The 72089-nt window shown below is 43.8% G+C and overlaps 1 protein-coding gene across 1 annotated transcript; it reads left to right on the top strand.

Moving 5' to 3' along the window:
* The first annotated feature begins 32361 nt into the window (after window positions 1-32361).
* Window positions 32362-71684, top strand: Fhl2 (four and a half LIM domains 2). Its single transcript, XM_042695404.1, has 6 exons — window positions 32362-32447; window positions 46324-46507; window positions 61132-61306; window positions 65333-65502; window positions 68679-68865; window positions 71089-71684. The coding sequence occupies exons 2-6, from the start codon at window positions 46352-46354 to the stop codon at window positions 71238-71240; spliced, it is 840 nt and encodes a 279-aa protein (XP_042551338.1). The 5' UTR covers window positions 32362-32447; window positions 46324-46351; the 3' UTR covers window positions 71241-71684.
* Window positions 71685-72089: the final 405 nt, after the last annotated feature.

The following is a 72089-nucleotide window of genomic DNA, read 5'->3' as shown; positions in this document are numbered from 1 at the left end:
GAAATCCCAAGAGCCAGATTGGGGAAGGGAAGCCTCTTCTTAGGTTCAGGTAGCAGGGTACATGAGTGCACACTTTTATAATGACTTCCTTGAAGTCAATGACTTCAAGGAAGTCCTTATAAAAGTTAAGTCAAAATCATAACTCATCATCATAACACATCCTTTTATCAAAAGTGACTAAGTACTTTGCTATGTCCTGATCAGAGTATAAATTGGGATGTGGTAGGTCAAATACAAATGACCTAAAGTGACAGAAATAGTGATGGCTATGATTGAAAATATTACAAGAAGTTAGGGTTTTTTTATTGAAAATATTACAAGAAGTTAGGGTTTTTTTTCCTATTCTTTCCCTTTCTTTCTCTTGGTACTTTCTTCCTCCTCCCCTTCTTCTTCTCCCTTCCTCTCTCCCTCCTTTCCTTTCTTTCTTTTTATCCTTTGCCTTGACTGGAGCCCTGGAGGTTTCTATAGGCACAGCTACATCGTATCCCTATCGTTAATACTTGCGTGACAAAAAAGCTGCTGGCCCCACATAAATTTTTCCCCAGACTGAGGAGACCCAAAACAATTCTGTAATCCTAAAATAAATAAATTTAGGTTAATGCAGAAATACAGGAAATTGTCTTCCGATCCTCAAGAACTTACACTGAGGTTCAAAGTCAGAACCTCTATATTAGGCAAGTATTGTACCCCTAGGGCAATGCCTCCAGCTCCAAAACGTAGATTTTCAATAAAGATAGTTTTCTTAGAAATGTAATACAAGACTCTTGTAAGCAATTTGGAGATTGTGTATAAGCCAAAAAAGGAAAATCATGTTCCACTATCCATCATCAGCACCTTTTCATACTTGGCCTTTATCCTCTCAGAGCACAGGAAGTCCTTCGCATAGTAACTACATGTTATACACTGTCCCATAGGGTGAGCTGTGTTTTATGACAGATGCTGTCATACACATTGTTTCTATGACTATTCTTTTGTAATATTTCTAAAGGTTGCAGAGTGTGTCCTCTTAGGAAATTCTATGGCTCATTGTTGGTGCTCAGGACTTACATATCCAAAATACCCTTCTCTGGCCTCTTTTGAGCTGGCTCTGAGGAACTTGTAGGTACCAGAAAGCTCTGACAAGCTATCCTTCTGTAAATGTATATTTATAAAGGAATTCTACATAGACAAGATCCAGCTCACATCCCCAAAAGCCATTAGTTCCAGGACCCTCAGAAATGGCAGAATCTGCAGATGCTCAGCTCCCTTCTGTAGGATGGTGTGGTATTGCTCAGAATCAACATGCAACCTCCTGCACACTTTAAACTCTCTCTGCATGACTTGTCATGCTTAATAAAGAATAAATCTTAGGAAAACATTGCCATGCTGTATGATTTAAGGATCATGACAAGAAATGTCTTACAGGACTTTTGCAGAGATGTAATTTTTAAGTGATATTTCTTTTTTTTTTCTTTTTGCTTATGTGGTGCTGGGGAATCGAACCCAAGGCCTCATGCATGCAAGGCAAGCACTCTACCACTGAGCCACCTTCCCAGCCCGAGATGTAATTTTTAGTAATACTTTCAGTCTACCATTGTGTGAATTCAAGATGTGGAACCTGCAGATAGGACTGTTCCACGGCATGTACCTACCTTTCTTCCTTCCTCTCTCCCCCCTTTCCTTCCTCCTTCTCTCCCTCTCTTCCTTCCTTAGTCCCTCTCTCCCTCTCTTTGTTCCTTCCTTCCTTATTCCCTTCCTTTCTCTTTATTTTATGTCTGTGTGTATGTGTGCATGTGCACGTGTGTATGTGCATGCATGCACGCGCGCGCGCACACACACACACACACACACACACACACCAGTACTGAGCTTGAACTCAGGACCTTATACTCTTGCTTGGCTTTTTTATTCAAGGCTTCACCTTTACCACTTGAGCCACACCTCCATTGCTGACTTTTTGCTGGTTATTTGAAGATAGAAATCTCCAGGAGCCAGGATCTGGTGGCCCCTCCTGTAATCCTAAGGCTGAAATCTGAGGATTACAATTCAAAGTTAGCCCAGGCAAGAAAATTAGTCAGACTCTTGTCTCCAGTTAACTTTAAAAAAAAATCAGCTGCAAGTGGAGCTGTGGCTCAAGTGGTAGAGCTCTAGCCTTGAGCACAAAAGCCCAGGGACAGCACCCAGGCCCTTCATTCAAGCCCTTAGAATTGGCACCAAAAAAAAAAAATCTTGGGTAGTTTTCTTGTTGGGCTGGCATTGAACCCATATCCTCAGATCTCAATCTTCTGAGTAGCTAAGATTACAGGTGTGAGACACTCATGGTCCTCTTCCGGCTCAGAGACACCTTTCTTTACCTGGGAGACAGATTCATGAAAGACAACCTTTATCCACCATCCTTTGCGGCCCCCCTCCCCTTACTTTCACCACCACCCCAGAGGGCCCTCTCCCTTCCTTTCTATAGCTCAGGAAGCTCAGGATGAGACTCCATCATCTGGTCCTCTTCCAGCTTCTCTACCCTAGCACATAAGCATGATTCTCCTTCTATTATCTGTCTAATGTCGATTCAACTTGTATCCCATCCAAACAAAACCCAGAAGGAAAGAAGGAAAACATTTTCCACTCCCATACATTATTGGATCAGTCAGCTCTTCCTCAGCATTTAGGTTACTTCCGACTTCCCCTAATTACAAAAGAAGAGCTGCAAGAATTGTCCTTGGAGCTGTCTCTGCCCACATCCATTATTTTCCTTGGGATGGATTCCCAGATCTGGATAGCTGTGGTGAAACAGACAGCCCTGGGGAGGGGCTGGAGTGAGATGCTTTTTCAGCACTTCCATAAGTAGAAAATCCAGGGAGGGATCAGGAGCCCTGTCTGCTCTTCCTTCTTCCAGCATATGGCTTGAAAAAGGCCCCATTGAGGTTTGTTTTCAATCCATAAAGAAAATTATGTGTGGCTAGTGGAATTCTACATCATGTGTAAAGGGGGAGGGGGAGGGGGGGACTGGAAATGTGTTCCACTCTACGGTGGCGGAATATGAGCCTGGCAGTGACTGAGCCGCTGGATCTTTCAGAGCTCTCTAGAATCCTCAACCAAGCGTAAAGCCTTGCCCTCTCAAGCCAGGGAGAAAAAGAAAAGTCAGCAAGTATTTTCTAAGAAGCAGTGCTAGAGATCCATAAAGCCAAGATCTTGCTTTCCTAGCCCATGGAGCTGTTAAGAGGCGCAGGAAAGTCACTGCCAGTGTCCACATCTCAGAAGCACGCAGCCATGGCCAGGTTCCATTCTCACAGGCTCTGCCCTCCTTTGGCAAGGTGACATTCCTTGTTGGCCTTGGTGGCTTTCCCCCTTCTGCTGCTCTTTAGAATGATAGAACATGTGTGAGGCCTGGGATGTCCTTGAGGCTGGCCAAATGGGGACAGAGCAGCCCCTTCCTATCTGGAACCTGAAGCTCCTTGCATGGGAGACCTTAAAAGGCATGCAGGAGCGAGGGCTGGGTTCTTATCTCCTGGACCCCCACCAGTGTTCTGGGCACACCTTATTTATAGTGCTGCTGACAGGCGCCCGTGGGATTGAGGCCATCCAACAAGGCAGGCTGCCTGCATGGCCAAGACCGCTATCCTCACTAGCCTGGCTGCAGGACAGGGGCAAAACTCTGACACCACAGGTATGAGCCATAGTTTTCTGTCCCTTTTCTCTCCACTGCCATCCTTCCCAGACTGTGTCTGCAGCCAGGCTCAGAAGCCAGCTGGGTTGGCTTCCTGCTCAGTGTAAAAGCAGTGCCCTGACCTTGGGAGGGAGTTCTCAGGCACTGGGGACCTTTAGACTCCAGCAGAGACTGGGCACTGGTAGCTGTCTCTCCCTTCCCCAGAAGCAAAGCCCACAGAGATACCCAGCACCGTGCTGGTGTCTGCTGTGGAGCAGAGAATGGGAAAGATCCTTGTTCATCTTGCCCTCTTTGGTGGATATCAGTTGGGGACAATGGCAAACTGTTTTTTAAAGGAGCAGCAAAAGAAGAAAAAAAATCCTAAGATGAACACTGGTAGAGAGAGAAACCACAGCACATTTGAGCTTTTTCTCTCCGACAGTATTTCCAGATGACCTGGGGTAAGAAGGCAAGCTACCAATGGGTCTGATTACACTGAGAAAGTATGTTTAGATAAGATGACTTATTAGGGCCAATGAATCAAGAGTCCAGAGAGCGGTTTCATGTTTTCAAAAGGAAATGCTTAAGTATTCTGTTAATTTCTAGAGCTGAGCATGGGCTAAGATGTAGAATATTGAGTAATGCTCTGGCCCATTGTATAATATTCTTAAAAACAGACAAGATGACACAGATGATAACAGATACATATATATATATACATATATACATATATGGCCTTTAGTCAGACTCTGTGCAATGAACTTTATCAGAGTATTAAAAAAAATTTGTCAGTTGAGGGATTAGCTCAAATGGTAGAGTGCTTGTATGCTTAGCATAGGAGAGGTTATGGGATCAATGCTCACATCCTCCACTTTGTTTATTGGAGGTATGGCACTGAGTTCAAGACCCTGTAAACTAATAAATAAAAATTGTCAATTGGTTTGGTTTCTGAAAAGTAATTTTGAAGTGCAAAGAGAAAAGTGCTTGTTGCAGGCTAATCTTATTTTAGCTGGTATGTATGTGTGCCTGTTTATTGTTTTTCTTCATTGTTTCTTCATTATTTCATTGATAGACTTTTCACTTACCTTTCTCATTATTTTTAAATAATTGTACAAAGGGGGTTCAATTCAACAAATCAGTTTATAAACATAATACATCTTGATCAATGTCACCCCTTTCTGGGAGAATACAGCCCTTGCATTCAGGGTGCATATGTGAAAGTGGAAGCATGTAGTAGCTTGAGAATGTATGTGTGGTTGGGAAAGATGGGGGAGAATGATAAAAGGAGGTACCTTGATAAGCTTTGACAACCAATTGCGTTCAAATAAAGCTATGTGGTGGTCTGTTCTTCTTTGCAATTTTTGATTGAATAACAATAAATTAATTAAATAATCAACTCAAGTGAGTACGTTTTCAGAGATGCTTTCTAGCACTCAAATACTAAGAAAAAACATAGTAGTGACTAAGATTAAACCCAGGGCTTTGTGCAGGCCAATCACTGAATCCTGGGTCCAGCCTTAAGAAAATGCTATAAAGTAAAACTTCCATGTACAGCTAAACATTTTGCATATTTTTAGCACATTTTACGATTGTAATTTCTTGTTGTTTGTTTGTTGTTGGCAATACTGGAGTTTTGAACTCAGGGCCTTGTATTTACTAGGCAGTTGCTCTATAACTTGAGTCATGCCTCAACTCTTTTAGTTTTAGTTTATTTTTTAGATAAGGTCTCATTTTTTTTTTTTTTTTTTGCTTGCATCATCCTTGGTCTATCTCCCTAAGCTTCCCAGGTGCTCCCTACTACCCCTGGCTTGTTTGTCAAGATGAAATCTTGCTACCTTTTTGTCTAAGCTGGTCTCAAGTTTTGACCTTCCCAGTCTCATCTCCCAAGTAGCTATAGCTGGGATTACAAAGGTTTACTACCATACTTAGATGTCCGGTCTCACTTTCTTCAAGGACTGTGTAAGATGCCTGGCAATAGGCTTAAGTAGTAAAAGAGCTATTCTAAAGCATATGACATGGAAGAGGGGGTGATGAAGATGGGACTTGAGAGTGAAAGTAAGAAGCATTTAGGATACTATACAGTGGGGGAGGGTGTGCTGCTGGAATGGAGGAAGTGCCAAAGGCTAGGAGTACTACAGGTAGGTGGAATATGAACAATATAGAGGTAGACACAAATATGATTCATCCTAAGGTCTAGAAAAATCCACTGAGTTTGGAGTGGGGAGGGGATAATGACTTGAGGACAAGGGCTGCCTCACTATTTTTGTTCTTTCTGAGATATTTCTGAAATAAATAGGAAATAAAAAGTGCCTTGGTTCCCCAAAGGAAAAGGAAAAAGACAAAAGGAAAGAAAGGGTGGGGTGGGGGAGAGGAAAGAGGAAAAGGGAGAGAAAGAGAGCACTATATTAAGCAATCTGAATTGAGATGAACTCAAATACCAAAGTTACACAAAGCTCAGGGTCAGAGAGAACAGTAATAGGTCCTGCAGTGCTCCTGGCATGGCTAGCACTGTTGTGAGTATTGTGCATGCACACCCGTGCACACACATGCTTTCATACACACATTTGCCCTGTGGCCCACTCAGCAGCTAAGTAGCTCTATGAGGAGCTCTGTCACTTGTGTATTTCAGGGCACAGAGCTGAGAGAGGAGCTCAGCTGAGATAGGTGAACCTTGCCTCAAAAGTGAATTGAAACTTTCAATTAGCCTTCCTTTTCCTTCGAAATCCTCCCTTCAGACCAGCATTTTCCCATGGCATTCATCTTCTTAGATTTTCTGTGGCTCGTACAGTGACTCCCACAGTTGCCTAGCGGTATTCTCAGAATTAAACTGTGACATTTAGACTTTGTTCTAGAAGTGTCTAGAGTCCAAAGCAGAACTGGATGTTTGCCCTGTTAACTGGTGCTTTTCCTTTAGTGATGCTGGCTGGTCACTCTCTGCTCTTCTGTGCACACTACAGGGACATCATGCTCCTAGCAATGCTTTTAAATGGAATTTTTATGGGCAATAAATACTAATATTTGGTGATAATGTGTCCTTAAGAAGGAGTTTCTCTGACTTGGAAGTCTCATGTTCCATAGTGGGGATGGGGAGAAAGGAGCCGATGAAATGCTAAATAAATTCAAACTCTGGATGTGTCTTTTTTGAGTCATCAACCTGTCTTAGCCACAATATCTCCAATAATTTTTAAGAGAAAATATTTTTGCTCTCCAGTATAATTTAGGAAATGAAAAATCAGGTGAGAGAGAAGACAGTCATGCCCAATTTGAGTTGCTCTGAATTGGCCCCCATGTCTCAAAGACACTAGGGCCATAAGTGGCAACCCATGAGAAACTATCCAGTGTGCAACATACCCAAAGCTAAGATATTTGGAATGCATGTGAGAGAACTCCTCTAAGTTCTTCTTTCTCTAGTCTTGCAGACTGAAAATACAAAAATCTTACAAGCAGGTGCAAATTTGTAGGCATTCAACTTAAACCAGCATAGACAAACATCCAATCATCTAATTATCTAAGTAAGAGGGAAAAATAAGTATTCACCATCCCAGTGTATTCAGTGGTAGGCAACAGGGAAGGGGGGGGTGGCAGGTGAGTAAGGGTCTAGTTGTATATAAAAACAGGAGTTCAGCAAGCCACATGTTTGGGAATGCACAGTGCCATATTCAGCCTGGCCTCAGTAATGAGATGTAGAGACAGAAGAAATTATATGGTTTGGGCTACCATTTTTGCAGTCACAGCAGCAAATCCTCCAGGTTAGATATTGATCAGCTCTGGTAGGATTCTGATTCCCTGCCCACCATGCAGTTTATACTTTTGCATGGCAGCACTTTAGTCTTTTCTGAGGAGTGCCAGCAAGCTGCCAACCTAGGGTACAACTAGCCAGGCAGTTCCAGAGGCCAATAGGAGTGCGCTCACTCTCTCTCTCTCTCTCTCTCCCCCCTCTCTCTCCATCCCTACCTCCCTCCCCTCCCCCCAGTCCTGGGGCTTGAACTCAGGGCCTGGGGGCTGTCCTTGGACCTCTTTGTGCTCAAGGCTAGCGCTCTACCACTTGAGCCACAGTGCCACTTCTGGCTTTTATTGGAGACCAGACTCGCTTCAAACTGAGATCCTCAGGTCATGTTAAGCACAAGCAAGCCTCTTTGTAAAAGTATTATTATAGTTGTAGTTTACATCAAAACATTTCTCCCATGTAAAAACTCCCTAATGCCTTCCAAAATCAACATAAAATTCACTGTAACCATAGTGCATGCACACCTAGATGAGCTAGCCTTCAGCAGTCCGACCTGTCTCCTCTCTATCTCCCCTTTCATTAGTGGGCCTCAGTTACAGTGCTCTTACTTTGTTGGGTAAGTGCAGCCTTGTGTCTGGGCCTTTTCACTTACTATATCTCTATAGATCACATGCCCCCTTTATTTACACCATAGCAGAGACCTCCCAACTAAAATTACATTCTCACTTTCAGGATCTTTAACCCAATTGGTTTCTTACCTTGATTTACTCTTGTTCAAAGCACTTACTATCTTCTACATACATACCCATGCCAATATTACATATTATCTACACATGTGTGCATGTTGTATTTGTATAGTTGTCTGTTCATGTACACAAGAGATTGGCCTCAGAACTCCCTTAGAAATACAAAAATTCACGGATGCTCAAGTCCCTCACATAAAGTGACACCATATATGCATCGAACTTACACATATCCTCCCACATTCATTATATGAATCACCTAGATGATTTATAATAGGTAATACTATGTAAAACATATGCACATATACATAAATGGTATGTAGGTGATATGTGGATGGTGTATAGATATGTAGGTGACATGTAGATGATAGGTAAATAGTATGTAAATGGTGTCCCATACTTACAACAATCAGGTACTATTATAATTCTTAGTTCTCAAGGGAGGAAGCAAACTGAAATCCAGAACAAGATTTAATGAAGGAGAAACATGGTGGCCACACTTTTTTCCCTCTCTACATGATGGCTCTCCCTCACTGCTGTTACAAATTAGCCATAAACTATAGTCTCATAAAGTAACAGAATCTATTATCTTACAGTGTCAAGGGTCAGAAGTCTTCAGTGGATCTCACTAGGCTAAAGTCAACATTTTACAAGAGCTTCTGGAAATTCCGGGAGATAATATGTTTGCATGACTGTCCCAGTGTGTCTACAGCCTGCCTGCATTTTGGGCTCATGGCCTCTGCCTCCCTGTTCCAAATCTCTGTCCCTGCCTTTCCTGCCTCTGTGTTTCACACGAGAAGAGTCTTGTGAGTACAGCGGGCACCCTCCTAGAAAGCATCAGGTGATCCACCCACATCCTGATCCTTAATCATACCTGCAAAGCCCTGTTTTTTCCTGAGAGGTGTCCCATTCCCAGTTTCTGGGATTTAGCAGGTCCATATTATTTTGTAGATGGGGTGGACATCATTCTGTAACCAGTCACTGAAAGGCAGAAGGGTGATTTATTGACCTGGCAGTGTGCAGATTGCCTTTTGTGTTTAACACATCCTCTTCCTCCTTTGTTGTAATAAGAAGAGGATGGAAAGCTCTGGTTCCCAGACCCTGGTTTCCTTCTCTGACATTAAACAGCACACTTCATACCTTCTGCCCCCGTTTTTCTTCAGTACAAGATGACAAAGGTTCCCAGCTAACTCTAGGAATTGTTTGATCTCATCAAGGGAAGTTTTAAAATAATCATCCTCATCACATCCCCAAACATGTTATTGACTTCTGAGAGACCACAGATATGCAATACCGCTGGCTTAGCCGTGCTGAGACAGGCCAGCTGCCTCTCACCAGGAGCCAGGTGCCATGCATAATCTAGAGCAGCAGCTGGGCACACCCAGTACCAGGGACCCCACAGCTAAAGAAGTAGCTGGAGAGGAGCTAGACAGGCAGAGGTGACCCAGCTCGTGTACACAGAGCTTGAGTGACTGGGGTCAGACTGGGAAAGACAGAAGTCCAAGGTCAGCCCAGCAGGATGGCAGAGCAGGCTGACTCATAAGGACAGAGAGAAGGGCAGGCAAGAGTCATGTGTCAGCATGAGGGCCCTGTCTGCAGCAGGTGATTTCCAGTCGTCCTAAGAGCTAGGCTGAGGTTATCTAGGAGAATCCCAACTTCCCAGGGGTAGGAAGAGTCAGTTGTATGACCTAGCAAAGTTGTAATAGAACAGTGGTCTAATCCCCTGAGAGGAAGGCATGGAAAGATAGGAGCCTTCTTTGGACACAAAAGAAATAAGTTGGAATGAACACCAGGAGTTAGAGGAAGGCTGTCATTTATAGAAAATGTGATAACCTCATTGTGAAATTCAAACCTTCCCTCTGAAGGCTGGATATCAGAATCGGCTGAAAGAATCTGGCAATGGACAGGTTAATAGGAGAAATGCATTACAAATTTCTTTGACAGTAGCTTCACAAGATACACAAACCTTCAGACTGAAGTCCCAAAACCTAAGATCAACTACCCATTTTTATGCTTAAGTTACATAAAGAGGAATCACTATGTAGAAATGGAACTGAGATAATTAATATATGTGTGTGTGTGTGTGTGTGTGTGTGTGTGTGTGTGTGTGTGTGTGAGAGAGAGAGAGAGAGAGAGAGAGAGAGGGAGAGAGGAAGAGAGAGAGACAGAGAGAGAGGGGGGAAGAGAGAGAGAGAGGAAGAGAGAGAGAGACAGAGAGATCCTGATAGAAAGAAAGGAAGCTAGCCAGGCCTGTCTGCACAGATTAAATTCCTCTGGCCCTGCTTGCAAGCACTCCTTTCTCTTGAGTATGGGCCAGGAGAGTAATTGGAGGGTCTTATGTTCTACTCTCAAAGAAGAGCAGAGAATTTCTCTATGGCCAGCTCTGAGACAAAACAGCAGTGGAAAATTAAAGTAGGAATTATAGGTTTTATGGCTGGCTTTGGGGCTAAAGGGTTTGAGTTTTTATGGCCTGCTTTAAGGAAGGAAATTTCACTTTCTGGGGCTTGCCTTAGGGAGAGAAAAAAAAGAGGGAAAAACTGTCAGGAGAAGAGCAGGGAATATTTTTGCTTCTGGAGCAACTTCTGAGATCTTTACTTTGGAGTATCACATTCTGATCACCAACATTATCTCCATAAGCCCCCAAGTTCCAAGTGTCAGTTGAACACTGTGTAGACCTTACCTTTAGTAGTAAAGGTTAGGCGTTAAAGTATCATTTATATGCAGGGATGGTCCCATGAATATAAATAATACCTTCTATTCACTGAGGGATAGTCAGGAACCTACAGAGCTCTAAAAGAGCCTCAACCTTTAAGTAGGACTAGGAAGCCTTAGCAAGCTTCCGGACCATGGGAAGGTGTCATGACCATGAGTTTCAGGGACAGGAGTTCTGATTTGGCCCCCAATTACATTATTCTCTCTATTTCCTTACTGTGTGCATTGCAGGATAATAGAAATTAAAATTAAATATATGAATGGACTATGTTTGCAATGAAACATACTGTAGGCATTCTTTCCTCAATTATCCCTATAGAAGGTGATCATTCGTAAAATGTATGATTATAACCGAGGTACTTTATACTTCAAAATACAGCCATGTGCTGTATAATGATATTTAGGTCAAAACAATATCATGGCCAGGTGCTGGTAGTTCACACCCATAATCCTAGCTATCCAGGAGGCTGAATCTGAGGATTAATGTTCTGAAGCCAGCCCTGGCCAAAAAAAAAAAAATCTCCACTTGGAAACCCTTAGCTCCAATTAATCAGCAAAAATACAGAAATGGAGGTGTGGCTCAAGTGGTAGAGTGCCAGACTTGAGCAAAAAGTCAAGTGAGACCATATGGTCCTGAGTTCAAGCCCCAGTACCAGCACCAAAAAATAAAAACAAAACCAATTATGCTGGTCCCATAAGGTTATAATGGATATGAATGATTCTTTTCATCTAGTACCTTTACTGTATCTTTTCAATGCTTGTATATACTTCGATTACTTGCTATTGTAACACATTTGTCTGCCATACTCAGTATAGCACCATGTTGCACAGGTCTGTACTGAGGAGAAAGGCTATACCATATGGGCTAGGTATACAGTAGGAGGTACCATGTAGTGTTGGGTAGTTACATGCTTTGATGTTCTTACAACAACAGTATCACCTAACGTGATTCTCAGAATATGTCCTCATTATTAATTGACATATGATTGCATGTCAGGTCCACAAGTGCACGTGGACATGTCTTTATTGCTGCTGCTGAAGGCAGAGCAATCTTTGGCCCCAAGGTTTCATATCGCAGGTACCAAGGCCCCAGAAGAGCTGTCGTAGTTATAAATACCATCATCACAGAGGAGGAGATTATTCCCCCTCTGTACACTTGCCTGTAGCTGTTTTAAACCTTTTTATTCTTTTCATGTGGAAGATCAGAAATTCTAATGTCCTGTTTCTTACATGTAAGCTCTATGATGACCCCTCACAGGGCTCTCCATTGGAAAGTCAGTGATCTCCTGTCCACAGGATGCTGACCTGGGAGAGGTGTGGGCCCCCCCACTGGCTGGCTTTTCTTTTGTGGCATTGTCCTAAAGTCAGAGCTCTTTTGCTTCTCTACTGTGTTGTCTAGCAGGTCACGAAGACCCTTCTTGGACAGACTTTGACGTTTTTGGACTTTTGTAGTTTCCTAGTGTTCTATGAGTTACAAAAGCAGCTTATCAGCTAGAGACTAGTGTGTACTTAACAAAATTAGAGGAGAATAAAAAGAAGTGGAAAATGAGAAACAGCACATCTCATATAAGGACAGTAATTCTTTCATTACAGTAGATTATTCTAGTCTACATATGGGAGGTGTGAAGTGGGTGGGAGGCAAAATTACACTTCTGGGGCAGGTTGCTGTCAGACAGCTGGCAGCATCCTGTGGTAACTGCCTCCAGGCTTCCCTTCCCCCTGACTGAGATGCATGGTAACTCCTTTGCTCCTCTCTTGGGCACCCTCCCTTTGCACATGGCTGATTTCAGTTCTTTAGGTGAGAGTTGATGGAATGGCTTCTTCAGTGATCACTTCTATGTGTCTTTATCAATAGAGGAAAAGAAAACCAAAAGCAAAAATAACAAAGCAACCACAAAACTTCATGTGTCACCAAGAGGTAAGAAAGCTGTGGGGGCAAAGAGCTATGAAAAACCCAAAAGCACATATGTTAATTATTAGAAGCTTCAGCTTCTGTAGCATACATAGAGAGGCATAATTTCTGCCTTTATGTGGACATGCCAACAGATTGTGTGTGTGTGTGTGCACTCTAACCAACTTTCTTCTATTCCACAAAACAAGTAAAATAGTACAAGCCCTGCTTGGGCATTGTCTCAGGGTGCCATTGTTCTTTTCCTGTCGTTGGATAGAAGGCAGTCACAGGAAGGGGGGCTCCCAAATCAAAGCCTCCTTTCCTGACTGCTGGTTAGGGAAGGGGAAGAAGAAATCCGGGGGCTGAGTAGAAGGGGCCGGCCCTTGGCAGGATGTCTGGAAGGAGAGATAGAGCCAACTGCAAAATACCTGAGTATACATGCTGTTTCTGTTACTTACCATATGTTTCTCATTACCGAGTTGGGTTACTTTCAGCTTGAAAATGGAGCTTGATTAAGGTAACTTGGATGCAAATGTTTTTAGACATCAAAAAATGGATACTGGTTAGGGTGGGGTTAAGGATGACAGTAAGGGGCTTTTCAGAAAGCTGGGAGATTCTTCTCTTCTGGGAATACCGTTTTCCCAAGAACCCAGAGGACTTTGAATAATGCAAGTGGCAGAACATTGCATCCAGTAGGGAAAACAGCTCAGCATGGTGACCAATGTGGCCTTTTACTACTTACTCTTTGAACCAGAGAGCAAGACACAAAGAAAAACAAACTTCCTTCTGTAGAAATGAGGTAGCTTGCTCAATTACTGTGGCCAGGCATTGGTGGCTCATGTCAGGAGCCTAAGATCTGAGGACTATGGTTAGAGCTAGACTGAGCAGGAAAGTCTGTGAGACTCTTATCTCCAATTCACCAGCAATAAGCCAAAAATAGATGTACGGCTCAAGTGGTAGAGCACCAGCCCTGAGCAGAAAAATCTAAAGGGCAGTGCCTAGGCTCTTCATTTAAGCCCTAGTACACACACACACACACACACACACACACACACACGCACGCACGCACGCACGCACGCACGCACGCACGCATGCACCTACCTTGTATTGTCCATTTGTTAGCAAAAAAGGCTGAAATACTGTTAGGAGCAAAAAAAGACTGTTCCATTTTTGTGGGATGGGTGGGTGAGTGTGCAAATAATTGTGCTTGAATTCAGGACATGGGAACTGTCTCTTATCCTATTTGCTCAAGCTGGTGCTTTACCAGTTGAGTCTTAACTCCATATCTGGCTCTTTGCTGGTTAATTGGAGATAAAAGTCTCACAAACTTTTCTGACTAGGCTAGCTTGGAGCAGTGACCCTCAGATAACCTCTTGAATAGCTATGATTACTGGTGTGAGCCCCTGATACCTGATATCTCCCCTGCCCCAATCTAATCTTGATATTACCAGAATTTTCATGGAGATATTGAGTACGTTTCTCCTCTCAATAAAGATAATCATGCTTGTTAATGTTCATTGTTAGAACTATGGAAAAGGTTTCTAAAATCTCCAAGTGGCTTCCCAACAAACCAAAGGTAACAAGCAATGGTTCAAAATGCTCTACCTAGGTGACCCTGTTGCTATTGGCTGTTCCCAATATCGGAACATCCCCGAGGCCTCTGATCTCCAGTCACCAAGAGCAGTCCCTCACCTCTATTGAGGGCAAACACAAAGGGAGGAAGGAGCATCCCTAGGCCCTGGCCATTGGGAGTTCCACCTAATTCAGGCCCAGCACCACACAGTGCTCTCCATTTGTATTACCCAGCATTAGCCATTAGATTCTTCTGCTTGTTTCCTAGACACTTCAATGTACAGGGAATGGCAAAAAAAAAAAAAAGAGGGAGGAAGAAAATATTCTGACAATATGAATGTCAGTCTTTACTATGGTTTCCTGGAGATACATGGTATCTATTGGTGAAAAAAATGAGCTGGGTACCAGTTGTGCATGCTTATAATCTTAGCTACTCAGAGCAGCTGAAATCTGAGGATTGTGGTTCAATGTGGTTCCTGCCTGCTCAGGAAAGTCTGTGAGGCTCCTATTTCCAATTAACCACCAAAAATCTGAATGGAAGTGGAGGTGTGGCTCAAATGGTAAGTGGGAAAGCCAAGCAACAGCATAAGGCCCTGGGTTTAAGCCCCAGTAACTAGCACCAACAAAAGAGAAAAAAAATGACAAGGGTAAACTGTCACTTTAAGGAAAATACTAAAAACTATTTTTTTGTTGTTGTTGTTGGTTGTGGGGCCTGAACTCTGGGCCTGGGCACTGTCCCTCAGCTCTTCAGCTCAATGCTAGTGCTCTACCACTTAAGCCACAGCACTACTTCCGGCTTTTTTTGCTTATGTGGTGCTGAGGAATTGAACCCAGGGCCTCATGTATACAAGGCAAGCACTCTACCACTGAGCCACCTTCCAGCCCCAAAAAGTATTTTTTTTAAGATAGATACAATTTCAACTTTCAAGCTTAAAATTAGCATTTTGGAAAACTTCCATCTGTCACTGAGAATCTGGAAGTTTATATAAAGATTTTCTGGTTAGAGGTATGTGGAGAAATTAACTAATGTGATATGTTGAGCATTGTTTGATAAAGTGTGCTAACACTGGGAAGAGCTGATGAACAATATTTTTTAGTATAGTGAGGTATTATGTAGGGAAAAGAATCCACTTAAAGATCAAATAAACCAAATTTTTTTGTTGTTGTTGTTGGTCATGGGTCTTGAACTCTGGGCCTGCGCACTGTCCCCAAACTCTTCAGCTCAAGGCTAGAGCTCTACCATTTGAGCCACAACACCTGGAGATAAGAGTCTCTTGAATGTTCCTGTCCGGGCTGGCTTTGAACTACAATCCTCAGATTCAGCTTCCTGAGTAGCTAGGATTACAGGTGTGAGCCACCAGCGCCAGCACCAAATGAGTTTTAATGTAACAGAATATGTAAAGTTCATTGATGTGATTCCAGATTCCACATTACAGCTACTTGTCAAGTTTTGAAGTAGGATCAAACACACACACACACACACACACACACACACACACACACATATAAAGAGAAAGAATAATATGATGATTGTCAGAGTAGTTACAATTACATATCTGTGTAAAGAGATATTCAGAGGTATACAACCAAGCCATTCTTCTCACTGGCTGTTTTGGAAAAAAATAGTGATTTTGTTTTGTTTTTGTTTTTTCTTATAAAAATAGTTTGTTTGGGGGTACTGGTGATACAAGTCTTAATCATAGCTACTCAGAAAGCTGAGATATGAGAATCTCAATTTGGGTCAAGGTCAGCCCAGGTAGAAAACTCAGTGAGACTCTTATCTCTAATAACCAGCAAAAAGCCAGAGGTAGAGGTATGGCTCAAGTACCAGAGCACCAGCCTTGAATGGGAAAGCTAAGGAACAGTACCCAGGTCCTGAGTTCAAGCCCTAGTATTGGCATGTACACACACGTGTATACACATTCACACGCAGACACACACACATACACAATGTCTGTGGTAGCATATAATGAGTTTGATATTGTTATTATTTTTGGGGGGGGGTTCCGGTCATGGGGCCTGAACTCTGGGCCTGAGTGCTGTCCCTCAGCTCTTCAGCTCAAGGCTAGTGCTCTACCACTTGAGCCACAGCGCCACTTCCAGCTTTTTTCTTTTTGCTTATGTGGGACTGAGGAATCGAACCCAGGGCCTCAGGCATGCAAGGCAAGCGCTCTACCACTGAGCCACCTTCCCAGCCCCTGATATTGTTATTTTTTAATAAATTGCTTTTTTGTTTCTCAGTTTTAATTTCTTTTGGGGAGTAGTACTGGAGTTTCAACTCAAGGCCTCATACTTCTTAGAGAGGTACTTTGCCACTTGAGCCACAGCCATAGCTCTTTTTGCTCTGATTATTTTTGAGGCAGAGTTTTTTGTTTTTGTTTTTTGCTCAAACTGTCCTGGACCTGAATCCTCCTGATTTCAGCCTCCCAAATAGCTAGTATTACAGATGTGAGCTATCAGACCATGTTCAATTCAAAGTTTTAATACATCAGTAGCAATAACCTGCATAAACAAAATACTTTGCGATTCTTAATACTACTAAAGTACATTTAAGGATTCTGAGTAAAGAAGGAAAGAGAATACGTGGTTTAATTAAACGAGGTTGATTGAATATGCTTCAACTCTCCTTCGTGTTACCCATCTGCCTCCATTATAGGAAACACAGAGGCAAAGATAAAGTTGTGGCATAACTACTTCAGATGCATGCATGGTGGTGGACTGTGTCCTTATAAAGAGACTGGTGCTGTTCAGAGACCTTGCTGCCTAACTTGGATTGGGACAATGCAGTTTAGAGGTGCATGCATCTCTGTGCTTTTAAGGAAATTGCTTTGCTTACTTTTTTTGATTGGTTCTATCTTAGGAACAGTTTTTCATTAAGTTCATTTTTCCCCCAACACACTCTAATGTGATTTTCACAGACACGGTTTCTGTGCCTGCAAATTCTGTCACGGATTGTTCCACTGTCTAGTACAAAGTCATTTGCAATCTCTTGTGTTAAAATAATGACCAATCGTATCATTGAAAGACATGATGCTTTAAACTGCCTTTGCTGTGGATAAGGGATATCATTTTTATTGTATTTTATTTTATTTATTAATAAATATACATGGTATAAAATTCAGAAGGTACAAAAGGAGAGATAATAGAAAGTAGCTCAAATTCCAGTTTCCCTTCTTCAGTCTTCTAGCTCTGCCTAGAAGCAGCTTCATTGCTAATTTTAAATGCCCTGCCTAGCCTTTCAGAGATGCTCTATACATGAACAGCCCTATGCTACTTAACACTAAGGACAGTTTTAAAGAATAAAATATATCATCACATTACACACTTTGGTCCTATGTGCTTCTGACACAGATGTACTGAGCAAACCTACTTGCTATCAGCTTTGAAACACCTGGACTGTGCATCTTATATGTGCATGCTCACACATATGTGTATGTTACATGTAGATGTAAGTAGATATACATGCTATAGTCTACTGCTCCTAGAGCCAAAAGGAACATGAAATTAAATCTAGTCAGATGCTATAAACTCATTCCTATAATCCTAGCTACTACTCAGGCGGCTGGGAAGGGATGATCAAGGTTCAAGGTCAGTTTAGAAAGAAAAATCTAAAAGACTCCACCTTTATTTAACCAGCAAAAGGCTAGACTGGGGTCATGACTCATGTGGTAGAGCACCAACCTTGAGTAAAAAGGTTAAAGAACATCAGCCAGGCCCTGAGTTCAAGCCCCAGAGCTGGCACAAAAATAAATTAAAATTAAATCAAGCACAAGAGGTAACACCCTCCTTAGAAATTGGAAGTGTATGAAGCTGTTTTTTGGCATAAACAGTACATTGGGCTTTTTTAAGCTGTGATTATAAAGGTGATGTACAGAGGGATTACAGTTACATAAGTCAAGACAATTTCATCCCTTCCCTTGCACTCTCCTAGTTTTTCCCTCTTGTCCCGACCTACAGGTTGTAAAGTTCATTTTCTTTTTTCTTTTTTCTTGCCAGTCCTGGGTCTTGAACTCAGGGCCTGGGCACTATCACTGAGCTTCTTTTGCTCAAGGCTAACACTCTACCACTTGAACCACAATGCCACTTCCGGCTTTTTCTGTTTATATGGTGCTGAAGAATCAAATCCAGGGCTTTATGCACGCTAGGCAAGCACTCTACCACTAAGCCACATTCCCAGCCCTATGGTGCATTTTCAAAATAGGATCTATGTAGTGAGTACCAACCAGTGCTACATTTGGTCACCCTTTGTCCCTCCATTCCTGTCCTTCCCCTGCCCTCCTGAAAACAGAGGAACAAACAAGACAAAAAGAAAAGAAAACAACAACAACAAAGAAAAAACCACTTGTTTCCATTTCCTGGAGTTTTTTTAGATACATATTACTTTATATGATCAGATACATATAGTCATTGTGCCCCTGTGTTCCTTTTCTAGAGTCCTATGTCATTTATCATGTCCTGGGGTGTTTTAGACCTTGCTTCCACATGAGAGAAAATACATGCCATTTGTCTCTCTGAGCTTGGCTTTCCTCTATATCCATCCATTTCCCTGCAAATGACATCTTTCTGATAGCTGTGTAAAATTCCGTTGTGTATAGTACCACTTTTTTTAATCCACTCATCTAGTCTAGGGCATCTGGGCTATTTCTACAACTTGGCTATTGTGAATACAATGGAAACAACGAACATGGCTGTGCAAGTGTCTTTAAGATATCCTGGCTTGTGATGCTCCAGGTAGATGCCCAGGAATGCTATGGTTGGGTTGTAGGGAAGATCTATGTTTAGTTTTCTGAGGAACCTCCAAACCAATGACCAGAGTGGTTACATTAGTTTACATTCCCACCAACAATCTCAGAGTTGTCTTGATTAGCATTTCTATGGCAAGGGATGCAAGAGTATGCTGTTTTACAGTAACTTTTCTTTATGCAAGCAGGAGTATACTCTTCAATAATAATAATAAGTACAGGATAGAAAACATGTATACCCCTGACATTGTTGTTTATTAACATTATAGACTGTTATGGTCTGTATACAACTGTAGGTGCTATACTGTCATACTGCTGGTAGATAGTATGTTTATCTCAGCATCAGCCCAGCACACAAGGAACACATTGTATTACATTACAACAGCTGTATCAGTAAGCTGTGTTGCTCAGAAGGTTGAGATCTGAGGATTGTAGTTCAAAGCCCTATTGGGTAGGAAAGTCCATAAGACGTTGATCACCAATTAACAACCACAAAAAGCCATAAGTGGAACTGTAGCTCACATGGTAGACCACTAGCCTCCAGTACAAAAGCTAAGAGACAGCCTCCAGGCCCTAAATATCTCCCTCCCTTTCTCTCTCTCTCTCTCTCTCTCTCTCTCTCTGTCTCTCTCTCTCTCTCTGCCTCTCTCTCTCTCTTACACACACACACACACACACAGAATTTTCCAGCTCCCTTATTATCTTATTCTGTGTGCTAGTTCTGGGTTTGAACTCAGGGCCTCTACATTGTCCCTGAGCTTTTGTGCTCAAGGCTAGTAGCACTCTACTAGTTGAGCTACAGCTACATTGCTGGCTTTTTGGTGGTTGATTGTAGATAAGAATCTCATGGGCTTTACTATCAGAACTGGCTTCAAACCACAGTCCTCAGATCTCAGCCTCTTTAGTAGCTAGGATTATAGGGGTGGGCTACTGGTGCCTGGCTTCCATCTTTATCTTACGGGACCCCCCATTGAATATACATAGTTGGCCATAGTGTAATGTGTGACCATATAATAGACACTTTTTTTAAATTACAGATGGAAGTAATGATTTTTATTTACTCTTTTCACTTAACACTATCTTAGTTTTGTTACATATGGTCATATTGTTAAAACTGTGTAGTGCTCCACTGTATGGACCAATGATGAATTTGATTCTTCATCGCCCTATAGACATTTGTAGTTATTCTCATGTTTTATTATCATAAAAAATGTTTTAATCCCTGTATATGTTTGCATTTTGTACAACAAATGCACACAAGTAGAACTTTCTAGCTCAAAGAGTTTGTAAGCTGACACCCGTAGAGCTAGAGTTAGTTGTATCAGAGAAAGTTGTAAAAGTCACAGGTTGCCAAGAGATTGTTAATAAGCTGCATTACAGTGAAATACGTGGGGATATTCAGATCCAAAACTCCTTGGGACCTCTAGAGAATTGACTGCCTTGTATGCAAATAAGGAGTCTGGAGCCCTAGGCAGCTTTAGGATAAGGGAAGAAACATGAAAACAAACACTGGCTTAGAGGATAGAGCCAGAAACACTTGCAATCTTTGGAGTAGTACTTTCTCCTGAGGAGTGCAGTCTATACAATTCATTCTGGCCCTGGGCATGGTATTTAACCTCTCTAGGCCACAGATTCCTTATCTGTGGAGATTAGTAATATTGCTTCTTTTTTTCCCCTACCTTACTCCATCTAACAATTCTTGTTCCTCTGTAAGACCTTACTCATTCCATTATTTTATCACTTAATTTTTGCTGTGTTGATTTTTACATAAAATTAGGCTAACTACCAGGTTCCAGTAGCTCATACCTATAGAGTCTTAGCTATTCAGGAGACTGAGATTGGAGAAATGAGATTCAAAGCCAGCCTAGGCAAAAAAGGTTATGAAACTCTTATCTCTAATTAACAACCAAAAAAAAAAAAAGCCAGAAGTGGAGCTGTAGGTCAAGTGGTAGAATGTTAACCTTGAGCAAAAAAGCTCAGGGACAGTGCCAAGGCCCTCAATTCAAGTCCCAGGATCACTCACACACTCACACACACACACACACACACACACACACACACACACACACACACAAGGGTTAATGACCTCCCTCCCCACATACACACAAATAGGTTAATGGCTCCCATGTAAATACCACCAGAAGTTTAGGAAATTTTGTTATTGGAATGCTGGCCCCAAAGCATTTTTATTTTAATTAGTCAAAACTAGATTCATCCTCTACTGTGAATTTGTGTTTATTGAGATTTTTTGTTTTGTTAATAATTTTTCTTGATAATAAATTCATACCTTTCAAGCCATGAGGGTAGAATTATCTTAGTCATCCAAAATACCCAATGATCAGATTTTCTACCGACTTTACAGCTTTAAAAAGTCTGGAATGGCTGAGTTCCAGTGGCTCACACCTATAACCCTAACTACTCAGAAGGCTGAGATCTTTGGATCTTTGGTTTGAATCCAGCCCTACAGGAATCTCTATGAGATTCTTATCTCCAACCAACCAGTTAAAAACCTGAAGGTAGAACTGTGGCTAAAGTAAGACTGGCCTTGAGCAAAAAAGCTAAGGGACTATGTCTAGGCCCTGAGATCAAACCCCAGTACTGGCACATGCAAGTGTGCGCACGCACACGCACACACACACACACACACACACACACACACACATGTTTCATGATTAAAGGTGTTGTCTTCCTATGGTTAGAATCTTTTGTGGTAAAGAGAAGGAACAGGGAGGCATCTCAAAGACACTCTCCTTACTCTGGGTTGCAGTCTCTGCTCCTCTAGTCTGATAAATTTCCAAATATATTCTTCAGAAAAGAAAATATTTTGAGCTTTATTTCTTCATCTGCTTTTAGCATGACCTAAAAACTCCAGGGACCAAGAGCAATACAGCAACATGAAGAAGTAGTTGCTGTGATCCAACAGAGTGGAAGAAAGGCTTGATCTCCTGCCATCATAACCTTGTTACCATGGTCATGAGCAAAATGGAAGTGAAATTTCAAATTGGAGAGAAAATGGCCAAAGAAGGGGGGAAAGCCAGTTAGATGAATGTTTCAGATACCCTACTAGGATTTGTATTGGAGGCCCCCAAACCCTGTGGCCCTCCCAGGAGGTAGATGTCTAATCTGGTAGCCTTGTGGAGTAACTGCTCAGCATTTCACTGTGTTGAAGATTCCAAAGATATTTTTACAGTTTAGTGGCCTAGAATATGTTTTTGGTTTTTAAAAGATGTTATAGCCTAGCTACTTAGGAGTCTGAGATCTGAGGATTGTGGGTCAAACTGACTTGAGCAGGAAAGGCTTTGAGACTCTTATCTCGAATTTACCATAAAAAAAAAAAATAAATAAAAGTGGAGCTGTGGCTCAAGTGGTGGAGAGTTAGCCTTGAGCAAATAAGCTCAAGGACATTGCCCAGGCATTGAATTCAAGCCCCAGGCCCTGCATTAAAAATAAAAGTAAAAAGATGTTCTAACAAATAGTACTGCTAAGAGATATTAAGGATCAGACATTTAAAAAAAATATTTTCCTGTTATTTCAACATTCAACTAAGCATTGCAATAATGAAGAAAGAAGCTCAGCTGTTCCAAAAGGCTCTGGTGTGACTCAGACCCAATTCTAAAGCCTCTTCTGAGATAGGAAGAAGATAGTCGTAAACTTGATTTCTGGAAGAATGTAAGCACAGCTTTGCATCACACAGAAATATGTACTATTGTGTAGAATTTTCCACAGAGATCTAGAACAGTTTTCAGCCATCAACTAGCTATAAAAATGACTGGAACATAATTTGAAATTAATTCTTTGAAACAGAAAGAGAAGTTGTATCTCTTTTTTCACAAATAAGATAAAAGGCTGTAAATACTTACCTGTGGCCAAAGACACTGTTCCTGTTATAATTTGGAGCTTATTCCCTTCAAATCCCATGTGTTAAAACCTGGATCACCAGGAGTGGTGTGTAACTCAATGGTAGAGCACTTACTTATCATGCACAAGGTCTTGGGTTCAATTCCCAGCATGGGGTGGGAAGAAGGTTTGGTTTCCAATGTCTTGCTATTAAAATTATGGAACCTTTAAGGAGGGAGGCTTTATTTGAGGCTTTTAGGTCATTGGTCCTTAAAGGGACCTTAGAATCTTTTTTCTTTTGCTTCCTGGCTACAAAGTGAATGATTTTTTCCCTTCCTCATTATGATATTCTGTCTCATCATAGGCCCATAGGAATGAGGCTCACCAATCATGGATTGGAGCCTCAAAACCACAAGCAAAAATACATCTTTTCTCTTTATGTTGATTATCTCAAGTGCTGCTGTAGTAACAGAAAGCTAACACAGCCTCCAAAATAGTTCCCAGTCCTAGAATTCAACTCCTACCCAACTCCAACCAGTTTGGTCCCAGCCTTTTCTGTACTAGACCATTCAGATTTTGTTAATGAACTTCATCAATGCCAAAGTAGAAATAATATAAAATGACTTCTGAGTCACTATACACAGAGTATACAGAGAGCTTGAGATCTTAAAATTTGACTCATAAAATTAATTCATAAAAAGTAACAGATTTTATTGTGGTCTAAGTAACTACTCTGAAAAGCAAGAAAAACATAACCCTGTCCTACTCAAGGCAAGAATGCCAGAAGAATGGTGAAGGCCACAATTACAGAATGTTTGGGGGGGGGGGGCAGGAGGGAGAAGTGGGGGAAAAAATGAGGGAGGAAATAACACTGTTTAAAAAGAAATGTTCTCATTACCTTACTTATGTAACTGTAAATTTAAATTTAATAAAAAACAAAAAGCAAAATGTTTTCAGGTGTTTTGGGGAAGCAAATAGTTCATGGACAACAGAGTTTTGCCAGGTTTTCAGGAGCCTAGACTTTCCACATTTTGTGTGTGTGTGTGTGTGTGTGTGTGTGTGTGTGCTGATACTAGAGTTTGGTCTCAGGGCTTCACACTCTCCCTTAGTCTGTTTGCTCAAGGCTGGACCTTTACCACTTGAGCTATACCTCCACTTCCAGCTTTTTGCTGGATAATTGGAGATAACAGTCTCTTTGTTTTGTTTGCCTGCACTGTAATAATCAGATCTCAGCCTCCTGTGCAGTTAGGATTGCAGGCATGAGCCACTGAAACATTTGTTTTAAAGTGGACTTCGGAATAATTGAGGGAGAAGACAAGGCGTGACTGTCAAAGAAGACAAACAGAACTGTGACTAAGATTAGAAACCACGGATCTCAAAACCTTAGTGAGTTTTACATAATATTTTTTTTCCTTTAAAAAAAAAAAATCTCATGGAGGGGACACCCTTTTTTCAGGGTCTGTGTGAGAAATGCTTGCCACTGAAAGAACCTGGAATCATTTGGTGATCGAAAGGACTGTTTCATTGGTTTCATTGAATTGTTCAGCCATCAAACAGAACCTTTCTTAATGAGGTATCAAAGCCACAGTGGAAACTTGTATCCAATGCTCGAATAAGCTTTAACCACCCATGGAAAACTCAGAATCATAGAGTCATTTGTGGATTTGGCTGTAAGTCAGACGTATTTTGAGGCTTGAAGCACTGACTATTTGTATCGTCAAATCAAGTTTGTAAAATAAAAAAGAGGGTGAAGAAAGAGAATATGGAAACTCTGTGTCTCACAAGAAAGAGCCAGGCACTTTCCTAACCAGAGCCTGGCAGATGGGGGAAGGGAAGGGGAAGAGCTTGCTCTGAGCAACAGCTGGGCTTTGCCTCACAGTCTGTCAGGCAAAGGAACAGTTTGGGTTCTGGAATCATAGCTGTAACCCTGTGGCCATCCACCCATTGCTGTAGGAGGTCTTTTGTTTCCCTGTTTGCACAAGCTCCAGGCAGGCAGGTGAGCACTCTGTCTGCTGATTCATCGATGTGGTTTTGCTACTGATCTGGGCAAATAAATAGTGCCTTAACAGAGAGCAGGTACAGCCTTGAGGACCACTACATTGGGGTCTGATGTGGAAGCACACAGAGTCCTGTCTCCTGACCCCTTTCTCAGAGGAGCAGAGAGGTTGCCTCGCTGATGCTCCTTCCCCCAGCTTTCTGATCTTAGACTCTTACTCACCTTCCAACCATGTGAGACAATTAAGAATCATTAGCTCTGAATCAACACTGAGTCACCCATCAGTTTCCTGCCCAGAGTTGTGGAATCATCTCTTGGGAAAAAAATCCTCTTGAATGGGACCGAAGACTTTTCCAAATCTCCAGGGCAGTAATGAGTTAGGAAACAAAACCCTTTAGTGCTCCTTACTGTTTTTTAATTGTCTACCTTAAGGGGTATACCTAAGGGGTAAGTGTGTGGAAGTCTGACTCCTGTTGCTGTTTTCATATACTTTCTCATTCCTAGTGATGATGAGGTCTCACTGCCCCTGGGGTGACCACTATTAGGGAAGGAGGCCTACCCCTACCCTGCACAGGTAGGCCTCCATGCCCCTGCCACATGGTGGTGATCTCAAGCATTCCCCAAGCTCATAACTTTGCTCTGGGCATCTTAGGGAGAATAAAAATTTAGCCCAGAGATGAACAAACTGCTCGATGAAACTTTGTAAAGCTCCTATCTTGTTTCTGCCTGTGGAGTAACTGACAGTAAGTACTACACGTTGGTTGGATTTCTGAGTTCCTGAGTGTGGTCCAATCTTTCCTCTGATTCAATCCCCACCCCACCACCTTTCCTGGGATTTATGGTAAATAACTGAATCCAGAATCCTTAAGAGGCTATCAGACTCACCTGGAGGGCTGGCACACACAGAAGCAGCCTGAGGGTAGGCACTTCTAAGAAGGTTCTAGAATCCTGAGCTGCTGGGTAACTCATCTTTTGAACCTACAAAATCATGGCCTCTGGCTTTCTCAGCTATGACACCCCAGAGGGCCAAGTAATGAGAAGTTATGAAGTGGAATGGGTGCTGAAGGAATTACAGGACTCACTGCTTAAGCCTGCAGGAAAATGATTCTCTCTCTCTCTCTCTCTCTCTCTCTCTCTCTCTCTCTCTCTCTCTCTCTCTCTCTCTTCCCATGGAATAGCCTTTTATCTACAGTAGAGTTTTTCTCTCAAGAAAAGAAACTTTCATCTTTAAAGCAAGTTCTAAATCTTAATTCTTCCACTGGATGAGAATGAAGTCCATTTTCTTTTTTTTTGAAATAAGTTTTTTTATTGTGAAAATACTGTACAGAGGGGTTACAGTTACATGAGCAAGGTAATGAGTACGTTTCTTATCAAGCATTGTTGCCTCTTTTGTTTTTCCCCTACCGTCCCTTTTCTGAGGTCCATTTTCTTATTCTAGATTCATTTCCCCGATAGACTTGAAAAAAAAAAAAAAAGGCAGCCATCTACTGGGGATCTTACAATATAGGATCCCTGTATTACTGTCCTGGAAGGTTTATATGTAGGAGCTCTAAAGATCTTCACAACAATCTTACAGAGTGAATGTTAGGAAACCATTTTTCAAATGAGCAAAGTGAGGGTTAAGGAAGTTTGAGGCTTTCTGAGGTCAGTGAGCTGGTCCTAAGTAGGAAGATACTCAAATCTGGGCCTGACTACAGGGTTAAACGATATTATAAGCAGTCTTCTACTTTCTACAACACCCTGTTTGTTGTACTCTATAATCAATTACAAGAGAAAGACTCGTCATAAATCAGTCTTTATTTTTATTTGTTTATTTATTGCTTGAACTGGGGCTTGAACTCAGGGTCTGGGGGCTAGATCTTGATTTTTTTTTTCTCAAGCCTGGCATTCTAACACTTGAGCCACAGCTCCATTTCCATCCAGCTATTTGCTGGAAGTGGAGACTCCTACAGACCTTTCTGCCTGGTCTGGCTTCCAACCTCAATCCTCAGATCCCAGTCTCTTGAGTAGCTAGAATTGCAGGTGTGAGCCACTACCGGTTCTTGGTTACAAATCATTCTTCAGTGATGGCCTGTTCAGTCACACACATTTATGTTTTCTTAAACATTTATGTATCGGGTTGTATGGTTAAGTCCTGGGAATGCAATGGTGTACGAGATAGAACTTTTCAAAGTATGTTTTCCAGGATTGTCTAATAAAATTATTTTTGAGTAGTTTATCTTTGGAATTGTTCATGTAAACACATTATTAAACCCAGAAGTGCTGTCTGCCTTCCTCTGCACACCTCCTTTAACAAAATTGTTTTCTACTTTTTCTAAAAGTGTTTGAGCCACATTTAATTGAAAACCATTCCTATTTTTTAAGTGGCTAACACATTTAGACAGCTAAAAAATCATAGGACACAAAAAGTATACACTAAAAAAGTGAAGCTGCCCTACCAGCTACACCAAAGTCACCACACATGTCATTTTCTCAACTTTTGGTTCATAAATATGAGCAATTAGTTACAATCTGTAGAGTGTCCTCTATTTTTTATTTTTCTTGGTTGATCTTGGAGATCATGCCAAACAGTTAAAATAGTTACCACCTTCTTTTTAACAGCCGTATACATGGGTAATTGTAAAATGTGACAGACTGTATTTAACTAGGCCCTTGTTGATGAAGTCATAATACAGCCCAGGATTTGCTTTTATAAACAATTCTACAGCGACTGCTCTCGGAGAGGTATCCTTTTACACAGGAGCAAGTAAGTGTCCAAAACATTCCTGTAAGGGGAAAGACTGACAATGACAAGTCATACACACATTTCTCATTTTAAAACTTTTTTCATTATGGAATTGCATGAAGAGAGAGACTATTATAAAGGATTCCCTAGCACCCATCCTGAAGCCTCAGTCATCCACATCGGGTAATGTTTCATACTGACCCCATCCATTCCCCCAACTTCCATCTCTCTTAACCCCCTACATGATGACATTTCACTAGTACACAATATACTGCACCAGCAAATAATCTGTCAGATGTCACACACACATTCTCCCACAAAAAATAGTTTGTTCTTTTATCACAATGGAAATAAGTTCATAACATTACACTTTGTTGAGTCATTTATAAACGTTTTCCCCAGTCTTGTGAGTTTGAACTCAAGACTTCTCTTATACTGAGTCATACTTCCAACCTTGTTTTCTTACTATTTTGCTTTTTAGGATAGAGTCTCACCTCCCACCTCAGCCAGAGCCACAGTCTGCCTATTTTTGTTTTTGTGCTGGTACTGGGCTTGAACTCAGGTCCAGAGTGCTGCTGTCCCTCCCTGAACTTTGTTGCTCACGCTAGCTCTCAACCACTTAAGCCACAGCTTCACTGCCGGGAGTTTCCTGCTTGGGTCAGCATCGAACCATGGTCCTCAGATCTCTGCTTCCTGAGTAGCTAGGATATAGATGTTAGTCACTGGTGCCCAGCCAGTCTACCTATTGTTTTGGGGAATCACAGATGTTTGCCACTGTCTCCTTCAGCGGAGACAGTGTGTGAACTGGCTTGGAACCAGGATTCTTCTAGTCTCAGCTTTCCATATAGCTTGAAATGACAGCCACTCATCACTTTGCCCAGCTATGGATTGAGAAAGGGTCTCTAGAATTTTTAAGCCCAGGCTGGCCTCAAATTTGGATCCTCCCATTCTTAAGGCTCTCAAGTAGCTAGACTTACAGACATGAGCCATTGGTGCTTCTTTTTTTAAGCTATTGTCCTGTCTTTTTTTTTTTGGGGGGGGGGGTCTGGTCATGGGGCCTGAACTCTGGGCCTGGGTGCTGTCTCTCAGCTCTTCAGCTCAAGGCTAGCGCTCTACCACTTGAGCCACGGTGCCACTTCCGGCTTTTTTCTTTTTTGCTTATGTGGTGCTGAGGAATCAAACTCAAGGCCTCATGCATGCAAGGCAAGCGCTCTACCACTGAGCCATCTTCCCAGCCCCTATTGTCCTAAGACTCTCAAGCAGCTAGACTTACAAGCATGAGCCATTGGTGTTTTTTTTTGTTTTAAGCCATTGTCCTGTCTCTTTCTTTCTCTCCTTCTTTCTCTGTGTCTCACTCTTTCTTGTTTCCTTTTCTTTGTGCAGAATTGAAGAAAGTGAGTCTCTTTCCAGAGACTGGATTTTGCTGCCTGTATCACCCACAGACACATTTAAATACTTCTAAAGTCTAAAGAAAAACACAAAATTAAATTGTAGATTTTGGTACTGAAGCTTGAACTCAGGGTCTAGAGCTCTTGCTCAACCTGTACTCTACCACTTGAAACAAACTTCCAGCCCAGTTTTTGCTGGTTAATTGAGATGGAGTCTTGGAGCTTCTTGGATTTTTTTCTGCCCATGCTGGCTTTCAACTGTGATCCTCTAATCTCAGCCTTCTGAGTAGCTGGAATTACAGGAGTCCTCTTTCAGAACCAACCAGAATTTCTTAATAATAAAAAATATATAGCATAAGAGAGTCTGTGTGATAGGGCTAAAGTAGCTACTAGAAGAAAAATTACAGAGGTAGGGGCTGGGAAGTTGGCTCAGTGGTAGAGCACTTGACTTGCATGCCTGAGGCCCTGGGTTCGATTCCTCAGCACCACATAAGCAAAAAGAAAAAAGCCAGAAGTGGCGCTGTGGCTCAAGTGGTAGAGCACTAGCCTTGAGCTGAAGAGCTGAGGGACAGTGCCCAGGCCCAGAGTTCAGGCCCCACGACAGGACCCAAAAAAAAAAAGAAAAATTATAGAGGTAAATACCTACCAATAAAAATAAATGAATTCACATACAACTCAGAAAGCTAACAAAAAGCAAGGGAAAGGAGGCAGAAAGAGTGTGAATGCAGGATTGTTTTAATATTTTACAAACTGAAGCTCATCCTTCAGGATTTGAGAATTTAACTATATAAAGAATAAATCAAAACAATTTCTTTTTCTTTTTTTTTTTGGTGCTGGTATGCTTAAACTCAGGGCCTTGAGCTTATGCTGAGCTGTTTCTACTCAAGGGTGGGGCTCTACCATTTGAGCCACTAGAGGTAGAATCTCTACTTCCTACTTTTTGCTGGAAGATGAGTCTCTCAGATTTGTCTGCCTCCATTTGCTTAGAACTACGAGCTTCACATCTCAGCCTCCTGAGTACGTAGGATTACAGGCCTGAGGAACCAGAGCCTAAGGACTGAAGATAGCCTTTTCCATACAAGTTTTGCTCTGACTTTTAAGATACTGGCCTGGCTTTACTGTCAGTGGGAGCTTAGGTAGAGTGTATACCACTTGGATTCTTGGTGAAACCTCAGGTTTAGCAGTTAGAAGGATTTCCCATGTCTATTTACAGCATGGCTGTAGTCTGTGGCAAGTCTTAGCCTTGTGTGGGTCACTAGATCCACTGATGGGAATTGGGGCATCTCTGATCCTATAAAGTACTTTGGTGGCCTTGCTTTCTGACAAAGTCCAATTCAAATCTCAACTAACTGATTGCTCATTCACACCACTTTAGCTAGAGCAAAGTGTTTAAGCTTTTCTCAGCTAAAATGTCATCACTGCTAAACTTAGCCTAAATGGTTGAGGATCCAATAGACACCAAGTGGGCAGGCAGAGCTAGCACTTGAGACATGGCAGCTCCCAATTCGGAAGCCCTTGCTTCTCCACCATGGAGACCATGGATGGTATCACAGAGGGAGCACTCATCAACTGAAAGCCTTCAAATAGCTCTTTCCTACTGTGGAGAATGCTCTTCCCGGAGCACCCTAAATGTTAAAAATGAAATACCAACTGGGCCTGCTGTTTCATATCTATAATTTCAGCACTCCAGGTGCTGAAAGAGGAGGATCACCAGCCCCAGGCCAGCCTAGGCTACATATAACAAGACCGTATCTCAGCAACAACAAAAATGAAACTAATCATGCAAGAAAACAAAAACAAAATGAAACAAACAAACTAGCAAGCCAGGCACTGGTAATTCATGCCTGTAATCCCAGTTACTCAGGAGGCTGAGATCTGAGGATAGCAATTAGAAGCCAGCCCCGGCAAAAAAAAAAAAAGTGCAGGATGGACTCATCTCCAATCAACCAGACAAAAGCCAGAAATGGGAGTTGTGACTCAAGTCATAGAGCACCAGCCTCAAGCCCTAAAGAACAGAGCCTAAACTCTGAGTTCAAGACTCAGGACATAGACATAGTCACTCACCCACAAACCACCCTAACATACCTGATTCAGGCCATAGACATAGTCACTCACCCACAAACCACCCTAACATACCTGTTAATTACATTTCTACCTTGCTTTGGGCATCTTCCACCTGTCTGGCACCTCTCCCTAGAGCAAACATGCCCCTTTCCCTGAAATGAGACTTGACTGTGTTTGAGATTGTTCTGCCACCACATTGAACAGTGAGTGCCATCTGTCCTTACCCCCAGGGCTGGCTTTGCGTAGAGAGCCTGGTCTTTGCTCGTGGAAGGCAACCCTCCCTACATACACTTGTTTCCAACCAACCCTTTGAGGAAGAAGGAATGGTTTATTTGCTTTCCCTGGCCTTTGAGAATTGTGTTCGAAATGGCTTGGGATGTTGGGGTGCCAGGTAGGAATAAGGACACCAACGTGAAAGGAACTTGGCAAGACAAATTTTACTTCTGCAGAAGGGTGTGCCACCAGCCAAAACTCTGACAAAGCAAACACCCAACACCGCAGTCAGGCTGCTCCCTTTTTATCCCTAACCCAGCCCCTCCGTTCACACACAATCTGCAAGAGAATATGCCTTAATTAATTATGCAATTAGAATTCAAAGACCTTCTAACAATAATCGAAGTGCTCAGGAAAAGGCTATAGGTAACTAAAATGTACTTAACAAGGACTAAGCCACCTGGCCAAAGCAGACCCTGGATGAAAACCGTTCTCTCAAGATGCACAGAAAGGAAGCAAACTGACTGTACTTTGTTAGAAAAGAGCTTTTTCCTCACAGTTGGGGCTGGGACCTTCATTCCCTCCCTCCTGGAACAAAGATCGGGAATCCCTTCCTTCGGGTCCTCGGCTGGGATCATTCCTCCAGGGCGAGGCCATCTCTCCCAGGTGAGCCCCAAAGAGCCCCCAGGGGCAGAAGCGCCGGGGCGCACTTCCTGCCTGGCCCGAGTGGGAAGTGGCACGTCCAGCCTCCTACCCGCGGCCTCCTGCTGTGGGTCCGCGCCCCCGCGGGCTGGGTCGGGGACCAGACACCCTCCTGCCACGGCCCCCGAATCTGGGCCCCACCGGAAGCTCGTCCCAGAGCGCACGCAGGAGTGAAGCTCGGGTGAGCACAAGCGTGCGCCTGGGGCGCCAGGGAGTCGGAGAAAGAAAGGAGCGGGGGAGACAAAGGGTTGGCCCGGGAGCGCCGTGACCCCGAGGCTGGGCTGCGGGGTGGGGGTGGGGGGTGGGGGGGGCCGCCGGTGCCCGCGCCGGACCCGCGCCGCCTCCTCCCGGCTTCCCGCGCTCCCTCCCTCGGTGGCGCGTGGCTCCTTATTTGGTCAAATGACTCGGCGGGGGTTCTCGGGGGCGGCACCCGCTGCGCTCGGCTTCACCACCGGTCGGGAGCCGCCGACTCCACCGCCGCCAGCCGCGTCCCGGAGCTCCGAGCCGCGCCGCGCCGTGAGTGCCTCTCCCTGCCGGGGCCCGGGGCGGTGGGGAACCGGGGCGGCTGGGACTCGGCCCACCCAGGCCCCGGGATCGCTGCGCTCCAGGCGCGTAAGGGGAGACGGAGGGCACGGGAGCTGATCGTGGAGGGCAGACCCAGGAATGGGGGAGCGGGGACTCCAGAGAGATGAATTGTGGAGGGACGCCCTCCCCCCCCCCCCCCCGAGATGAGGGACCCGAGCCGTGCGGGGGTGGGGTGGACTCGAACCGTGGGATTGGAGGCTCGGGAGAGTTGCTGATCGTGAAGGGGAGACACGAGATGGGACCCCGAGGATGGGGGACCTGAAACTTGGGGCGGGCTCGAGCCGTGGGGGAGGGATCTTGGGAAATGGTGAGCCGAACCGTGGAGCGGAGACCAGATATGGGGGACCCAGAATATGAGGAACTCGAAGTGGGGGGGAAGAAGACTCCAGGCAAAGGAAAGTGGCACCCGGGAGACCACAGGAAGGGGGGGCCTCAACCCAGGGGGAAGAGACGGGGGAGACTGGGGAGGAGCAGCCCCAGAGAGAGAGTTTAGGATAGCATGGACCAGAACCGTGGTGGGGTGACCTGGGGAAAGGTGAGCTGAACCGAGAATGAGGGATGGGGGTGTGGGTGGGGATGCCAGGGGAGCCCACACACATCCCAGAGAGAGGACTCCAGTGGATGAGTGGCCACGGGGTGGCAGGCATGGGCTGAACTACCCAGGGACGCCCTGGGCCAAGAATGAACCAAGACTGGTTGGGTATCTGAACCCCTGACCGCGGTTGGGAGTTGACCACTGTCTTGCGGGTGCTGTCTCCTGGTCTGACCATTAAGCGAACTGGGTCTTTACGTGGAGCACGAGGCAGTTTCCTTGGGTGAAAAGTCAACTGTAGGGCACTGGTGGCTCACTCCTGTAACCCTAGCTACTCAGGAGGCTGAGATCTAAGGATCAAGGTTCAAAGCCAGCCCAGGTAGGAAAGTCTGTGAGATTCTTATTTCCAACTAACCAGCAAAAAGCAGGAAGTGGGGGGGCTGGGAAGGTGACTCAGTGGTAGAGTGCTTGTTCTGGGTTGGATTCATCAGTACCACATAAGCAGAAAAAGCCAGAAGTGGCGCTGTGGCTCAGATGGTAGAGTGCTAGCCTTAAGCTGAAGAGCTGAGGGACAGTGCCCAGGCCCAAGCCCCATAACCCACAAAAAAAAGCAGGAAGTGGAGCTGTTGCCCAAGTGGTAGAGTACCAGTCACGAAGAGAGAGGTAAGAGAGTCAAGGTCCTGAGTTCAAACCAGTTGTTAAAAACAACTGCAAGGCTAAAAAACTTTGTTTTAAATGGAAAAGATTCTGATGTTTAGTTTGCCATCATGGAATAAGTTGTAGGACAAAACGGTTACATGTTATTTTTTTATTTTAAATGAAGAGATGACCACATTCACTTTACAGTCTGGGTCGACTGGACCTGGCAAAACTATTTGGGTGAAATGTATGAGGTTTTTGTCATGGCAGGCAACTTGTAGCCTGCACTGTCTTGCATGGTTTGGGAAAAGTAGTAAGTCCCAGATTGGGCTTATGAACAGAAGTATTGTCTTCTACACGAACCTCACATTTTTTGGTGCTGTGTGTGCATGTGTGCTTTATCATAACATATGAGAGGGAGGAGGCTTATGGTATCAGGAAGATTATTTGAACCAAAAAACAACCACATTTGTAGCAAATATTACTATGCAGGAACTCTTAGTCCATGAAATAACAATAAAACAGAACTCAGTGAAAAATATTTCATTGTGCGGGTGGTAATAGGATAGTGTTCACCAATTTTCCAGATTGAATTAATCCCAGATTTGTAAGATTATCAATCAGTATAGTTAATTGGGTTTATTCCCTATTGCTTTAATGTGTGCTTTCTGAGCAGCACAGTGATGGGGGTTAGCAGCTTCCATGGGGGGGCTCTTCAACCTCCTTTCAGGTAACAGACTCACTAGTACAGCATCAGCACAAGCACCGAACCTGGAGCTAGGCTGCTGACATACCCATCTGGGATGTCCATCAACCTGCCAAATCACCTTTGTCTTGGTGCCTCTTTCCTCAACTGGGGAGACAGATCATGATGCTTTTGTGGTGGAGTTTTTTCAAGCTTGTATGTCATAAGCAATGTATATAGATTCGGTGGTCTCATTTTTACAGATAAACTGAATACGGAGAGATCAAAATAACTTTTTCCAAGGTTTCCTAGTCTGTAAATGTTGACCCTGAGAACTGTCACTGAGATACTTGACCACTAAGCTTCTGACCACTAAACTCTTATGAGGGCACTCTGAATACCTTACTGAAGCTAGAAGGCTTCATGCTTTGATGTAAAATTTGCTTGTCAAACTATATCCAATACTGAGAGATACACAAACTGCAGACAAAAATGCCACACTGAATGTAGAGCATCAAGAGGCCTGGGTTTTGTTTCTGTCTTGTACCAAGGGTCTCTTCCCCAGTATCTATGACTCAGATTACCTCATTTGTAAATAAGGAGGACTTCTCTGGTTCAGACATGGTCTGCCCTTCAGAGTTCATGTATTGGGAGCTTGGTTCCCAGTGTGGTAGTGTTAGGAGGTGAGACCTTCTGAAAGATCAGTAGGTCAGTTGGGGACATTGCTTTTGGAGGGGATTGTGGGACCCCAGTCATTTCCTTTTGGCAGTGTGATCTCTCTCCATTTTACCTGTTCCTGCCATGTATCATGAGGTCTTAGCCAGGACCAAGCTGATGCCCTAGAATTTTCAGAACTATGCACTAAATAAACTTCTTTTCTTTGTAGAGTTAGTGTGCTTCAGGTAGCTCATTAATGAAAGGTGAATTCATGCAGGGATGGGATAGGTAGACTACTCTTTGATTCAGCTGCCAGGAGGTGCATACAAAATTCATTGGAGCTTGGTGAACCAAAAGCTTAGATATTGGATGCTTCTGTGTTGTAATAATAACTTAGTCAATTACTGGTTATTTCAGGTAGCATTAGACTAGGAGGCCACTTGCTTCAAAAGACCATTTTGAACGGAGGCCACTTGCTCCAAAAGACCATTTTGAACGAAGTGTATATACTTTCCCTGGCTTTCTCTAGTGTCAGGTGACTAGGCTGGCATTTTTAGTGTCAGGTGACTAGGCTGGCATTTTAGCTTTGAGTAAGTCAAGTGAATTTCTTCTGACATCCTGAACTACAGATTTCAACTTTACCTCCTGTAATACTTGACTGGATCAGAAGGTGCCCAGATATTTGGTCAAATATTATTTAGGGTGTGTCAATGAGAGGGTTCTGGATGAGATTAACATCTAACTGAGTAAAACAATCTGTACTGTCTAGTCTGTGGTCCTTAGCCAAGCCGTTAAAAACCTGAATAGAAGAAAAAAAAAAGTAAAAGGGAAGTCCTTATGTGGGGAATGCACTGGGACACTGGTCCTTTCTGCCTTTGGTTTGGGGCCTGAAAGATCAGCTCTACATGGGTCTGTTCAGACTGAACTTTTAGCTCTACCTGACCACCAGCCTGCTAACAAGAGATGTTAAGAACTTCTGTTTCTAGCTGTATACTAGTGTCTCATGCCTGTAATCCGAGCTACTCAGAAGACTGAGATCTGAGAATCACAGTTTAAGTCAGCCTGAACAGACAATCTGTGAGACTTATTTCGAATTAACTAGGGGGAAAAAAAGCTGGAACTGGAGGTGTGGCTCAAGTGGTGGAGGGCCAGCCTTGAGCAGATAAAGCCTAGTAAGAGCATAGGGCTCTGAGTTCAGAAAGCCTCAGTATAGGGAGGGAGCATAGTATACAACTTACCAGCTTCCACACTGTGTGATCCAAATCCCTGTGCTAGTTTAGTTACAGATGGTCCTCAATTTACAGTGGAGTTAATTCACATATTCCTATCTGATATTGATAGAATTGTAAGCTGGAAGTACACCTGACCTCTGAATATTCTAGCTCAGCCATACAGCTCTCTGTAGAGTGACAGTTAATTCCCTTGAGCTCATCAGCTGGCCAGCATAAAAGATACTTCATACCACTTAGTACTGGCCCATGTTCAAGACCAGGGGTAATCCTAGCTACTCAGGAGGCTGAAATGTGAAGGATCATGGTTCAAAGTCAACCTGGGCAGACAAGTTTGAGAGACTTATTTCCAATTAGCCAGAAAAAAAGCAGGAAGTAGAGGTGTGGTTCAAGTGATAAACAGTACCAGCCTTGAGTTGAAAAAAGCTAAGCAGGAACATAAGGTCCTGAGTTTTGTGCCCACTACTGGTGCATGTATATACACACACACAATTCATGTTTAAAAATTGAAGTGGTTTCTACTGAAAGTAGATCATTTTTATATCAGTATGGTTAAAAAGAAAAAAAAATCACAAGTCAGCTTGGCACTGATGGTTTATGTCTGTAATCCAACTATGCAGGAGGCTGAGAAACAAGGTTCAAAGCCAGCCCTGTCAGGGAAGCCAGCCCTGTCAGGGAAGGCCATGAGACTTACCTCCAAATAACCAGTAATAAGCCAGAAGTGCAGCTGTGGCTCAAGTGGTAGAGAACAGCCTTGAGCAGAAAAAAAGCTAAAGGGCTTAGCTCAGGCCCTGAGTTTAAGCCCCTCCCAGCATACACACACAAAATCACAAGTCAAACTGTTGTGAATCATGGGCCATCTGTGTAGATATCCATTTATCTACTACTGGTTCGTTTTCTCCTAAACCACCTCCCCAGTAACATTTGTAAACTCGCCCTCCACCCCAGATCTTACTTGCACTTGTTTAAGTACTCTTAGATCTTGGTTCCTGATAGGTTAGGTTTTTTTCCTTTTGCTGTAAGGTGAGCCTTTTCATGGCAATGTGCTAAGAGGTGTTGGTCCATATTGGGGCTCAGCCCTGGTGCAATACCTCTGTGCGCCTCTCAGTCTGGAGTTGGACATTTCTTATGTCATCACTTGTCCTTAGCCTTTATGCCCAATCCCCAGTCTGCCCTGCTATGGTCTGGGACATCAAGACATCCTCCTCAGTGTTTACGGGACTGAGTAAGGCAAGTAGCTTCTGTGCCACCAGGAGAAGCAGCCACCCTATTTTGATGGAAAGTAGAATTAGACAGAGTAGCCTCATAGTCTGCAAATATTGAGACTGTCTGTGAAAAAGAAAATAGACCCATGTGGGATGATGCAACTCTTGAATTAGGCAGTCAGTGATGGAATGGAAGAAGTGTGCTAGCCTGGCTCAGCAGTCCCTGATACAGTTGCCGTGACAACCAACCCCACCACGGAGCAGGGCTTTAGGAAGAAGGAAGAGACAGAGGTGCGTTGTTGTGAAAGTTGGGGGATATCAGAGGAAAAGGCCAGGCTGATGGAGAAATAAAGGAGAGTGAAGAATGAGGTCAGGTGGTTTTGGTTTTGTTGGTAGAGAGACGTGCTCACTTGTACACAAGCTCTCAGCAAATCGTGGAGAGAGCCTTTGGGTGGAGTCTCAGTCAGTCCCCACAGCAGAGTGATTTATGAACTTGAGACAGCCTGCCCTTCTGGCCTGAATCATCGAGGATGTCTTGTATTTACTGACATGGCATGTTTTGAGATTAGCTGACAAGATAGAATCTTAAAGGTGATTTAAATTCTTTGGAGCTCCAGCTAGACCAGGACTCCTTGGAGATGGTGTGTTTGTTGTCAAATTCCCAGTGCCTTCCGCCGTACGTGGGATGTCCTGATTACTCAATACACCCTCACTGGCTGGATTAAACAGTCTAAAGCATCTCAAAAAACAAGTGTAACTACTCTTTCACTTATGGATTCAGATCAGAAATTTGACTTCTATTGTTTTCTCCTGTCTTACTCACCATTCATTGCTAGGTAAACAGAAGGTTACCTTATTTGAGCATTGTCTTACACAAAATGTGTCTTAGAAATCTCCTAGACAAGTCAAGAAGTTCTTTTTAGTTTGAAAGTTACTACATAATAATACATCCTTTCCCCTTACCAGTAGATACATTGACTAAGGGATCATTAAATGAACCCATAAGTATACAGTGGTAAGCATGGGCAAACTTCTACCTTACAATCTAACATGGTATGTAGTCCAAATGTCTCAAAGTTGGTTTCGAGTGAATTCCAGACACATTATCCCATTTCTAGATACAGCAACATCCCTTGCACCGATGTCCTCTCCTTTTTTAAAAAAACTACAATTTTTACTTGAAAGAAAGGACTCCAGAGAAGAGTGTTGCGGGGAGTCTTGTTTTCATTGTTCAGTACTTACTGTTCTTAGGAAATCAAATCAGTACATGTATTCTTTCACCACATCAGGGGTATGAATCCCTGACTTTGGGTTTGGGCAGAGCACCTTTGATTAGACTCAGTGTGTCTGTATGGAACACTCAGGCTTTTGCTGGCCCAGAGCCCATGCTGGGGGGGTAGGCATTCTTCCCAGAGCATCTCTCAGCTGGCATTTTGCTTTTTGACCTGCCAGGCCTTATGAACTGTGCAGCTGTGTGTTCATATGAGTTTAGAGTCCAAATACAATAGAGAAAGCTCTCCCTGCTGTGGAAGCTGCAGTTTGTCTGGGAAGAGGAATGAAGATGTTTGGGAACAGAGAGAATAAAATTCAGGATCTGTCACATTAGCAATTTTAATGGCACCAGATGCCAAACCACATGACTTTTGGGGGTTTACTATGAAGAGTGGATTGTGCACATAACATTCCATGTTTTCTGTCTTGATTTTTGCCCACATGCTTGTACTCTGGGATGTTTGCATTTCTTTCTTCATTTGTTCTGTAAACATTTACAAAACCCCTATGTATGTTACATGCTGATGGGATCTCAGTGGCATATACTGCCCAGTGTTTTTGGTAGGTGGGGAACTCAGGCAATTATAATGTGGTATGATGTCATGAGCACATTGTATTTTTGACAGAGCACCAGTGGCTCATGCCTGTAATCCTAGCTACTCAGGAAACTGAGATCTGAGGATCACAGTTCAAAGCTGGCCTGGGCTGGAAAGCCCATGAAACGCTTATCTCCAGTTAACCAGAAGTAGAGCTATGGCTCAAGAGGTAGAGCTCTATCTAGCCTTGCAGTGACTAGATCTTCAGTTAGAGCCCTAGCACCACACACACACACACACACACACACAGAGCATTGCATTATATTTTTGTAATGCATTCTTGTAAAGAATACAATAGACCAGTTTTACTGATTCTTTAATTCTGGTTGATAGTTGATAGTATTGGCATTTCCCATTGAGTCCTTGGCATTTAAAGATCAGCATAGTGGAGCTGGGTATGGTGATACATACCTATAATCTCATCACTTGAGAGGCTGGGGCAGAAGGATGATAAGTTTGAGGCAAGCCTGTCCTATATAGTGAGACTGTGTCTCGAGGAAAAAAATAAAGAATGAAGAGAAAGGAAGACCAGCATAGCTTTGTCCAGGGATTGGCTGACTGAGCTGCTTTTGCATGTGCTGAAAAAAGAGCTTAGAGACATACTAGATGTCTCTTCAGGAAATGGCTACATCAGAAACTTGTCTTGAAGCAGGATTGATACAGAGAAACTCTTGGGAATCTGAAGGGGAAGAAGAATATGGCCCCTGGGCATCAGATTGAAGTGGCTCAAGTGGTAGAGTACTAACCAGCCTTGATCATAGAGAGGCTGAGGAGCAGAGCCCAGACCCTGACTTCAAGCCCCAGGGCCAGCAAAAAAAAAAAGTATGGATTTGAAAAAAAGGGGCATGACACGACTATAATCCTCAGGAGACCTGAGGAGCTTGGAGGATCATGATTTGAAGGCAGACGGGGTGTGAGATTCCAGTTGACCCCCAGAAAACCAGAAGTTGTTCAAAATGGTAGAGCATTAGCCTTGAGCATAAAAAAATCTCAAGAGATAGGGCTCAGTCCCTGAGTTCAGGCCCCATGATCAACCATAAAGGAAAAAAAAAAAAAAAAGAAAGAAAGAAAAGCAGGTGGGCATGAAAATGATGTTTCCTGAAGATATTTTTGAAAAGCTGGCCTAGTGTGATGATGGCCCTCCAGATTTCTCGTTTGGAATGAACGGACCCCATACTCACAGGCTTTGGCCGGTGGGCCACTGTGTAGCCCTTTCCTAGGTGCTCAGGAAATCTTTCTAATCATTAAAAAAAAACAAACATGAACTGAGGGTGGTGGCACACCATTGTACTCCTAGTATCCCACAAGGCCTGCATAGCAAGCCTACTACATAGCAAGATCCTATCTCAAATCAACAACCCCTCCACACAGCAGTCTCTGGCTCTTGAGTCTACTGCCCTCTTTTCTAATCTCATTCACCCCTTTTTTCTTGTCTCGCTCTATGAAACCCTTGTTCTCGTTCCATTTTCTGTCCCCTTTTCTCTCATCTCTCTGATCTCTTTGTAGCTCTCATACTCTCCTCTATCCAGACATTGACAGTTTTTAAGTCTAAAGATTTGCACACCATATTTCGAAACCTGTGAACTTGTCTAGTTTTATCTGTAGTATACTTGAGCCCTGACATCCTGACTCCTTTGCTTTCTGAACCTGCATTTTGTGACTGACCAGAGGCCAAGAGGATGAGAGATGGAGAGATCAAATCCCTTACCAGATCAACGCCAGTTCAGTGAGCTGCTCCTGGTACCTGCCTCACCTGTCCTCAAGCCTGTCCCTTAATGTCCAAATTGTTCAAATACTCTGGTTGCTCAGAGCAAAGAGGGGGGACATCAGGATGGTGCTTGCCTTGGGAAGAGGGAGAACTCCAGGACACTGTAATTTGGATTTGACTCAGTGAATACCAAGTCAGCAACCACACCTAGGGTTCATTTGTCTCCCTGCATGCCCTTACTCAATCCTTACAACATTCCTGAGCGCCAGGTAATGGGGAAGACTGATATAACCGTAAGGCAAGGTGTAGAGTTCAGAGAGGGTAAATAGGTTGTATACCATTGGTGGGTGGTGGGAGGGGAGGAACTCTACATTACTCCTACTTTTATTTGAAGAAAACATTCAGATCTGGATTCCGACAACGTGACATCATTTTTAGGAGTCACTGACCTTCAATTTGGTCCCCACTCCCCTATCCCTGTCTTCAATAGTGAAGTGGCTTCCATACAGTTAACATTATTGGAGCCTTCCTTCACCCCTCAGCTCTACACTCTTGGAGGTTGCAGGAGGAGGAAGGCAGAATCCTATTACCTATAGGGAACACCCAAGCCCATGAACAAAGCACTCAAACTCTTGTCTTGCCCCTTTCTTACCTTTCTTGGTCTAATTTCTCCCTTTCCCTGCCAGCAGCTCTTCCAGCTTTTTGGTACGTGCTTGTCCTACCTCTAACCTGTTTTTCCTTTCCATGGCTTTGCTTGCTTGTCCCTTGACCTCCAGCGTCACTTGGTTTTCCCTTTCTAGCAAGGTGCTTTCCTTCCCTGAAGTCAGCCTGCCCCTCCCAGCCTGCCCCTCCCTTCTTATTCCCCTAGAAGCTGAGTCTCCCTTGAGCTCTTGGCTTGGAAGTTTGCCTCCTGGTGTAAGGTGTTTGCCCTCCCTTAGACTGCCTGCCCCTGAGTAGAAAGCCCATAATGTCTCTCACCTTCATTATCTCCAGCGCTTTGCTTGACCTCGAGCGTGTGATTCCAGCTTAACCAACCAATGTTGCTTGAACAAACAGGTATTGTTTAGGATGTACTAGAATGGCTCATGTCTATAATCCTTGCTACTCTGGAGACTGAGATATGAGGACCATGGTTCGAAGTTAGACTAGGCTAGAAAGACCATGAGACTCATATTTCCAAATAACCAGCAAAAAGCCAGAAGCAGAGCTGTAGCTCACATGTTAGAGATCCAGCCTTGAGTGAAAAAGCTAAGGAATAGAACCCAAACCCTGAGTTCAAGCCCCAGTACCATTAAAAAAAAATTATAGGTAGTGCTTTCTCTAAGACTATATATATATATGTATATGTATATGTATATATTCCCAATAAAGAAGGCTTACAGTTTCTAAAAAGAAATATTCTGGGGCTAGAAATAGAACTCAGTAGTGGGACACTGCTTAGCATGTGGGAGATTCTGGAGTTCAAACTCCATCGTCTCCCTGAAAAAAAAAAAGAATTTTCTGTTTGGTAAGAGGGATGGGCTTGAATCCTGTGACTGAGGGAAGCTTGCAGCTTTCTCATTAGTTGAGGGACTATTTCTTGTGATTGTCAGGGCTTGTGTTTCTTTGCAAATCTTTAGGATGGCCTTATTAGACAAATTGCCTTTGCTGTGCTCCCATTTTGTGGTGGTGCTTCATTTCTACTCAGTGGCCAGTTGGATGATGCAGAAAACATTGTAATCTCTTAGTAGAGATGAGGAACATGACAATCAGAAATGATTGTATAGAATCAGATTGGACCCATCCCCCACCCCCCCAGCAGGTTGGAACTGCTGTACCTAGGGCTGGCAATGAAGAATGTAGCACACGGTGGCCTGAGCCGTACTATGAGACCTGCTTGTGCTTGGGTTTCACCCTTGGATTATTTTTCTATACCAGACACACAGCATTAGAGAAGGTGGAAAGGCATACACTGTCTATGGGCTCCTCTGAGCATGACCCTGGAGGAAATTGTGCCTCTCACAGGCTACAGACATGGTTGTGTTGCTCTTGTACAGTGTGCAACTGGTCTCCTTTCAGCCACAGGGCTGGTACTTGTCCAACTTCACAAGGAACCACTCCAGATTATGACTATGTGTTCTGCTAGGTGCTGATAGCTCATGTTTATTTATTTTTTATTTTTTTGTCGGTCGTGGGGTTTGAACTCTGGGCTTGGGCGCTGTCCCTGTGCTCTTCAGCTCAAGGCGAGCCCTCTACCGGTTGAGCCACAGCACCACTTCTGGTTTTCTAGCAGGTTTATTGGAGATAAGAGTCTCACGAACTTTCCTACCCGGGCTGGCTTTGAACCTCGATCCTCAGATCTCAGCCTCCTGAGTAACTAGGATTACAGGCATGAACCACTGGCGCCCAGCTGAGGGCTCCTGTTTATAATCCTAGCTACTCTAGGGGCTGAGATCTGAGGATCACAATTTGAAGCTGGCCCAGGTGAAACAGTGTGAGATTAATCTCCATTAGCCACCAAAACCCTGGAAGTGGATATGTGGCTTAACTGGTAGAATACCAGTCTTGACTAAAAAAGACTAGAAGGCCCTGAATTCAACCCTCCCCAGTACCAGCACAAAAATGAACAAACAAAAGAGTGGGAGTTGGTTTCCTGGAAGTGCAATAGCTATTGGAGAGAGCTCCTGAGGTGACTCCTGTTTCTTCATTACTCCTGCCTTCAGTTTTCCATCTATAAAATGAGGTCATTGTAGATAATCTCAGGATTTGTTTCTAGCTGTCAAGCTTCTGTGAATTATAGTACTCCCTCAATTCATCATTCCTCTTTGTGAAGAGGACAGAAAGTCTCTCATTCATTTCTCTTGTTCAGCTAAATGGCAGTCTTTATTGGAAAAATAACTCTGTTGGCAAGGCAAATTTAAACTGGAATGATGTCAACGATGGCCAAGTTCAAAACTAGTAACTGAAGTTACAAGAAAGCCTGGAATCTTCTGTCAGTAGAGCTGTAGACTTCCCAGATGACCTCAGTGCAAAGGCCTTATGTTGGATTTCGGAATAATAGTTCAATGCTCATGAGCCTCGTCTTGTGATGTTATCACAAAAATGTCCAGACAGTATTTTCTTTAATTCCAGGAAGAGTGACTGAGAAGGATAGCTCTTGCCCCATTATCCAGCTGCTTGTCTAATACTCTTGGAAGAAAAGTATTCTATAAACACAGAAATAACAAAGGATGAATGCTTGAGAGATATTCCCTTCTCAGCTTATGCTTGTCATAACTTTGTGTATACAAGAGTATAAAATTGATAAACACTATTAAAATTGCTATAAACCTAAACCATGCAGCAATATTTTATATGTATCAGAGTATTTAATTCTGGAAGTTCACCCTCCAATGTTTTGAAGTGACTGGAAATTGAATTGAATTATAAAGCATTGCTCAGTTACATAGCCTCGCCAGTGTGCCTGTTTTAACAACTTATAAAACATTTTCCTAGGCTGGGAAGGTGGCTCAGTGGTAGAGCGCTTGCCTTGCATGCATGAGGCCCTGGGTTCGATTCCTCAGCACCACATAAGCAAAAAGAAAAAAGCCAGAAAGTGGCACTGTGGCTCAAGTGGTAGAGTGCTAGCCTTGAGCTGAAGAGCTGAGGGACAGCGCCCAGGCCCAGAGTTCAGGCTCCCCGACTGGACCCAAAAAAAAAAATTTTTTTTTCCTTTTAGTAAATTGATTATTGTCACCTAAGAAAATTTCTCTTAAAAAAGGCTCAGTCCTTGATAAGAAAGGATATCGATCAAGATGCATGATAATCATACTGTTTTGGACAACTACTTAAATATGAAAAAATAAAGTATACGCTCTATGGTTTTAAGGCATTTATTCATTTTTGAGTGCTCTCATAGTTGACTCTTTTCTTTTCTTTTTTTGGTACTGGTACTAGGACTTGAACTCAGGGCCCCTAAGCTCAAGGCTGAAGCTCTACCCCTTATCCATATCTTAACTTCTAACATTTTTGCTGGTTAATTGGAAATTAGAGTCTCTCAGTCTTTCTGCTCAGGCTGGCTTTGAATGTGATCCTCAGATCACAGCTAGAATTATAGGTATGAACCATGGTGCCCTGCTCATGGTGGACTTTTTTTTTAATCTGAAATTTTATTGTAGTAATCTCACGGAGATGGAAGGTGAGACTACTAGCTTCCCAACCCCCAGCCCCTCATGCCTTTCTTTAGTCTCTGCCCATATTGTATTCTCATCCTGGAAAAATGGGACGTGTCTAGAGGCATATTTTTGTTCTTCTTTGTGGCACTTGAGGTGTTGCCTGGAGAGCCCCTGGCAGTTGCCCCTGCATTTTGGACCAGGTGCTAATCTTTATTCCTGGAAGGGAGCCCTTCTCTTTATCCAATGCTCTGGGTACCTGGGCAGAAGAAGGGTGTTGACCATGTATTGGGCGGAATGACTCTCTTGGAGGAACCTTCGCTGTTTCTCTAGTGTTTGAGGCAGATTACACTTCCTGATGCAAGACTGGGGTCCAGGTCATTGCTCTCCTCTAATCGCCGATTTCCCTATCAGACATCTACCCCACCCCACAATTGGTTTCTTCCTGTTCAGATTCATGAATACAAAGGGGAGCACGTGGGGAATCTTTTTATAGAACTGGACATATTGTTTCTATGTCTGCCTTTCTATTTTGGAGTAGAGAGAAAGCGAAGAGGCAGGCAGGGTCACACATTGGTAGCAAGCACACACACAGAGCTGGTGGTATGGGGACTCTGACACTAATTTCCCTGAGTCTGGCATTCTCCTGTAGTCAGCAATAATTGGTACTTTTAAAATGGAGTGCTAGCCAGGTGCCAGTGTCTCATGCCTATAGTCCTAGCTACTCAGGAGGCTGAGATTTGAGGATGGTGCTTCAAAGCCAGCATGGGCAGGAAATTCCATGAGACTCTTACCTCTAATTAACAACCAAAAAGCTAGAAGTGGAGCTTTGGGTCAAGTGGTGAAAAAGCTAAGGGACAGTGTCCAGACCTTGAGCTCAAGCCTCAGTACCAGGACAAAAAAATAAAAAATAAAGTGGAGTACATTCAAACAGAAAACTGTCCTCAACTAATGAAAATAAGCATATCACTAAAAATTAGTAGCATAGCAAGGTTGAGTTGAGTGAATACACACACACACACACACACACACACACACACATATGCAGGCATGCACGCATACAAACATACTTGCCCTTAGCTGGATCAGACAGGACAGACAGATGGGACCTCTGAGTGTATGACTAGTGGCAAACGCTCTCTTCTGTTCGACAGGTTGCTGTAAAACGGGGTGAGTGACAACATGACTGAGCGTTTTGACTGCCACCACTGCAATGAATCTCTCTTTGGCAAGAAGTACATCCTGAGGGAGGAGAACCCCCACTGTGTGGCCTGCTTTGAGGAGCTCTATGCCAACACATGTGAGGAGTGTGGCCAGCCCATCGGCTGCGACTGCAAGGTACCTACCTGCACCCCCCCCCCCCCGTAACTCCACTATACCCTCTAGGTGCCCCCCCAAAGCCCGTCTTCTGGCATGATTTGTGCGGAAGACCTGCTTCTTATTACCCACTGGCCCTGTCTCCTGATTTCCCTCTGATCCTTGGGATCCTTCCCATGGCTTTGCCATCTTGCTGAGGTGAGTGAACTAGCACGCATATGCTCAGTGTCCCAAGTTCACTTTCCTGTTCACATTATTAGTGTCCTTATCTTTCCTCTCTCTCCTACCAGCACTGTACCTTTTCTTCCAGGAAGTGTTATCTTCCTCCTGTCTGTTTGTTTCTTGGTGACTAACTGGGAGCAGGTGGTGCTCAGTAAATATTTAATGAATGGATGTGCACATGAAGAACTGGAATCAGTTCCTAGGTAAATGGATACAAAAAAGCACCGAAGTCCTGGAGGTACTTGGGGCTCTTTACCTTTTAGTGGGAGAAGAACAGATCCTACATTCTTCTGTTTTGTTAAAAGCATACAAATAGGGAACTAATATCTTCCCATGGGTGGCACAGTTGGTTCACCACAAGCTCCTTCCTCCCTGACTAGTAGTTGAGGATCAGATCCTAACCTGTACTTGTTAGCATGTCCTTAGGCTAAGCTAGACCACCCAACAACATTGTGGGGGTCTGTGTTAGTCAGCTCTCCAGTACTTGACAACATGCCTGAGGTATGACAAAGTATAATAAGAAAAGGTTTATTTGAGCTCACAGTTTGAGAGGTTTCAGGCAATGGTCAGTTAACAGCATTGTTTTAGGGCCTATACCGAAGCAGCCCCTCCTGGCTGTGGGAACAGGTAGCAGAACATCCCAAGGAAGGAAAGACTGAGACCGGAAGGCACCTAGGGTCCTAACTGCCCCTTTGAGGACATGACTCTTGGTGATCTAAATTCCACCTCTTTTTTATTTTTGGTCAGAATTGTGGGGCTTGAACTTAGGGCCTGGGCGGTATCCCTGAGCTCTTTTGCTCAAGGCTAGTGCCCTACCACGTTGAATCACAGAGCCACTTCCAGTTTTCACAAGGGTAATTGGAGATAAGAGTCTTAATAGACTTTCCTGCCCCAGCTGGCTTTGAATGGTGATTCTCAAATCTCAGCCCTCCTGAGTAGCTAGGATTACAGGTAGCCACCAGCACCTGGCAGACGCCACCTCTTAAAGTCCTACCACCTCTAAATAATGCCATGCTGGGAACTAAGCCTTCAACACATGAGCCTTTGAAGGTCATTTCAAGTTCAAATTATAGCAAGGTCCATTTGTGTCTCTAAGATCTCTAGTATCTTTATTTACCTGAAAAACTTCTGTGAAAATGGAAGTGATATGTCGGGCACCGGTGGCTTACGTCTGTAATCTTAGCTACTCAGGAGGCTGAGATCTGAGGATCATGGTTCAAAGCCATCCGGGGCTTGAAAGGCTGTGAGACTCCTCTCCAATAAACCACTAGAAAAATGGAAGTGGCCCTGTGGCTCAAGTGGTAGAGCACTTGCCTTGAGCTGAAGAGCACGGGGACAGCGCCCAAGCCCAGAGTTCAAGCCTCACAACTGACAAAAAAAAAAAAGAAAAAGGAAGAAAGAGAAAATGGAAGTGACAAATACTGCCAGTGACTGTTGTCCCCAGAGCCACAGAACCGATTACAGATTGGAGCCATGTGGCATCTCTCAAGGAATTCCTAGTTTTGTGGACTCTGACCTAATCCACAGCATTTTACTATAGTTTGTTTCCATTTCTTTGTATTTCTTTGGGGTCTTTGCTTCCCTCCTCCATGGTTGTAAATATCAAGACAGAACTGCTAAGGAACTGATTCAGGCTATGTGTAGGGATTGAGGGGAGGTTTCTGTCCGGTGCAGATGGTGACCTTTGCTCTGAAGAGAAAATATGGCTATGGACCTGGGCCTCTGGAAACCAAGCTGTAGAGAGTTTAGCTTTAGAACAGGAGTGGCGGGCTGGGAAGGTGGCTCAGTGGTAGAGCGCTTGCCTTGCATGCATGAGGCCCTGGGTTCGATTCCTCAGCACCACATAAGCAAAAAGAAAAAAGCCGGAAGTGGCGCTGTGGCTCAAGTGGTAGAGCGCTAGCCTTGAGCTGAAGAGCTGAGGGACAGCGCCCAGGTCCAGAGTTCAAGCCCCACAACCAGGCCCCCCCCCCCCCCCCCCCCCCGCCAAAAAAAAAATAATAACAGGAGTGGCATGTTCAGGGTTAAAAGAAAACCCAGAGCTGGATGCCTGTAATCTAGCTACTCAGGAGGCTGACATGTGAGGATCACGGTTCAAAGCCAGCCCAGGCAGGAAAGTCCATGAGACTCTTATCTCCAATTAACCACTAGCAAAATTGGAAGTAGCACTATGGCTCAAGTGGTACAGCACTTGCTTTGGGCTGAAGAGCTGAGGGACAGCACCCAGGCCTAGAGTTCAAGCCCTATGACTGACCAAAGAGAAAAAAAGAAAACCCAGCAGTCATACCATGTAAACCTTAAAATATATAGAGGATTGAGAAAGAGGTGACTGGCTAGTCTAAGATCGAGTATCTTCCTTTCTTTAGTTTTTGCCGGTGTATCTTGCTATATCTGAGAAATATTCTTTGTTCTTATATTAGTCAGTTTCCATCACTGTGACAAAATCCCTCGAGATAATTCACATAAAAAGAGAAAAGAGTTATGTTGGCTTTCCTCCATATAGTGGATAATACATCATATTGAAAGCATGGGGCAGACTTTATATTACCACTCAGGGAATAAAGAGAGGAAGAGGAGGGACCAGGGCTCCACAATACCACAGTCACCTAACTCTTTCGTGAGGCTTCACTCTAAATAGCTCACTCTGGGACCAACCTAACACATGGGCCTGTAGAAACATTTATGATCCAATCTGTAGGAGTCTCTTTTCACTTAATAGGCCACACACGAGAGCTGAGCCACTGTCCAGATTGCCTAGTTGCAGTGCAGGCTGAGTGTCTCACTAGTTGTGTGAACTGGAGCCAGCTCTCTCCCTCCCCTGCGCCCTTTTCCACATCTGTAAAGAGAGAATGGGAGGCCTGCTTCATAGAGTTCCTAAGATAAGTCCATGCAAAGCCTTCACAGGAAGTGTCAAGATCGAAGCTACAGACTCCCAACTTCTTCCTTCTGACACCTTCCCTGTTTTAGGGGTTGTTTTTTTTTTTTTTGGTAACCATTCTCTTCACATGATTCTCAGAAGCCTCTCCCTGCCTCCTTATCAGTTTTCCCCATACAAGTATCAGTAAAAATGTCCACTGGAAGAATTACTAGATAGAGGAAGTCATAATTATTTTATAAATTCTTTACCTGGATAAGCAATATGTAAGCTGGTAAGAAGCCCAGATATCTGACACGTCTGTTTTGATAAGGAACAGCTCCACTTAAAAAGAGTGTGTCAAGTCAATGCTTGACCAGTGGCCAAAGTAAAACAAAACCAATATCACTTCTCATGTGTCCTGTGTGATTTGTAAGATCCATCAACCCTGCAGAGATGTTTCATGAACAAATAAACAAGAGTCTGCTTTGTGGGGCCAAAATCAACTTGGCTGCTACAAAATTTAGGAGGTAATCTCTGAACTTTTCAACCCAGATTTATGTTTTAAGATGTGCTGAGTTATTCCATGTGACTTTCTACATGGTAGACCAGAGAGATATGTGGAATCAAAGTTAGTCTTTGCTATTTGGGGACTTCAGAGTATTTGTGATTGTTTTCTTGACTTCTAAAAGTTACATAGTTGACTGTGTGGAAGAAACAATGATAGAAAAATTGTTAATTTTAGGAAATAAAGCCAAAACCCCAGCAGGCAGGTATGGTGCTGCTTGGGTTAGCAACTAAGCGGGCAGTTCTACTTGCTAAAGGGTCATGGTACTTAGAAGTTATTGGCCAACCTTTCTTTTCTTAAATTTCTAAAGCCAGGATCTTGGTAGCCCATGCCTGTAATCCTCGCAACTCAGAAAGTTTTGAGATCTGAGGATCGTAGTTCAAAGCCAACCTGTAAGATAATAGAACAGCAAAAGGCTGGAAGTAGAGCTGTAACTCAAGTAGTAGAGCACCAGCCTTGAGCAAAAAAAATTTTTTTAAGTAGCAAGATAAAATCCAGGCTCTGAGTTCAGGCCCTAGAACTAACACACACACACACACATACACACACACACACACACACACACACACACACACACACACACACACACACACACAATTAAAAAAACGCTAATATCAATATGTCCCCAAGAAAAATTTCAAGCAATGTGTAATGTCAGATTATCACAAAATTTTATTTGTATTACCTCTTGTCAACTCCTCTACTAGCCTGAGGAATCCATGATTTGTCCTTGGAGATCACAGGATTTCCTTACAAATTAATAGAAGTGAGCAATGTAACTTGCTTGAACAGAAATAGTATTTAAGTATGCAAGGTAACTGGCAACAGACTAAGTTTTGTTTCCTTCATTTAAAAGTTAGTCACACAGCCTCAAGAGATTGAGATTCAGAGGACTGAGATTTAAAGTCAATTTGGACAGCAAAGTCTGTTTGACTTCATCTCCAACGAGCCACCAGTTAGAAGTCCCCCATCAGACTATTCAGTTCTTCTGTGAATGCTTGTGAAATTCTTAAAGGGCAGAAAACCTCAGAGGTCTTCTGGTAGAAATTCTGTGGATCTCTGAAGTGGAAGACTAGGGCTCTCATATCTAGGGTAGCTCTAGATGCCCCTGCTTTGTTTTAGAAGGTTCATGACCAAGGCTATTGTAGGGCCTGGAGAACTCAATTGGAAAAGCCCTTCCTTCCTCAACTCTGTATGACACAGGCCTCCCTGCTGACTTTTCTAGGCCCTTCCTCCATAAAGAAGAACTCCTACTTCATCATACAGTCCTACTTGCCAACCTGATTGTTGGGATGATTTTTTAAGCTTGTGTGTGTGTGTGTGTGTGTGTGTGTGTGTGTTTATATGAAGAGAGAGAGAGGGAGAGAAGGAGAGAAAGAGAAGTGGGGGAGGGACAGAGAGATGGGAGAGAGAAAGATTCTGGGGCTTTGTGAATTTTTTAAATTGATCATGAGGCTTGAACTCAGGGCTTGGGCACTGTCCCTGAGCGTTTGTGCTCAATGCTAACATTCTACCACTTTGAGCCACAGTTCCACTTCCAGTTTTGGGGTGGTTAATTGTAGATGAGTCTCATGGACTTTTCTGTCTGGGCTGGCTTTGAACCTTTATCCTTAGCCTCAGCCTCCTGAGTAGCTTGGATCACAGGTGTGAGCCACTGGTGCCCAACAGCTTTGTGACTTTTTAAGTCATAAAGAGTAAGTCATGTTTTTAGATTTTCCATATAGAATTGGTTCATGGAGTTTGTTATAATAAGCCTAACAGGGTCTGTACAGTGGACTGCTTACCCATGAGGGCACATTCCAAGAGCCCCAGTGGATTTCTGAAAGCTTACAAGAACTGTGATATCCTTACAGTCCATCTGATAACTGATGGCCACTGAGTGACTAAAGGGGAGATAGCATATACAGTATGGACACGCTGGACACAGGGATGATCCCACCTAGGACAGATAGGATGACTCAAGATTTCATTAACTTCTCATTAACTTCGCAGTGTAATACTTAGAGATTGTGTATTTCTGGAATTTTCCATTTAATATGTTCAGGTCTTAATTGGCCACAGTTATCTAAAACTATGAAAAGCAAAACTATAGATAATGAGTAAGTGGTCAATGTTTATATTTAAATGGCCTCCTGTAAGAGCAAAATGTGTGTCTGGCCAAAATTTGTCAAGCAAAGTCCTTATAGTTAGGAACAAATTTGACCGGTTCGGTTCCAGAAAGACTACTTGGCCCATGAAACCAAAGTGTCATCTTCCAGGCACAATAACAGTGGACAGTATCCCAGAATGACCACACACACTCAAGGCAGGAGTCTGGAGCTAAGTTGTCTAGAGTTAGATCTGGTTTCACCTTCAGTGAGTTCTGTGGCCTAGACTGGTAATGCCACCTACAAAGCCATGGTTTCCACATCAGGAGTCTCAGGGGAATTGAATGGGTTCACATCTATGGAGCTTGTGGGGCAGGGTCAGCCAGTCCAGTGAGAGCTGTCCTGTCTACTCTTGTCCATTCTTCCAGACTTTGTACAGATCTGGAAAGAACACACAGCTGGAAACATGACTACCTGACAATCTCAGAGCACAGATTATCTTTTCAAAATGGTGGGCATGGCTGACTTGATAATCTACTTACAAAATGAAATTGTTTGGATTTGAGAAACAGTTATGTGGGAGGAAAGGAAGCCAGATATCTCCAGCTAAATAGTGGCAGTTGAGGTGATTCTGATCCCCACAACATTGTCATTTGCTCAGGGCCATAGGTCCCTTCAAGCTATTTACTCCACCCCAGGGCTCAGCTGAAGTTTCAACTGGGGCACATTTAGAATCAAGCAACAAACTTGCCCTACCAGGAATGTTCCTGAGGGGGGAAAAAAAACAACAGAAGAGCTGAAAAGAAGTATCTGGGTCTAATCTTCCATGTTTATCAACATTTTCCTGCAGTTTATGACATTTTTGTAAGCACAAGTTTAGTTATGGTATTTGCTTTTTCTGGGAAATCTAAGAGATTTCTTCATTTTTAAAAATCTCTCTAGAGGACTTCAGTTTTCTATTTGTAATTTTTTTTTCTGGTCTGCTGGAGATGAACCCAAGGGCTCAAGCAGGATAGGCATGTGCTGTATCACTGAGCCTAACCTTGTGACTGGCTACTCAGGAGGCTGAGATAGGAGGATTAAGATTTTAAGCCAGCCCAGGTGGGGAAATCTGTGAGACTCTTATCTTCATTTAACTACCTAAAAGCTGGAAGTGGAGCTGTGGCTCAAGATGTGAAAAAGCTAAAGGGCAGTGCCCAGGACCTGAGTTCAAGACCCAGTACACACATGCACACGTGTGCGGAAGTACACACACATAGACATCTTTAATTGTACAAAAGGGCTCTATTCAACATGTCAATTTATGAGAACAATGCATCTTGGTCAGTGTTGTTCCTGTCTTTGCTCCCCAGGGGTAATTTTGTGCAATGTTTTTTTACCTATGGTTGGTTGAACCTGAGGATTTAAAAAATATATTGTTAGTATAAAGTTAATGTACAGAGAGATTACCGTTACATAAGTCAGGTAAAGAGTACATTTCTTTTTGGACAATGTCACCCCTTCCCTCATTCTCTCCCAATTGTAACACCTACAAGTTATATAGTTCATTTTCAACATAGGGTCTAGTGAACACAATGGCCATATTTGTTCACCCTTTGTCCCTCTATTTCTATGCCCCCACCCTCCCAAAGACGAACAAACAAGGTAAAAAGAAAACAAAAACCGCAGCAAAAAAAGTCACGTTTCCATTCCATTCTTTTCAATAAATACTATTTTATATGATCAGATGCCCATAGGCATTGCACCTTTGTGTTCTTCTAAGAATATCCTCCTTTGGTCTTACTGTGTGTGAATGCTGAGAGTCCTGTATAATTTATCATGTGCCAGTATATTTTAGGTCTGGCTTCCGCTTACCTCACTTAACATGATTTGTTCCTAGTCCATCCATTTCCCTGTAGATGACATAGTATTATTCTTTGTCATGGCTGTGTAAAATTCCATTGTGTATAGGTACCACCTTTTTTGATTCACTCATCCATTATAGCATGTCTGGGAATAAGAGCCTGAGGATATTTAACCCTTGGATACTCAGGGCTGATTGTACTAAAAATATAGTGAAACTAAACTTGCCAAGATTGCTGTGGTACTGATAACTGAAGCAAAGAATCTTTTTGGAACTGTGGATGATATATAAAAAATGATGCCACACTAGTCTTCCTGTTGAACACAGTGTGTTCAAAGAAGGAGGTGTGAAGCAGGTTTGCAGGAGAAGCTGAGACTGGGCAAACCTCTTAGAAAAAGGCTATTGTGCCAGGTGAAAAATAGAAGCACAGTTTAGTTTTTTGGGGTCAGTGAAGATGGAGGGCAATGGGAAGACTGTGAGAAATACAGCTTTTTAGCATTATTATCCTAAATTTGTTCATGTATGAGGTAAAAGAACAATATCATTTTGTACAGCTGTTATCTGGCCTCAAATGAGCAAGAGTCATTCAGCAACATAATTTTAGATTTCAAAGGACCAATGAAAATTAAAAAGCACTATCCAATCTGATGCTGGTAGCTCACCTCTGTAATCCCAGCTACTCAGGAGGCTGAGATCTGAGATCTGGGCACAAAAGCTTGTGAGGCTCTTGTCCCCGATAAACTACCAAAAAATTCAAAGTGGGCCTATGGATCAAGTGGTAGAGAGCTAGCCTTAAGCAAAAGAAGCTCAAGGACAGCACCCAGGCCCTGAGTTCAAGCCCCATGACTGGCATGAGATTGGGGTGGGGGGGGCAGGCAAGGAGGAGGGGAGAGAGAGTCATTTTATAAAAGTAGAAGGGTAGCTCTCTTTCTCTTTTTTTCTCTTCTTCCTGATCTTCTGTCTCCAGGCACGCCTCCATTTCCTGCAGGCCCTCAGTTTGCTCTCCCCCAATAAACTTTTCTGCCTAAAAAAAAAAAGAAAAAAAGTAGAAGGGTTGAGTTATAATCATGAGAGCTGTGATATGATAGAAATTATTATTTTTAGCCTGACAAAGTAGAGCACACCTGTAGTGCCAGCACTTGGAGGCTGAGGGAGCAGATTCAGGCCAACCTGGCCTATATAGTGAGAGACCTGTTTGGAAAACCGACTGAGGGAGGCAGGGAGGAAAGGAAATGTTTACTGTTATCTTTATCAGGAAATTGTAGCAAGTGACGCTTAGAGGTGACTCCATGATTAACTATGTTCTGAACAGTGGCTAATGCTAATGTTCACTGAGCAATTTCCGAGTATAAGCAACTGTTAGAAATGTTTTGCCTGTAATTAACTCCTTCCAGATAACAACCAATACTTTTCTATTTTGAGTGAGATCCTAGGTTGACCTGCCCTCTGCCCTGCAGCTGGTTTACAGTGGGACCAGGATTTGCTTTAGGGCTCTTGAGTTTTCACCTCTAAGATGTCATGTGCTCCTGGGGTCTCAAAGGTCATTTCACATGGAATGGGGATTCCAGGATCCCTTGCTGCCTGCATGGCCCAGGAGCCCATCACCAGCTCCAGTTGGTACTGGGGAAGGTCCAGTTTTCTTCCTGCTGGGGACCTACCACCAACAGGGGTAGTCCTTAGTTCAGGGAGTATTTTTATTTATGGTATACCACCAACTATCATCAGAGGTTGCAGTTTATGTATGAAGCCTTGGAGAATTTTCAGAGGTCCTTGACTAAGTGAATCAGAAACATGCAGGAATGTGTCTGGGTGTGCCTCTGGGAGAGGTGGACTTCACAGATGAGCCAAGGGAGAGATGGACTTCACAGATGAGTTAAGCCAGACTCCAGCAATCGGTAATCAACCATCAGCCATCCAGCCCGTCCAGCCTTTAGCTGTGCTAAAGACTCTAGCTGATGTGTCTTATATAACCCTTGATTGATCCAGCTTCCTCAGGTGCACTAAGGAATATCTCTGCTTTCTTGGACTCCAGCCTTCAGGGAAGGGTGCTAGAAGCAGTTTAGCAGGTCTTTGTGGGGGAAGAGAGCAAGCACTGGGAGAGTGGGTCCTGGAGAACAGGAGAATCCTTGGCATGGGAGGTGGGGGAGGGTGGAACACAATCCAGATTGGGGATCAGACCTCAAAGGTCTTTCACTGATGCTTCTGTCTACAAGACATGGGCAGTGTCCACATTTAGGGGGACTTTGAAGTGTCAAATGTCAGTCCACAAGTCAGTGTCAACCCCATAGCTATTGTCTTCATGCCAGAATGTGTCTCCTTCCTCCCAGAAAAAAGAAAAAACAAAAAAACAAAAAAAACCAGGATTTGGAAAAAAATAGGTTTCTATATAAAACCTTTGATCCACAGGAGCATTTCAGCCAATTTTGCTGAGAGTCTGGTTACCCAATTCACCAATTACATTTTTCTCCAAGGGAATCCCTAACTAGGGCAGACTGACATCAGATCTTTACTTCTGTGAGGTCATCCTTGAAGTTTACTTCCACAACTCCTCTTTCCTTTTTTTTTTTTTTCTTTTGGTGGTGCTGGGGTTTGAATTCAGGACCTTATGCTTGTTTATTGTGCATGTTCATTGCTAGTGCTTCATCACTTGAGCCACATCTCCAGCTTATTTGTTGCTAGCTTAGAGACAATCTTTCAAAACTTTTCAACCCTTTAGATCTTGATGAAATCCTGACTCTCAGCCTCCTCCTGAGTAGCTAGGACTCCAGGTATAAGCCACTGGTGCCAGCTTCCTCCTCTTTTTAAAATTTAATTTTTAAATTTAATTTCCCAAAGGCAAATTTCCTTGAACATATGCTTCTGTTCTTTTCACTAACAAGGTGTGACTGACCCTACCATGCCATGTTTGGTGACTGCTCTCTGGGCAGTCACTGCCCTGAAACAATAGTTCGTTTTCCAGTGTCTTCTGATCTCTTGAGAAGAGGCTGCTGACCTCTCTCCCTTTTCCTGGGCTTTAGCCACACAATGATTTCACTTTTCACTAGTGAAACAGTTTTCAGGTTTTGTCATCCAGAGCCATACTTTCTTTATATGCTGACTTGTCTGCAAGGGAGCCCAACTAACTTTAGAAAGAAATGTTTTCTACCTTCCATGTAATCATTAAAACCAATTTGTGTGTGTGTGTGTGTGTGTGTGTGTGTGTGTGCGCACGCGCACGTGCCAAACTGGAGCTTGAACTTAAGGCCTGGGTGCTGTCCCTTAAGATTGTTGACTCAATGTTGGTGCTCTACTATTTCAACTACAACTCCACTTGTTTGTTTTTTTTAATTTTAATTTTTTGGTGGTTAATTGAAAGTAAGAGTCTCATAGACTTTTCTGCTCGGTCGGCCTGGCTTCAAACCTCAATCAGATCTCAGCCTCCTGAGTGGCCAGATGGCAGGTGTGAACACCACCAGTACTCAGTTATTTTTAATGTTTTTAATCTTTAATTTTTAAATACCTTATATATATATGTATAATTTTTTTTGTCGGCCATGGGGCTTGAACCCTGGGCCTGGGCACTGTCCCTCAGCTCTTCAGCTCAAAGCTAGTGCTCTACCACTTGAGCCACAGCACCACTTCCAGTTTTCTGGTGGTTAATTGGAGATAAGAGTCTCATGAACTTTCTTGCTCAGGCTGGCTTTGAACCATGATTCTCAGATCTCAGCCTCCTGGGAAGTTAGGATTACAGGTATGAGCCACCAGTGCCCAGCCATATAAACTTAAACTTTTAAGAACATTATTCCAGTTTTCATCTCATGTTTCCAATCCATTATTGAATACTTAGGCTTTCTGAATTAGGCTGATGAGTGTTCATGGTAGACTGGACTTCACCTGGTTCATACAGCTTCCTTTATTCAGTCTGACAAGGTGAACTTGAAATACGGCATTAGAAGTTGTGAGAGTCTTGTTGTTTCTGAATTTTTTCATTGGGTACACACAGGTCTTATGAAAGATAAATTTTTCTAAAGCAAAGAGCAGCTCAGGCCTGACCAGGATCTCACAGCATTTGAATGAGGATTAGAGCTGGAAGCCTGGCTCAGCTACTGCCACCGAGGGACTATGGGAAGCTTACACAACTTCTCTGAGCATCAATAGTAATATTCACATGGCAGGGTTGTTATTTTATGTTTTATTTTGTTTTTGATCTGTTACTGAACAGCCTTCCAGCCACCCATTTTGTTCTTTCTCTTTCTTTTTTCCTCTCCCCCACCCCCCCCTCTTCATAGTAGTGAGATTTGAACTCAAGGCCTCATTCTTGCTGGGTAGATGCTTTAGCTGAGCCAGGCAGATGTCTTTGTGCACAGAAAGACATGAAGCCATGACTGTCAATTCTGAATGATAATGACATCTTTGTGCACATTATGAGCTTGACGTTTTTGTCATGATTCCACAGAAGACACAAAAACTCAAAGCAGATTATACTTTCATTTATCAAAGTAACCAATAGAACACAATGACTCTTCTTGCAAATTTCTGAAAATACTTTAAAGATTAAAATATCAAAGATGGAGCCAGGTGCTAAGTGCTAGGTGCTGGTGACTCATACCTGAAACGTTAACTTCTCTGGAGGTTGAGATCTGAGGGTCAAGATTCAAAGCCAGCCCAAGGAGATACATCTAAGAGACTCTTATCTCCAACTAGCAAAAAGCTGGAAAGTGGGGGTGTGGATCAACTGGTAGAGCACCAGCTTTAAGAGAAAAAGATAATGGTGAGTGTGATGCCCTTAGTTTAAACCCCCCGCACCAACACACACACACACACTATAAAAGACAAGTGAGTCCTCTTCTCCCCTCCTCTGCCCCAGTGCATACACATTGCAGTTGAGATCCACACAGGCTGAGAGAGCTCTGACATTTCAGCGGACTGTGTCCCTGTTCCTAGCTCAGAAGTTCTGGGAAGGGTAAACCTCACTCAGAAAGGAGGCCAGGCTTTGGGCTTGGAGAACATTTTATACTTGTCTCATACTCATTCGTGGTGTGTGTGTGTGTGTGTATGTGTGTGTGTGTGTGTACATACCAGTACTAGGGCTTAGGCCTTTGGCACTCTCACTAAGCTTTTTTAATCAAGACTGGCTCTCCACCACTTGAGCCACACTTTCATTTCAGGCTTTGTTTTTTTTCCTAGTTCATTGGAGAGAAGTCTCAGGGATTTTTGTCTGCCTGAGCTGAGCTGGCTTTGAGTCATGATACTCAGATCTCAGCTTCCTGAATAGCTAGGATTATAGATACCCAGCATCATCTTCATTCTCTATCATCTTGCATCCGCAATAATCTCACTTGAAGATGTTTGAGGAAGCCAGTCCTTAGGCAGGGAAGGCACCCCCGGTTCAACACTTAAATTTTCAAAAACTTTCTTTATGTTTAGACCACATATACAAAGGGATCAAGTCAAATAACTTTCAATTCTGGGAAAACACACACACACACACACACAGTGGTATTTCAGCAAAATAAAATGTATAATTTTGGTTAGTTTGGTGGGTGTCTCAGGACTTTCTAATCAAGAGCTGATTTTTGCAGCCGACACTGGCATCCCTCCAGGTATGACTTCAGCGTGGGTGACAGTAACGCTGTGGGAGATGATGCATCTCCCACGTGGTGTTCAGGATACCTTCCATCTGGAACCTGGCTTGGGAGACCACGCACCAGCCTTCAGTTCTATTCCTGCCTCATTAATACATGGATGATGGCTGGGACAGCTATAGAGCAATAGCCCTTGTAAGGCAAAGTGGAATATGAAGAGACCAGTTTTAATTTGGTGTTAATATGTTCAGTAGGCCGTATGTGATTTTAAGCAGGTCATGATGAAAAGCTCTCTTCTTCCTCATACAAGGTCAAGGGTCATATAGAGTGACAGAGTTTCATCTCTCCTACACTCATTTATCTTCCTCCTCCTCCTTCTCTTCTTCTTCCTCTTCTTTCTCCTTCTTTTCATCCCTCCTCCTCCTGGACTGGTCTACTCTTTCTCTGTGGCTCTTGTTTTTTCCTTTTGGTGCCAGTACTGAGGCTTGAACTTACTTAGGTCCTTGTGTTCTTGCTTAGCTTTTTTTTTTTTTTCTCTGCTCATGGCTGACACTTGCTTGAGGCACACCTCCACTTCCAGCTTTTTGCTAATGAATTGGACATAAGAGTCTTGGAGTTCTCTGCCTGGACTTGCTTCCAATAGTGATCCTCAGCCTCCTCAGCATCTAGCATTGCAGATGGGAGCCACTAGTCTTTTTCATCCTTGCTAAAAAAAAAAAAAAAAAAAAATTAGGATTCTGTCTCTCTATGCCTCTTCCATCTGTGCCCTATTTTCTGCCAAAAATACAGCCCATTGCAGACCCTCACTGCTCCTATCCCTATGTTAATATCCATTTGTCATACCCTCTCTTTCCTTTCAGTTACTCAGGCCTTCTGGAGGAACTGAAATCCATGTTCTTGGACAAGGAAACCTTCATCCTAATGCACCTGCTTGTGAACTCTCTCACCCCAGCCCCTTGCTTGTGTGTCCCCTTCAGCCTGACACCTAGCACTCCATATCCCATTCTCTCCCTCACTCCCTCTCTCTCTCACCCTCCCTCACCACCCCCTTCCCTGACCTTCCTTGCCTCTTTGTGAGCAGGCCACATGGAACCAGTGCCCCTTCACAGGGATTCTCCTGACCACTTACCCCCACTCCATTTCCACCAGCTAACCTGAGGTCATGACCTCAGGGTTCTCAGTCTGTGAACATCCCAATGTCCAGGGCTTCTCTTCCATGCCTGTGAGCAGACTGGTCCGCTTTCTGGTTATCTTTACAGCAAAATGTGAGGGAACTGTACTTTCATCTACTTTTAGGAAGGATCTGTCTATGTTTCTGTCTGTCCCTTTCACACATGCGCATGCACATGTCAGCCATGTGATGGTCACATGCATGAAGGCCCACAGGCCTTCCCCTTCATTGTTCCTTGGCCCCTGTAAGTTGCACAATGTCCGTGCTTGGGGGTTAGTCGTGAGGAGCTCTGCACGCCCCCTGCCCTGCCTCTTACCACCCGTGTGTCTGGCTCTGCAGGACTTGTCCTACAAAGAGAGGCACTGGCATGAGGGCTGCTTCCACTGCTCCCAGTGCAAGAGTTCGCTGGTGGACAAACCCTTCGCGGCCAAGGAGGAGCAGCTGCTCTGCACCGATTGCTATTCCAACGAGTACTCGTCCAAGTGCCAAGAATGTAAGAAGACCATCATGCCAGGTCAGGTTGCGCTCTGTCCTCAACAGAGGAGATGCCACAGGGCCTCTTGTCACCGAGGGGATTCTGAGGGCTGGCATTGGCTAGGCGAGTGCTCACGTCAGTCACCCAGTCACCAGTCTATAGCTGAGGCCCATGGTGGAGACTTCCCCAGATGCAGTTCAGATCCACGTGGCCTCAGACACTATCATCGACACTCTGGTGTTGTTCCTGAAGCTGCAGAGATGATTTCCAGAAATTGAAGAAGCAGGGGCGATGAGTAGAATCTGGACCCCTGGAGAAGGGTTGTGGGTGGATACTGGAAATGAAGGAAATCTTTGGGGTATTTTACACAGTTGATTAAAAAAAAACAACAACTCATTCTTGGGTTTTAACACAGGGTCTAGGCGCTTGTCCCTGAGCTTTCTTATTGGGGTAGAATTTAGGTTTATAACAAGACACCTGTCCCAAGTGAAAACTCCCCATCAACCTGTACCCCTCACAGATCAGTTTCTTGAAGATCCTACAAAATATCAAACCATTGCTAGCCATGCCTGTAATTGTAGCTATTCAGAAGGCTGAGGATCACCATTTGAAGCCAAGCCCAGGCAGAAAATTCCTTAAGACTAGAGTACTAGAGGCATGCCACCATGAATGAAAAAGTGAGAGTTTGAGAGTGAGAGTTTGAGAGTCTGAGTTCAATCCCCAGTGCATATCCCCTCCCCGTCTCCCCGCACGCCCCCCTCCCCCCCGCCCACCCGCCCACCCGCCATATACACCAGTTCTTGTCAACTCCTTGGGAGAGGTCTCCACAGATGCCTTGGAACAGGCTCAAGAATGGACACCATCTAGACCTTCACCCAGCTAGCTTTCTGTTTCCTTGCCTGTCTGATAATTCGGAATCATACCACTTCCTCCACAAAGATTTCCCTCTGCTGGAGATTGCATGGCACCAGTTATCTTAGCAGAAGGTGCTCTCCTGCCCCCTGCTGGCAACCGTGTATAATAAGTTCAGAACTGTAAGCCCAGCGCTCAGTAGCTCTTAGATTGCCTCTCAGAATCTACCTGCCCAATGCCTTCCCTATTGGGAGACTTTCCCAGCACAGGGGTTGATATGGCAAACTTCAGAGCACACCAAGGATGTGCTTTAGTTAGGACCATAACTGCCCCCTTGTCACTAATCCAGTTGTTTCTGGCCAGCCTGATCGGAGTGAAGGTCAGATATTAAAGGAACAAGTAGTAAAGGCATACATGGGTAAAGAAACCCCAGGAGGCTAGGGATAACCATCCTAAAATGTGTGTTAAACTCTTTCTGCCATTTTTTTACCATTTTATCCAATTGCTTGATGTAGTATTTGTTTCAGAATCTGTCCCTTTAGGGTTAAATTCCAGATAATAACCTCAGCTTTGAGGTTACAAACATCATCCACACATATCCCGCATATTTTATAGACATCTATGTGTGGTGGAGACCGAATGTCTGGTATTGGACACTTGAGAAAGTGGCCCAAGAATGACACCTAACAAAAAAAAATAATTCTCAACGCATTCCTAAGTTCCCCAGACATGGAAATTCTGCTCCTGTATTTTAACCAGTTGGAATACAGTCTTAACTTAGTGGTTTGGATCATCATTATTATGTTTGGATTTCTAGCTAATAGCTAGGTTGTAGGCTCCTGAATGCTACCTGCGTGCTTCCCTGGTCTCAAGCATACAATCTCATTCCAGCCATTACTCCATTCCACGATGAGGTCTTATGTGTGTACCTATCCTGCCATAGTCCCTGTCCCTTATGTAAGGCCAGGGCTGTACATTTTTTCCATTAAGAACTAGATGATCCAGGAGTGGTGGATCATACCTGTAATCCCATCACTCAAGAGTCAGAAACTGGAGGATCTCAAGTTCTAAGCCAGCTATGGCTATATAGTGAGACCCTGTCTCAAAAAAACAAAACAAAGAACCACCAGATAGTTTGAGGCTTTTTCAGACTGTAAAGTCTCCATCACAGCTACTCACCATAGCTACTCTGTACAACTGCATAACAGTACATTACTACACAACAGTAGACAGTGGAAGTAAATGACTTGGGTGTAACAGTTCTTCCATAAAACCTCCTTGATGGGGGGGTCTTTGTGGGGCTGGAGGTGTGGATCAGTAGCAGAGTATTTGCCTGGTTATGCAGGAGGCGTAGGCTCCATTTTCAGTGCCTCAAAACAACAAAAAATAATTAAAGCACAAAAAATAAAACCTCTGAAAATACATGTAGGATTTTGGCCCATGGGCCACACTTAGTGGACTAGCCCCTGAGCCATCCCGGGTATAAGAAACATTGTTCTATTTCCTGTTCTGTCACATTCATTTCCTCAAGTCTTTCTTCTGCTTTATACTGTGTGTGTGTACATCTTCTGTCTTGAATTAGCTCATGCTATAAATATGCATATATTTTTTTGCGGGGGGGGGGGGGGCTGGGGAGAGGGGAATAGGAAAAATACCAGTTAACAAATGTGGAGAACTTAATGTGAGCGAAAGTAGATGGTGATTCTGACGTGAGCCAAAAAGCGTTTCTCTTTAGGACATGGCTGGCTTAGAGGAGTGAACGATGGAAACATATCAAGTAGTGGCACATGATGTCCCATGGCATAGAGCCTGACACATGAACATGCATCACCACTTGGTGTAGCCAGTTGCATAAAGCGAGTGTTGTAAGTTCCTCAATCCATCCACTCCCCAGCCCCTTCCATCTCTTGGAAAATGTTTATTAACAAAAGTGCATCAGGAACTTGCATACTAGTCCACCCTCCCACTCCCTTGGAGGATCTGTTCCCAGAACCCGAGTGGATGCCTAGAAACAAATAGTGTCCAACTCTATAGATTAGGTAAGGCAAGGTTTACATGAATACAAGCAGTGTGATACCATGGTTAACTGATCTGATAACCAAGTTTGCCAAGTGACTAATAGGTGGCTAGCATATACCGTGTAGATACCCTGAACAAATGAATGATTCAGGTCTCAGATAGCCTGGGTCAGACAACATGACATTTCTTCACACTAACCAGCATGCAATTTGAGAATAACTGGCTCTGGGCACTGGTGGCTCACACCTGTAATCCTAGCTTTTCAGGAGGCTGAGATCTGAGGATTGAGGCTCAAAGCCAGCCTGTGCAGAAAAGTCCCTGTGAGACTCTCATCTCCAACCACTCAAAAACTGGAAGTGGAGCTGTGGCTCAAAGTGATAGAGTGCGACATTTGAGCAAAAGAACTCAGAGAAGCTGGGCGCCGGTGGCTCACGCCTGTAATCCTAGCTACTCAGGAGGCTGAGATCTGAGGATCACGGTTCAAAGCCAGCCCTGGCAGGAAAGTTCATAAGACTCTTATCTCAATAAACCGCTAGAAAACCGGAAGTGGTGCTGTGGCTCAAGCGGTAGAGCGCTCACCTTGAGCTGAAGAGCACAAGGACAGCGCCCAGCCCAGGGTTCAAGCCCCACGACCGACAAAAGAAAGAAAAAACTCAGGGACAGCACCCCAGGCCCTGAGTTCAAGCCCTACAACCACAATTCCCTCCCCGGCCCACGGACACACACACACATACACACACATACATAAAGAAGAAGTGTTTCTTGTTTACTTGGATGGTTCATTTCTGGAACTTGCCATTTACTATTTTCAGTTTGAGACTGCTCAGAGGTCACTAAAGCCACAAATTGGAGGACCGCTGTAGTCCCTGTATGTCAGGTTGTCCCCCAGAAAGGCTAGACTGAGCTGTGCCAGATTCCTCTTGGTATTTTGTAATTCTGAATCCCTTTTTTAAAAATTCCTAACCATATATAACAATCAAATGTCAAGTGCTTCCTGTGTACATGCATAGGAGGTAGGTGTATTGCATTGAATCAAAAGACAAAGCCCTGTCCCCCACATTTGCATGCAAACCTTTGGGAGCTGAAGAGACTTGCTCCAGTCTCAAAGTCAGATATAGCCAGCCCTGTTTTGATCGCAGATTGCTGAGACTGCAGGCCAGTCTGACGGTTGTGCTGTTTTCATTCTGACTACAGGAACTCGCAAGATGGAGTACAAGGGCAGCAGCTGGCACGAGACCTGCTTCATCTGCCACCGCTGTCAGCAGCCCATTGGAACCAAGAGTTTCATTCCTAAAGACAATGAGAATTTCTGCGTGCCCTGCTATGAGAAGCAATACGCCCTGCAGTGTGTTCAGTGCAAAAAGGTAGGGCAGTGCTCCCTGGGGCTTGGCTTGTCCTTGTCAGTTTGTCTCCATGGTCCATGATCATGTCCCCTTCTGAAGGAAAGACTGCCTGTGACACATACTGGAATGAAAGCTGACCTCTGTATTCTCATGAGCTTCCATTCATTTTATGACCTGGGTTGTGCTCTGGTCCTTCTCAAAGAAATAAGCACTGTGATGCTCTGTGAGAAAAATCCTTTAGCCTGCCTTCTTTGAGAACATTCCAAATATCAGGTCACTCTTATGACCTGATCCTAGAGAGCACCTTTGTTCTCAAAGCTTTGTCAAGCTGATGGGGGAATAACAGGTTAGGTACTGGTCCCTTAAGCCTATAATCTTAGCTATTCAGGATGCTAAAAGCTGAGAGGGGGGATTTGAAACCAGCCCAGGCAGAAAAGTCTATGAGATTCTTATCTCCACTTAACCTGTAAAAAGCTGGAAGTTGAACTGTGGCTCAAGTGGTAGAGCACCAGCCTTGAGCAGAGCTCAGACCTTGAGTTCAAGTCCCAGTTACCCACCTTACCCGACACACACACACACACACACACACACAGAATGGGGAGAAGGGGGTAGGTGGATGAGGGAGAGGAGAAGATGTGGAAGGGAAGGGGTAGGAATAAGGGGAGAAAAAATGGAGTGAGAGAGGAAGAGGAGGCAGCAAGTAGGAAGGAATGAACATGTGAGAGAATGGTGGAGGAGGTGCTCCGTGGAGAAGGGACAGATCTTCATTAAATGATCAACTTGAATATGAGCTACTTCTGTCATGACGGTTGGGTTACAGAAAAGAAGTTGCACACCTGCAGAACACCATGTCGCTCCTTCATGTGTCCTTCAGAGGGCAGCCTAGTTTCCTGCTGCGTTCTCTGTCACACACAGAGATGGCTCCAAAGCTTGCGTAGCTCCGAGGGTCTCCATGTAGTTAGGATCTGTACCAGCTCTTGAGCAGAGTTCCGCTGTGCATTTGCATTTGTCTTACATGGGATTTTGGTATGCTCTGGTTTCTTCGACTTCTTCTGGGGTATCTTTTTTGTGTTCTGTAAGCACCTTCGGGTTGGGGGACAGCATGGTTTTCAATGGTAGAGGTGCTTGTGTGGGGCCCATTATGTCCACAAGCTTAGCAAGTGCAGAGAGTGGCACATCCAGGTATTTGGTTCACTGGGTGTAAACCACGCCCAGGACCTACATTTGGCTCCCAAACTTCAGTGTGCTCTCTGCATTTGTGAGCCTGGAAGCAAAAATCTAATCCTTAGGGGGCCACCAACTGAATGGAGCCTGTTTGGGATGAGTCCTCTGCCATTCTCATGGGAGATAATACGCACTGCTTCTCTACAATGATAGTGTCCAGACACTTGATGGCTTATACCCTTGTTCACATCCATCCCCTTTTTTTTTAATGTGCTGATGCTGATTCTTATACCCTTGTTCATATCCACCCCTCCCCCCCCCCCCCGCCTTTTTTTCTGTGCTGATGCTGAGGTTTGCACTCAGGAACTCATGATCTCACTTGGCTTTTTTACTCGACTGGCATTCTGCCACTTGAACCACACCTCCATTTCTGGCCTTTTGCTGGTTAACTGGAGATAAAAGAACTGGGATCATCAGATCTCAACCTCCTGAATAGCTAGGATTACAAGCATGAGTCACCAGTACCTGACTAGACAGGCTTTCTTAAAATGAACAGAGAAGCCAGGTGCCAGTAGCTCATGTAATCCTAGCTATTCAGGAGGCTGAGATCTGAGAATCACGGTTCAAAGCCAGCCTGGGCAGGAAAGTCCATGAGACTCTTACCTCCAATAAACCACCAGTAAATCAAAAGTGGCGCTATAGCTCAAGTGGTAAAGTGCTAGCCTTGAGCTGAAGAGCTGAGGGACAGTGCCTAGGCCCAGAGTTCAAGCCCCACAACCGACAAAAAAAAAAAAATGTGTTTGAAACCTCCTAACTTGTATGGTTTTGTGGGGTTTTCTAAGCCAAATAAGTAGTGAAATCATTTTCACAGCTTAACTCTGAGCACTGATCTGTTCCTCTTTTTCTCAAGATCCAAGGGTGTTACTTCTACAACCCTCCCTCCTGCCATCCCTGCCCACCTGTGTGGGCTGCTCACTTGCAGAAATGAAGGCAGCATGTTCTTATGGGATGCACATCAGGGTGTATATGTCCCCTAAATGTTAGAGTATTCATTTACACCAGAGTCATCTTTGAACAAAGCCCCAGGGCAGCAGGAACCTGAGTCTAGACAAGATACTCCCAGACTTTGGATTAGATGGAACTTACTGTATTGTCCATCCAGCCAGGTGGCTATTGACATGTATGCTATAGAGTAAATATATTGAAAGGACCTGGACTAAGCTGTGGAGTGGAGGTCGGGGGTTGGGTATGGGATTCTCTAAGGAAGCAGTGCTGAGGCTGAGCTGAACCTGAGTTGGCTGATGGGGTGTAGGGAGGGGTGAGGGGTGAGGTATAGGACTAGAGGTGGAATTACAGGTAGAAGAGACACCTTATGTATGCACACCTTCTGGATTCCCATTATTTTCTATAAATATTCCTGGGGAAAGGAGAATCACAGAAATGTTGGGGGGGATAAAGGGTGAACCATTAATAGTAATACTCACTTTAAATTTGGGGGTAGGTCCATTGTAAAGCATTCAATATTTCATAAATTAAAGGATTCTGAAGTTTACAAACGATTTAAGAAGCCATTAATAAAGAGAATGACTCAAAAAAAAAGCAAGCAAAGCAAGAGGGTGAGGCCCTATACCAGGCTTTGGTAGCTCATGCCTGTTGTAATCCTATCTGCTTAAGGAGGCTGAGATCTGAGGATCTCAGTTTGAAGTCAGCCTGGAGAAAAAGGTCTGTGAAACTCATTTCCAGTTAAGCACCAAAAAACTAGAAGTGGAACTATGGCTCAAGAGCCACAGCCTTAAGCAAAAAGCTAATGGAGAGCACCATGGCCCTGAGTTCAAGCCCTAGTACTGGCTTAAAGAAGAAAGAAGTACACAGAGTTGTTTCCATGGGAGGTAAGGTTTGTAGAACAGTTTCTTCATGACTTTGAACAAACTGGATGTTTTTTGAGTGAGGCTCACACCTCATCCATTTCCAACAGTGGAGGCAGAGGGTATCTGGTAAGGATAGAGCCACACTAACTCTCGCTGTCTCACCAGCCCATCACCATGGGAGGTGTCACTTACCGGGATCAGCCTTGGCACAAGGAGTGCTTCGTGTGCACAGCCTGCAAGAAGCAGCTGTCAGGGCAGCGCTTCACAGCCCGGGATGAGTTTGCCTATTGCCTGACCTGCTTCTGTGATTTGTATGCGAAGAAGTGTGCTGGGTGTACCAACCCCATCAGCGGTGAGTATCCTGGGGAGACCTGCCTGTGACCACGCATGGGTCATCTGCCTTGTGTAACATCTGAAGGTCAAATACGGCCTGGATTTTGTCATGTGGTAGTGTTGATGTCCTGAAACTTCCCTCCCTCCAGGCCTCCTTGAAGCTGTTCTCAGCATGCCTTTCTCCTTCCCACTTTTCTGTCCTTGGTATCTTGCCTACACATCAGCCGGTGACTTCTTCCCCCATAACCCACCTAGTAACTGGAAGCCTGTGGCCTGCTGAGCATGGTGAAAATTGGCATTCTCAGGTTTAGCAGCAGAGCTGGCTCTTAGAGGTCTTATGGGTGTGTGTGTGTGTGTGTGTGTGTGTGTGTGTGTGTGTGTACTGGTTCTTGGGCTTGAACTCAGAACCCTGGCATTGTCCCTTAGCTTTTTGATGTATTTTGCTTCAGGATGGTCAATGGTACACTCCATTTAGCCTTGATATTATAGTGGGGGAGGGCACCTTACACTTTCGATGGAGATTGGTCATCAAACACGAGTCAGAAGTCAAAATGAGTTACTATCTTGATTAAAAATAATGGAGATAAGCTGGGTACCATTGGCTTATGCCTTGTTACTCAGGAGGCTGATAAAGATCACTGTTCAAAAGCTAACCTTTCCTGGCTGGAAAGTCCCTAAGATACTTATCTCCAGTTAACCATTAAAAAGCCAAAAGTGGCTGTGTGACTCCAGTGCTAGCCTTCAGCACAAAAGGTCAGAGGCATTGCCCAGGTCCTGAGTTCAGGCCCCAAGACCAGCATATACACAAAAAAATATTGGAGGTAGCCTAGCCCCAATGGCTCTTGCCTATAATCTTAGCTACTCAGAAGGCTGAGATTTAAGAATCATTGTGATCCAAGAATCACTATTCAAAATCAACTTGAACAGAAAAGTCCATGAGACTTTTATCTCCAATTAACCACCAAAAATTTGTAAGCATAGCTGTGGCTCAAGTGGTAAAATGCTAGACATGAGCAAGAAAGCTCAGGGACAGTGCCTAGGCCCTGAGTTCAAGCTGCAGACTCAGCACATACACAGAAAGTATATACTGGAGCCTAGTGTGTAATTCAGGAGTAAAGTGTGAATGTATTAGACTTTGGCAATGCAAAGGTAGACTCTGGCTCCCATCTAGCTATGCAGAAGGCTGAAACCTAGAGGACTGTGTTTCAAAGCCAACCCAGGCAGAAAAAACTCAAGTGTCTATTGCCCAATTAACCAGCAAAATGTTGGGCTCAAAGCATGGCTCAAGTGATGGTGCACCATCCATGAATGAAAAAACCAAGTGAAGTCAGGTGCTGGTGGCTCACACCTGTAATCCTAGCTACTCAGAAGGCTGAGATCTAAGAATCTTGGTTCAAAGCTAGCCTGGGCAGGAATGTCTGTAAGATTCTTATCTCCAGTTAACCTCCAGAAAACTAGAAGTGGCACTGTGGCTCAAGTGGTAGAGTGCCCGCCTTGAGCTGAAGAGCTCAGGGACAGTGCCCAGGCCCAAAGTTCAAGCCCCCCATGACCAATAAAAAGAAAATGGAAAAAAAATTTAAAAAGCCAAGTGAAAGTACAAGACCTCAGGGTCTTGTTCAAACCCCAGTACTGGTGGGGAGAAAAGTGTCTTTCCAGCACTAGCACTTTATAGTGAGATCCTCCTGTGTCAGCAGCCCATCTTCCTCCATTGTGACCCTACCACTTTCCCTGTACCTGTGTTCCTTAGCTCCAGTTTCTAGAGATCATCTCAGGACTGGCCCTCTGCAGGACCAACCAGCCCCTTGCCATTATCACTCTTTCTATGAGGCCATTCAACCTTTTCCTCTTCCAACTCCCTGTCATGATTCATTAAATCACACATACCTGGAGCACCCAGCAAAGGCCTAAGAGAAACCTGCTCCATTTTCATGGAACTTCATTTCGGTGAAGAGCACAGTTAAGTAAACGAGTAGGTACTTTTCCATAGAATTCATCCCATTATTTCAGAGCTCCTGTCTGCATCTGCTTCCTAATGTTTGTGAGCACAAGGCTCTGCACACTAGCTGGTTATATTTGAATTCTCAGATCAGAGGCACTAAAAAGTCATCCTGTGTCCATCACACTTTGGAAACTGCCATGGATCAAACCAGAATTCCTTTCTCAGGCTCAGTTTTTCTTTCTCCGTCCTAGTTACACCCTGTCCATCCTCCTTCGCCCATCGTAAACTCTTCTCTGTTCGCAGGACTTGGAGGCACCAAGTACATCTCCTTTGAAGAACGGCAATGGCACAACGACTGCTTTAACTGCAAGAAGTGCTCCCTGTCCTTGGTAGGGCGGGGCTTCCTGACAGAGAGGGATGACATCCTGTGTCCTGACTGTGGGAAAGATATCTGAAGTCAACACGGAAGTGCATATAGCTGTGGTCTCACACGAGATTTATTTGTTTTCTCTCAACCAGGCAACATTGTGTTCTGGTGCTCAGCAGCCACCTCAAGTCTTTCCACTCTCACCACCCAAGCTATTTTCATGTTCACTGAAACCCTTTTCATCCTTTGTTCTAGTTTGGCCCTAGGAGAGAGAAAGCCCTTCTGTAAACCCTGGGTTTGAGTTGGTTTGGAATTTTTGTAATCAAGGAAAACAAACCCAACTGTAAACTCCCTGTTGAATGACGTCTTTATAAATGCATCTTCCTTTCACTGCCTATTTAATTTTTTAAGTGCAATTAACATTTGTCACAAACTTGAAAGTTTGCCCAGGAGTTGGTATCTGCAGCTCTATAACTTCCTGTTATGTAAAGCCGAGAGCAAGATTCTATGACTTAGAATAAAATTATTTAGAGCAAATTCTTTCATTGGTGTGGGTATGTGAAATAACGATTAGATGGTGAGGTTCTCAGAGTGAATAATGAATGGTTTTTTCACGTGGCCCAGAGATTGAAGCGCAGGTTTCAGTGCATCAGGGTGATGTTAACTGACATTCTATCACACCAGCTATTTAAAACTTAGTACTGTACACTGCCATGCCATTTTCTCTCTCTGCCTCCCTCCCAAGTTCTCTCTCTCAGGATGGAGTGCTCTACATTTGATGCATGAATAGCAAATGAACAGCAGAGAAGGAAGCCAGTGGCAGTGAAGCCAGGTCTCAGGTCACTTTCATGAGCAGAGCTGGGGCTCTGTGCTACCTGCATGGACCTAGATGTTACACTGTCCTGCCTTGTCTTCAATGTGAAGGATGTGAGCCGCT

Source organism: Dipodomys spectabilis, unplaced genomic scaffold, assembly GCF_019054845.1.
Source record: "Dipodomys spectabilis isolate Male_0828 unplaced genomic scaffold, ASM1905484v1 ptg000187l, whole genome shotgun sequence".
NCBI lineage: Eukaryota > Metazoa > Chordata > Mammalia > Rodentia > Heteromyidae > Dipodomys > Dipodomys spectabilis.
Note: the sequence above shows the minus strand (reverse complement) of the source record. Positions and strands in the feature narration are given on the sequence as shown.

Excerpts from the sequence above, each read along its gene's own strand:
- Fhl2 (XM_042695404.1), top strand. The coding sequence starts at position 46,352 with ATGACTGAGCGTTTTGACTGCCACCACTGCAATGAATCTCTCTTTGGC. Across the intron at positions 46,508-61,131 it reads CCATCGGCTGCGACTGCAAG|GACTTGTCCTACAAAGAGAG; the intron begins GTACCTACCTGC and ends CTGGCTCTGCAG. Across the intron at positions 68,866-71,088 it reads GTGTACCAACCCCATCAGCG|GACTTGGAGGCACCAAGTAC; the intron begins GTGAGTATCCTG and ends CTCTGTTCGCAG.